The 72,089-nt window shown below is 47.3% G+C and overlaps 1 long non-coding RNA gene across 2 annotated transcripts; it reads right to left on the bottom strand.

Annotated features, from left to right (window-relative positions):
• Positions 1–12,026: 12,026 nt before the first annotated feature.
• LOC126519859 (uncharacterized) lies at positions 12,027–20,273 on the bottom strand. Of its 2 annotated transcripts, XR_011891437.1 has the most exons (4): positions 18,793–20,273; positions 17,698–17,802; positions 14,883–15,027; positions 12,027–12,136 (listed from the first exon to the last, which is right to left on the bottom strand). It is a non-coding gene; the product is annotated as an uncharacterized lncRNA (long non-coding RNA). The 2 variants fall into 2 exon arrangements; XR_011891438.1 differs by lacking the exon at positions 17,698–17,802 and having other exon boundaries at positions 18,793–19,672.
• Positions 20,274–72,089: the final 51,816 nt, after the last annotated feature.

Raw genomic sequence — 72,089 nt, 5'->3', positions numbered from 1 at the left:
GATTAAACGGGTCAGGATTAAACAGGATTTAAACGGGTCAGGATCAAACAGGATTTAAACGGGTCAGGTTTAAACAGGATTTAAACGGGTCAGGTTTAAACAGGAATAAACAGGATTTAAACAGGTCAGGACTGAACAGGATCAAACGGGGTCCCGTTCCATAACCCTATTTGATGAAACCCGTTTGAAAACAAATAGGATTTTCTAGTAGGGCGCGCACGGATTCGTGCGAAAACGCGTTTTAAGCATGCACATGCATCTTTTGGTAGACGAGATTGAAGTTTTCTGCAAAACCACAAGATGTGCATGCAAATGGTGCTTTTCGCAGAACGCGCACGTGGATTTCTACCAAACAACGTGCTAAGCATGCCGATGCTGCTCTTTTTAGCACCCGCGCACGGATTCGTGCGAAAACGCGTTTTAAGCATGCACATGCATCTTTTGGTAGACGAGATTGAAGTTTTCTGCAAAACCACAAGATGTGCATGCAAATGGTGCTTTTCGCAGAACGCGCACGTGGATTTCTACCAAACAACGTGCTAAGCATGCCGATGCTGCTCTTTTTAGCAACCGCGCACGGATTCGTGCGAAAACGCGTTTTAAGCATGCACATGCATCTTTTGCTAGACGAGATTGAAGTTTTCTGCAAAACCACAAGATGTGCATGCAAATGGTGCTTTTGGCAGAAGCGCACGTGGATTTCTACCAAACGACGTGCTAAGCATGCCGATGCTGCTCTTTTTAGCACCCGCGCACGGATTCGCTCGAAAACGCGTTTTAAGCATGCACATGCATCTTTTGGTAGACGCGGATGAAGCTTTCTGCAAAACCACAAGATGTGCATGCAAATGGTGCTTTTGGCAGAACGCGCACGTGGATTTCTACCAAACGACGTGCTAAGCATGCCGATGCTGCTCTTTTTAGCACCCGCGCACGGATTTGTGCGAAAACGCGTTTTAAGCATGCACATGCATCTTTTGGTAGACGAGATTGAAGTTTTCTGCAAAACCACAAGATGTGCATGCAAATGGTGCTTTTCGCAGAACGCGCACGTGGATTTCTACCAAACAACGTGCTAAGCATGCCGATGCTGCTCTTTTTAGCACCCGCGCACGGATTCGTGCGAAAACGCGTTTTAAGCTTGCACATGCATCTTTTGGTAGACGCGGATGAAGTTTTCTGCAAAACCACAAGATGTGCATGCAAATGGTGCTTTTGGCAGAACGCGCACGTGGATTTCTACCAAACGACGTGCTAAGCATGCCGATGCTGCTCTTTTTAGCACCCGCGCACGGATTTGTGCGAAAACGCGTTTTAAGCATGCACATGCATCTTTTGGTAGACGAGATTGAAGTTTTCTGCAAAACCACAAGATGTGCATGCAAATGGTGCTTTTGGCAGAACGCGCACGTGGATTTCTACCAAACGACGTGCTAAGCATGCCGATGCTGCTCTTTTTAGCACCCGCGCACGGATTTGTGCGAAAACGCGTTTTAAGCATGCACATGCATCTTTTGGTAGACGAGATTGAAGTTTTCTGCAAAACCACAAGATGTGCATGCAAATGGTGCTTTTCGCAGAACGCGCACGTGGATTTCTACCAAACAACGTGCTAAGCATGCCGATGCTGCTCTTTTTAGCACCCGCGCACGGATTCGTGCGAAAACGCGTTTTAAGCATGCCCATGCATCTTTTGGTAGACGAGATTGAAGTTTTCTGCAAAACCACAAGATGTGCATGCAAATGGTGCTTTTTGCAGAACGCGCACGTGGATTTCTACCAAACAACGTGCTAAGCATGCCGATGCTGCTCTTTTTAGCACCCGCGCACGGATTCGTGCGAAAACGCGTTTTAAGCATGCACATGCATCTTTTGGTAGACGAGATTGAAGTTTTCTGCAAAACCACAAGATGTGCATGCAAATGGTGCTTTTCGCAGAACGCGCACGTGGATTTCTACCAAACAACGTGCTAAGCATGCCGATGCTGCTCTTTTTAGCACCCGCGCACGGATTCGTGCGAAAACGCGTTTTAAGCATGCACATGCATCTTTTGGTAGACGAGATTGAAGTTTTCTGCAAAACCACAAGATGTGCATGCAAATGGTGCTTTTCGCTGAACGCCCACGTGGATTTCTACCAAACAACGTGCTAAGCATGCCGATGCTGCTCTTTTTAGCACCCGCGCACGGATTTGTGCGAAAACGCGTTTTAAGCATGCACATGCATCTTTTGGTAGACGAGATTGAAGTTTTCTGCAAAACCACAAGATGTGCATGCAAATGGTGCTTTTCGCAGAACGCGCACGTGGATTTCTACCAAACAACGTGCTAAGCATGCCGATGCTGCTCTTTTTAGCAACCGCGCACGGATTCGTGCGAAAACGCGTTTTAAGCATGCACATGCATCTTTTGCTAGACGAGATTGAAGTTTTCTGCAAAACCACAAGATGTGCATGCAAATGGTGCTTTTGGCAGAAGCGCACGTGGATTTCTACCAAACGACGTGCTAAGCATGCCGATGCTGCTCTTTTTAGCACCCGCGCACGGATTCGCTCGAAAACGCGTTTTAAGCATGCACATGCATCTTTTGGTAGACGCGGATGAAGTTTTCTGCAAAACCACAAGATGTGCATGCAAATGGTGCTTTTGGCAGAACGCGCACGTGGATTTCTACCAAACAACGTTCTAAGCATGCCGATGCTGCTCTTTTTAGCACCCGCGCACGGATTCGTGCGAAAACGAGTTTTAAGCATGCACATGCATCTTTTGGTAGACGAGATTGAAGTTTTCTGCAAAACCACAATATGTGCATGCAAATGGTGCTTTTCGCAGAACGCCCACGTGGATTTCTACCAAACGACGTGCTAAGCATGCCGATGCTGCTCTTTTTAGCACCCGCGCACGGATTTGTGCGAAAACGCGTTTTAAGCATGCACATGCATCTTTTGGTAGAGGAGACTGAAGTTTTCTGCAAAACCACAAGATGTGCATGCAAATGGTGCTTTTCGCAGAACGCGCACGTGGATTTCTACCAAACAACGTGCTAAGCATGCCGATGCTGCTCTTTTTAGCACCCGCGCACGGATTCGTGCGAAAACGCGTTTTAAGCATGCACATGCATCTTTTGGTAGACGAGATTGAGGTTTTCTGCAAAACCACAAGATGTGCATGCAAATGGTGCTTTTCGCAGAACGCGCACGTGGATTTCTACCAAACAACGTGCTAAGCATGCCGATGCTGCTCTTTTTAGCACCCGCGCACGGATTCGTGCGAAAACGCGTTTTAAGCATGCACATGCATCTTTTGGTAGACGAGATTGAAGTTTTCTGCAAAACCACAAGATGTGCATGCAAATGGTGCTTTTCGCAGAACGCGCACGTGGATTTCTACCAAACAACGTGCTAAGCATGCCGATGCTGCTCTTTTTAGCAACCGCGCACGGATTCGTGCGAAAACGCGTTTTAAGCATGCACATGCATCTTTTGCTAGACGAGATTGAAGTTTTCTGCAAAACCACAAGATGTGCATGCAAATGGTGCTTTTGGCAGAAGCGCACGTGGATTTCTACCAAACGACGTGCTAAGCATGCCGATGCTGCTCTTTTTAGCACCCGCGCACGGATTCGCTCGAAAACGCGTTTTAAGCATGCACATGCATCTTTTGGTAGACGCGGATGAAGTTTTCTGCAAAACCACAAGATGTGCATGCAAATGGTGCTTTTGGGAGAACGCGCACGTGGATTTCTACCAAACAACGTTCTAAGCATGCCGATGCTGCTCTTTTTAGCACCCGCGCACGGATTCGTGCGAAAACGAGTTTTAAGCATGCACATGCATCTTTTGGTAGACGAGATTGAAGTTTTCTGCAAAACCACAAGATGTGCATGCAAATGGTGCTTTTCGCAGAACGCCCACGTGGATTTCTACCAAACGACGTGCTAAGCATGCCGATGCTGCTCTTTTTAGCACCCGCGCACGGATTTGTGCGAAAACGCGTTTTAAGCATGCACATGCATCTTTTGGTAGAGGAGACTGAAGTTTTCTGCAAAACCACAAGATGTGCATGCAAATGGTGCTTTTCGCAGAACGCGCACGTGGATTTCTACCAAACAACGTGCTAAGCATGCCGATGCTGCTCTTTTTAGCACCCGCGCACGGATTCGTGCGAAAACGCGTTTTAAGCATGCACATGCATCTTTTGGTAGACGAGATTGAGGTTTTCTGCAAAACCACAAGATGTGCACGCAAATGGTGCTTTTCGCAGTACGCGCACGTGGATTTCTACCAAACAACGTGCTAAGCATGCCGATGCTGCTCTTTTTAGCACCCGCGCACGGATTCGTGCGAAAACGCGTTTTAAGCATGCACATGCATCTTTTGGTAGACGAGATTGAAGTTTTCTGCAAAACCACAAGATGTGCATGCAAATGCTGCTTTTCGCAGAACGCGCACGTGGATTTCTACCAAACAACGTGCTAAGCATGCCGATGTTGCTCTTTTTAGCACCCGCGCACGGATTCGCGCGAAAACGCGTTTTAAGCATGCACATGCATCTTTTGGTAGACGCGGATGAAGTTTTCTGCAAAACCACAAGATGTGCATGAAAATGGTGCTTTTGGCAGAACGCGCACGTGGATTTCTCCCAAACGACGTGCTAAGCATGCCGATGCTGCTCTTTTTAGCACCCGCGCACGGATTTGTGCGAAAACGCGTTTTAAGCATGCACATGCATCTTTTGGTAGACGAGATTGAAGTTTTCTGCAAAACCACAAGATGTGCATGCAAATGGTGCTTTTCGCAGAACGCGCACGTGGATTTCTACCAAACAACGTGCTAAGCATGCCGATGCTGCTCTTTTTAGCACCCGCGCACGGATTCGTGCGAAAACGCGTTTTAAGCATGCACATGCATCTTTTGGTAGACGAGATTGAAGTTTTCTGCAAAACCACAAGATGTGCATGCAAATGGTGCTTTTCGCAGAACGCGCACGTGGATTTCTACCAAACAACGTGCTAAGCATGCCGATGCTGCTCTTTTTAGCACCCGCGCACGGATTCGTGCGAAAACGCGTTTTAAGCATGCACATGCATCTTTTGGTAGACGAGATTGAAGTTTTCTGCAAAACCACAAGATGTGCATGCAAATGGTGCTTTTCGCAGAACGCCCACGTGGATTTCTACCAAACAACGTGCTAAGCATGCCGATGCTGCTCTTTTTAGCACCAGCGCACGGATTTGTGCGAATACGCGTTTTAAGCATGCACATGCATCTTTTGGTAGACGAGATTGAAGTTTTCTGCAAAACCACAAGATGTGCATGCAAATGGTGCTTTTCGCAGAACGCGCACGTGGATTTCTACCAAACAACGTGCTAAGCATGCCGATGCTGCTCTTTTTAGCACCCGCGCACCGATTCGTGCGAAAACGCGTTTTAAGCATGCACATGCATCTTTTGGTAGACGAGATTGAAGTTTTCTGCAAAACCACAAGATGTGCATGCAAATGGTGCTTTTCGCAGAACGCGCACGTGGATTTCTACCAAACAACGTGCTAAGCATGCCGATGCTGCTCTTTTTAGCACCCGCGCACGGATTCGTGCGAAAACGCGTTTTAAGCATGCACATGCATCTTTTGGTAGACGAGATTGAAGTTTTCTGCAAAACCACAAGATGTGCATGCAAATGGTGCTTTTGGCAGAACGCGCACGTGGATTTCTACCAAACGACGTGCTAAGCATGCCGATGCTGCTCTTTTTAGCACCCGCGCGCGGATTCGCGCGAAAACGCGTTTTAAGCATGCACATGCATCTTTTGGTAGACGCGGATGAAGTTTTCTGCAAAACCACAAGATGTGCATGCAAATGGTGCTTTTGGCAGAACGCGCACGTGGATTTCTACCAAACGACGTGCTAAGCATGCCGATGCTGCTCTTTTTAGCACCCGCGCACGGATTTGTGCGAAAACGCGTTTTAAGCATGCACATGCATCTTTTGGTAGACGAGATTGAAGTTTTCTGCAAAACCACAAGATGTGCATGCAAATGGTGCTTTTGGCAGAACGCGCACGTGGATTTCTACCAAACGACGTGCTAAGCATGCCGATGCTGCTCTTTTTAGCACCCGCGCACGGATTCGCGCGAAAACGCGTTTTAAGCATGCACATGCATCTTTTGGTAGACGCGGATGAAGTTTTCTGCAAAACCACAAGATGTGCATGAAAATGGTGCTTTTGGCAGAACGCGCACGTGGATTTCTCCCAAACGACGTGCTAAGCATGCCGATGCTGCTCTTTTTAGCACCCGCGCACGGATTTGTGCGAAAACGCGTTTTAAGCATGCACATGCATCTTTTGGTAGACGAGATTGAAGTTTTCTGCAAAACCACAAGATGTGCATGCAAATGGTGCTTTTCGCAGAACGCGCACGTGGATTTCTACCAAACAACGTGCTAAGCATGCCGATGCTGCTCTTTTTAGCACCCGCGCACGGATTCGTGCGAAAACGCGTTTTAAGCATGCACATGCATCTTTTGGTAGACGAGATTGAAGTTTTCTGCAAAACCACAAGATGTGCATGCAAATGGTGCTTTTCGCAGAACGCGCACGTGGATTTCTACCAAACAACGTGCTAAGCATGCCGATGCTGCTCTTTTTAGCACCCGCGCACGGATTCGTGCGAAAACGCGTTTTAAGCATGCACATGCATCTTTTGGTAGACGAGATTGAAGTTTTCTGCAAAACCACAAGATGTGCATGCAAATGGTGCTTTTCGCAGAACGCCCACGTGGATTTCTACCAAACAACGTGCTAAGCATGCCGATGCTGCTCTTTTTAGCACCAGCGCAAGGATTTGTGCGAATACGCGTTTTAAGCATGCACATGCATCTTTTGGTAGACGAGATTGAAGTTTTCTGCAAAACCACAAGATGTGCATGCAAATGGTGCTTTTCGCAGAACGCGCACGTGGATTTCTACCAAACAACGTGCTAAGCATGCCGATGCTGCTCTTTTTAGCACCCGCGCACGGATTCGTGCGAAAACGCGTTTTAAGCATGCACATGCATCTTTTGGTAGACGAGATTGAAGTTTTCTGCAAAACCACAAGATGTGCATGCAAATGGTGCTTTTCGCAGAACGCGCACGTGGATTTCTACCAAACAACGTGCTAAGCATGCCGATGCTGCTCTTTTTAGCACCCGCGCACGGATTCGTGCGAAAACGCGTTTTAAGCATGCACATGCATCTTTTGGTAGACGAGATTGAAGTTTTCTGCAAAACCACAAGATGTGCATGCAAATGGTGCTTTTGGCAGAACGCGCACGTGGATTTCTACCAAACGACGTGCTAAGCATGCCGATGCTGCTCTTTTTAGCACCCGCGCGCGGATTCGCGCGAAAACGCGTTTTAAGCATGCACATGCATCTTTTGGTAGACGCGGATGAAGTTTTCTGCAAAACCACAAGATGTGCATGCAAATGGTGCTTTTGGCAGAACGCGCACGTGGATTTCTACCAAACGACGTGCTAAGCATGCCGATGCTGCTCTTTTTAGCACCCGCGCACGGATTTGTGCGAAAACGCGTTTTAAGCATGCACATGCATCTTTTGGTAGACGAGATTGAAGTTTTCTGCAAAACCACAAGATGTGCATGCAAATGGTGCTTTTGGCAGAACGCGCACGTGGATTTCTACCAAACGACGTGCTAAGCATGCCGATGCTGCTCTTTTTAGCACCCGCGCACGGATTCGTGCGAAAACGCGTTTTAAGCATGCACATGCATCTTTTGGTAGACGCGGATGAAGTTTTCTGCAAAACCACAAGATGTGCATGCAAATGGTGCTCTTGGCAGAACGCGCACGTGGATTTCTACCAAACGACGTGCTAAGCATGCCGATGCTGCTCTTTTTAGCACCCGCGCACGGATTTGTGCGAAAACGCGTTTTAAGCATGCACATGCATCTTTTGGTAGACGAGATTGAAGTTTTCTGCAAAACCACAAGATGTGCATGAAAATGCTGCTTTTCGCAGAACGCGCATGTGGATTTCTACCAAACAACGTGCTAAGCATGCCGATGCTGCTCTTTTTAGCACCCGCGCACGGATTCATGCGAAAACGCGTTTTAAGAATGCACATGCATCTTTTGGTAGACGAGATTGAAGTTTTCTGCAAAACCACAAGATGTGCATGCAAATGGTGCTTTTCGCAGATCGCGCACGTGGATTTCTACCAAACAACGTGCTAAGCATGCCGATGCTGCTTTTTTAGCACCCGCGCACGGATTCGTGCGAAAACGCGTTTTAAGCATGCACATGCATCTTTTGGTAGACGAGATTGAAGTTTTCTGCAAAACCACAATATGTGCATGCAAATGGTGCTTTTCGCAGAACGCGCACGTGGATTTCTACCAAACAACGTGCTAAGCATGCCGATGCTGCTCTTTTTAGCACCCGCGCACGGATTCGTGCGAAAACGCGTTTTAAGCATGCACATGCATCTTTTGGTAGACGAGATTGAAGTTTTCTGCAAAACCACAAGATGTGCATGCAAATGGTGCTTTTCGCAGAACGCGCACGTGGATTTCTACCAAACAACGTGCTAAGCATGCCGATGCTGCTCTTTTTAGCACCCGCGCACGGATTCGTGCGAAAACGCGTTTTAAGCATGCACATGCATCTTTTGGTAGACGAGATTGAAGTTTTCTGCAAAACCACAAGATGTGCATGCAAATGGTGCTTTTCGCAGAATGCGCACGTGGATTTCTACCAAACAACGTGCTAAGCATGCCGATGCTGCTCTTTTTAGCACCCGCGCACGGATTCGTGCGAAAACGCGTTTTAAGCATGCACATGCATCTTTTGGTAGACGAGATTGAAGTTTTCTGCAAAACCACAAGATGTGCATGCAAATGGTGCTTTTGGCAGAACGCGCACGTGGATTTCTACCAAACGACGTGCTAAGCATGCCGATGCTGCTCTTTTTAGCACCCGCGCACGGATTCGCGCGAAAACGCGTTTTAAGCATGCACATGCATCTTTTGGTAGACGCGGATGAAGTTTTCTGCAAAACCACAAGATGTGCATGCAAATGGTGCTTTTGGCAGAACGCGCACGTGGATTTCTCCCAAACGACGTGCTAAGCATGCCGATGCTGCTCTTTTTAGCACCCGCGCACGGATTTGTGCGAAAACGCGTTTTAAGCATGCACATGCATCTTTTGGTAGACGAGATTGAAGTTTTCTGCAAAACCACAAGATGTGCATGCAAATGGTGCTTTTCGCAGAACGCGCACGTGGATTTCTACCAAACAACGTGCTAAGCATGCCGATGCTGCTCTTTTTAGCACCCGCGCACGGATTCGTGCGAAAACGCGTTTTAAGCATGCACATGCATCTTTTGGTAGACGCGGATGAAGTTTTCTGCAAAACCACAAGATGTGCATGCAAATGGTGCTTTTCGCAGAACGCGCACGTGGATTTCTACCAAACAACGTGCTAAGCATGCCGATGCTGCTCTTTTTAGCACCCGCGCACGGATTCGTGCGAAAACGCGTTTTAAGCATGCACATGCATCTTTTGGTAGACGAGATTGAAGTTTTCTGCAAAACCACAAGATGTGCATGCAAATGGTGCTTTTCGCAGAACGCGCACGTGGATTTCTACCAAACAACGTGCTAAGCATGCCGATGCTGCTCTTTTTAGCACCCGCGCACGGATTCGTGCGAAAACGCGTTTTAAGCATGCACATGCATCTTTTGGTAGACGAGATTGAAGTTTTCTGCAAAACCACAAGATGTGCATGCAAATGGTGCTTTTCGCAGAACGCGCACGTGGATTTCTACCAAACAACGTGCTAAGCATGCCGATGCTGCTCTTTTTAGCACCCGCGCACGGATTCGTGCGAAAACGCGTTTTAAGCATGTACATGCATCTTTTGGTAGACGAGATTGAAGTTTTCTGCAAAACCACAAGATGTGCATGCAAATGGTGCTTTTCGCAGAACGCCCACGTGGATTTCTACCAAACAACGTGCTAAGCATGCCGATGCTGCTCTTTTTAGCACCCGCGCACGGATTTGTGCGAAAACGCGTTTTAAGCATGCACATGCATCTTTTGGTAGACGAGATTGAAGTTTTCTGCAAAACCACAAGATGTGCATGCAAATGGTGCTTTTCGCAGAACGCGCACGTGGATTTCTACCAAACAACGTGCTAAGCATGCCGATGCTGCTGTTTTTAGCACCCGCGCACGGATTCGTGCGAAAACGCGTTTTAAGCATGCACATGCATCTTTTGGTAGACGAGATTGAAGTTTTCTGCAAAAGCACAAGATGTGCACGCAAATGGTGCTTTTCGCAGAACGCGCCCGTGGATTTCTACCAAACAACGTGCTAAGCATGCCGATGCTGCTCTTTTTAGCACCCGCGCACGGATTCGTGCGAAAACGCGTTTTAAGCATGCACATGCATCTTTTGGTAGACGAGATTGAAGTTTTCTGCAAAACCACAAGATGTGCATGCAAATGGTGCTTTTGGCAGAACGCGCACGTGAATTTCTACCAAACGACGTGCTAAGCATGCCGATGCTGCTCTTTTTAGCACCCGCGCGCGGATTCGCGCGTAAGCGCGTTTTAAGCATGCACATGCATCTTTTGGTAGACGCGGATGAAGTTTTCTGCAAAACCACAAGATGTGCATGCAAATGGTGCTTTTGGCAGAACGCGCACGTGGATTTCTACCAAACGACGTGCTAAGCATGCCGATGCTGCTCTTTTTACCACCCGCGCACGGATTCGTGCGAAAACGCGTTTTAAGCATGCACATGCATCTTTTGGTAGACGCGGATGAAGTTTTCTGCAAAACCACAAGATGTGCATGCAAATGGTGCTCTTGGCAGAACGCGCACGTGGATTTCTACCAAACGACGTGCTAAGCATGCCGATGCTGCTCTTTTTAGCACCCGCGCACGGATTTGTGCGAAAACGCGTTTTAAGCATGCACATGCATCTTTTGGTAGACGAGATTGAAGTTCTCTGCAAAACCACAAGATGTGCATGCAAATGCTGCTTTTCGCAGAACGCGCACGTGGATTTCTACCAAACAACGTGCTAAGCATGCCGATGCTGCTCTTTTTAGCACCCGCGCACGGATTCGTGCGAAAACGCGTTTTAAGCATGCACATCCCTACTAGAAAATCCTATTTGTTTTCAAACGGGTTTCATCAAATAGGGTTATGGAACGGGACCCCGTTTGATCCTGTTCAGTCCTGACCTGTTTAAATCCTGTTTATTCCTGTTTAAACCTGACCCGTTTAAATCCTGTTTAAACCTGACCCGTTTAAATCCTGTTTGATCCTGACCCGTTTAAATCCTGTTTAATCCTGACCCGTTTAATCCCGTCCTATCTAACCCAGACCTGTTTGCCCCTGTTCAGACCTATATTTTGCTGCATTCATACCTGGTCCTTTCAGAATGAATTGATGTTGCTTAATATAATTTACTCTTAAACCTATTTTGTACATTTGTGTATTTGCGATCAGCATTGAAGAGAAGTAGATCTGCATTATGTTTGCAACAAGAATGCCACTTTCACATGTAGGTTTGCCTGGTACATTGCTTGATACGAAGATAAACACAATTTTCGGCATAAATTGATTAGCACTACCAACACTGATGTGATACATCATGAACAAGTTTTGTATGACCCACGAGTACGTTCTCTATGTATGACCTACAAGAAAATGCACCCTGAAGAAGACTGTATCTCATTTTCATATTTACTACTAGTATGCAAATGTAATTCTTGCAGATTTAGTATTTGTTCGATTACTTGTACTCGTTTTAATGCAGTGCTTTTTGTTGTAATGGTTTGTTCACAAATCCACAGTAAAGCGTAATTTTGGGGTGAAAAATGTCAGGCAAAGGATTGGCATGTACTTGTAAGTGAAAAAGACAAGTATACTTTACGTAGGTATTTCTGTACACCAACTTGAGCTTTCATTAAGCCTGAAGTCATCCGGCTTAAAAAAAAGCACGTCATAAATGTCCCAAGCACTGTTTATTGGACCTTCTAACGGTATTTCGATGCATCCAGTCTGCCGAGAGAAGACCGCTGGAGTGGGTTGCTTGGGTGAGAGCGAGCAGGGCACCTGAAAAAGTAAAGCCAATAATTTATCTTGACTCATGCAACAGGTTGGCACATAGGCAAATTCGCCTATGTTCCCACAGATAAGAAAGGTTCAGCATTCCGGTCATAGGAGATAATGAATAAATCTTATTGAAAAATATGTGGTTTCATGCAATGCCTATGTTTCAAGGGAACATGGAGTACTGTGGGAGAATAAGCTGTCATAATTAGCAGGCGATTGAAGCAAGTGTTATAGGAAAAAGATGGACACATCGTTTGATTAGCAATAATTACTAGTATTGAAGCAACAGAATACAAACATGAAATACCTTTAAAAACAACACCGACAGGTTGAGATAATAAATTATTCAGAAACTAAACCCTTCTGCCAGCAAAATACCGTAGTGTACTGGCTTTGACATTGCGCTGCTCAGGCAGAGGGCGTGGGATTGAATCCCGGCCACAATGGCTGCATTTAGATGGCAGGGAAATGCCAAAACCCCTATGTAAGGTCTATTGGGTACACGTTAAAGGAGACTAGGGATCCCGCCAACTTGAAGTTATAAAAACCGGGGTAAATTTCGAGATAAGCAAACTCACAAAAGTAGAAGGCCCTGGCCATGCGAAGACCATATAAAGCCTTTTAAGGTAGGTGCCAGCAGCCGCAAAATTTCTTGCAAAAGCGAAATATAGCAGAAGCGGTATTTTTCCGTAGATCACTTTTGCAAGGTATTTTACAACTTGACACCCGACATGTTGGGCATCTACGGGCAACAGCAATTCTTGCACAGATCATAGCAAATACTGTTGCACCTAGGTATACATAGACACATAGGTATAGGTACAGTCGCCGACTGATTTTCCGGACTCCGAAAATTCGGACTTGATTACTCGGTCTGCTTCACGGCACCGCCATTCTCCCCATGGACCATAATGTATAACAACTTCCGAAAGTTCGGTCGCCTTGCAACCTCTCGTCTGATTTTTCGGACACTCCTTGAGCCAACTTGATCGAGAGCACCATGCACCGACTCTGACCGTTGCATGGTTCTACTTGCTGAACGACATTTTAGTTTTGAACGGAGCCTCCTTGCTGCCCCACGAAGTGGCGCTACTGCAAATCCCTGCTCATCATCATCGTCTCTGCCTGGTTTGTAGCTACAGCAGTTCCGGTCTCAGCTTAGTATGCCATGTCAAGACAATCCAGCAGCTGATTTGTTTGTTTCTTCGTGCACGACGCTGCGAGTAGGCCAGGTTTTTTGTTTGTGCAACTGATGTCAGCGTGACGATGTTTGATGAAGCAAGATGGGCCAATTCATTCCACTAATATCTAGAATAGCTACCTGTAAGCACCACCTACCTTTCAACAACATTTGCAAAGCAAAAAACCTCATCCTGAAAAGTCTGCACATGACGACATCGGTAGCATCATCAGCGTGGGGCCTCAAGATAATTCGGCAAGCCAAGAAATTACTGACAGCACGAGTGCAAGCATGCCAACAGGAAATCAGTGGCTGAATAATGCACCTTCTACCAATTGGTAGACAGTGCATTTTCGCAAAGCCCTAACTATAGCAGATCATTGTTCAGGAGTTCCCGAATGCACAACTCTATGCCATTTTCACACACTCTAGGGAAGCACCTCTGCACAGTTGCAAGAAAAAAAGCTAGATGCCCCAAGAGAAATGAGCCCACTCAAGCCATGGAAGTTGTGTTTACCTTGTCTTCCTACAACTACTCAAAACCTAGGACTGCTGTTTTGCACAAGGGAACAAACGTAAACATTGGTGCCTCGCCCAACACAAGTGGTCTTCGCTGTAGAAGGTGCCATAAGTCAGCCCACAGATGAGGCCCACACCAGTGCTGTCAGTGTGCTGTACAAATTGCAGAAGCACAGCCTACAAGCTTGTCTGCCTTAGTGTGATCGCACCAATGAACGAAAACTAACGAATCAAGTTTGTTTCGTGCGGAGAACAGTTGCCTCATGCTGGCTTGGTTTGTTGTGTAGGCATGTAAATAATGAAAAGGCCTGCATCACTATCTCTGAAAAAAAAATCATGTAACAAAGCACGTACAGTACACAGGTGCAGTGTCTATCACATACCATTTCGTGCAGTAGAGGCTACATCGGATAAACCGGCCAATGTATAAATGACTGGCAGCGTGACCAAGCAAACTTGATGCATGGGTCAGTTAGCAATGGTAGTGCACTGCTCTCGGCGCACATGCACCTATGTTTGAAAGCTGCTTGATCGTGACAAAATATAAAGACAAAAGCGCTGGAGAGATATCTGAGGCTTTTCTTATATGTATGACGAGGAACCTAGCGCTAGCTCCCCATGCAGAGAATTACTAGACAGTGAGACTGCTTCTTATCATTGTAAAACAAGTGTCACGCTCACCATGTTTCTGTGCGAACAGCATGTATTCAGATCTATTCTCCCCCTTTCACCTTTTGCACAATATCACTGTGCGAGCAATAATACTGAACTGTTAGTAGCACTCTGTCCTGTTGCCTCCTTTCTTTCCTTGTGAATTGTGTGCTAAATAAGGCTTTTTTTGGTGAAAGAGTGCTAGTTTAACGCATAAACTAGCGCCATGGCACTTTGCAATAAAGGACTGTTATAATTCTCTAAAAATTTGTCCATGCAGAACAGTGTCAAAAGAACACCTTAAAGAAAGAACATGAGTGTATCTATCATAAAGACCAATCCTTGTCTTTTTTCCTTAACATAATTTTCAATACCGATATTGAAGTACAAGCTCACCATATTATATCACCTTGTCAATGAAGCAAGGCACAATGGTGCCCAACTGTCGCGGGACCAACTTGGATGTGGAGATCAGCGCAGATCAGCAACATAGCATGGTCTGCTTACACTTCTTCTCCAGGTCCAGCCATACCTACAGCAGCTATAAAACAAGTGAGCTTAGAATCACAAGCGAAACAGTATAAAAAGTGACACTGAACAAAGCAACTTTCGTTAAGCATAAATAGGATCGAAATGCTGACATTATGCCCATAAGTAACTTCACTTTGAGCAACAAAGCATCCAATTTAAGAAAGATTATATGTATCAGCTATCTATGTGAGGAAGATTAATCGAACGCCCTCTATTTGCCATACCCCTCCCCTTATGCATGGATGTCTCCCTGACTGAGTGAGCTGATCCCAGGTATAGTGTAATTAAAGGTTGTCACTTGGTGGGCCAATCCCGATACCATTGCATGACTTGTACAATAATTTTAATGTGTTGTAATGCTGGCCATCCTGCAGGCACTGCAACATTATAGCACCCATAAGGCTAATGGTATTACCTGATAAGGTTAACTAACAGGTGTCCCCAGAAGCATAACTCGGCATGTATACTCGGAGGCCATTATTATAAGAGAAGCAATGGCAGAGGTGAAGCTTTATCCTGTGCCATATGCAAAATGGCCGAGCACGCCCAGCTTCTGGTTACATTCTCACTTGTGACCACTGCAACAGGCTGACTGACATGCGTAACCAGCAGTTTGTAGGACCACATTTTCATACCCTGCAATTTGTTTTACATCTGAAGAGATCAGCCTCAAGCTCCATGATGCGCTGCACTCAAGAAGCATTATAAACTGGCAACATTTAAATGCTATGCTGCATGGTTTGTTGCATGCTTTAGGAATTTACTTATTTATTATACACATAGCTCATAGTCTCCAGTTGGAGTATTGCATGAGGTGGCAAGAAAACAAATTCTGAACAAGGAGAACATTCAACAAAACAAGTCAGACCAAAGAAGAAAAAATAACATACTCTCCTAATGGGACTATGTATCTGGCAGCTAGCTTCTAAAAAAGACAATTAGGAATCTTTTACTACTGGTAGCGCTTTAGGGGATGGAATGTAGAATTCCAAGCTTCATACACTTTTAAGCCACCTTTCGTGGCTTTTTGTTTTGAACTCCTATTCTCTGTACTATTATAGAAATGAATACCCCCTCCAAAATAAAACAAAGAAAAACATGTAATGCACAGTAATGTAACACAATAATGTAATGCACAACAGTGAATACTTAGAAAAATGTAATTAAGAACATGGAGTCTATGTGGGCACAGATGTTAGAAGTCTACATGAAAGCATAATAATAAAGGTGGGCAAAGCATTTATGCTTTTGTCGGACAAGCTGCAGCAAGACATACAGGTAAAGCATGCCTCACAACACAGTCCCTAAAAATATCTGTCACAATACAGTGAGTAGGTATATCATGCATATCTACAATAGCTCCTAATTATATTTAACTCATAGGGGGCTACCTATGTAACTTGATCAAACTGAAGGTGGGCCAAATTCTAAATATACGATTCAAGTAGACAGAAAATGGACGTTATGAAAATGCATCTACAGCAAAAGTGTTGTACATTATTGTTGTACATTATGTCATACCTGCCAACCTGTGAACATAATATTTTGTAAAAATGCTGCAGACACTAAATTCTTTGTTGGGGACATAGCACACATTATTTTAAAGCTTGCTCTCAGCCCCCCCATTGTTGCATACACACACACATTATTAATAAAGGGAAAATCGCACATCTACCCGCTTGTAGCAATTGCTACAAAAGAAACCCGTACGGATTCCTCGAAAGGAAAGCCTCACAATTGAAAAAAAGAAACCATCCAGGTCTGGGACTCAAACCCGGGACCACCGCCTTTCCGGGACAGCCGCTTTACCATCTAAGATAACCAGGCGGCTAGCAGATGGCCGGGCCAAGTCGAATTTGTCGACAACATGAAGCAAAGGCAAGGGTCTGACGTAATAGTTCTGCGGAAATGCGCAAGGTGTAGAGAAGTAATTAATAAAGGAGAAAAAAATATTATGTCAAACCCTTGCTTTTGCTTCGCGTTGTCAAGTAATTCGACTTCGCCCTGCCATGTGCTAGCCAGCTGGTTATCTCAGATGGTAGAGTGGCTGCCTCGGAAAGGCGGTAGTCCCGGGTTCGAGTCCCGGACCAGGACGAATTTTTCTTCAACTGTGCGGCTTTCCTTTTGAGGAACACATACAGGTTTCCTTTGTTGCAAATGGTACGAGCGGGTGGATGTCTGATTTTCCCTTTATTAATTACTTCTCTCCACCTCGTGTGTTTGCGCAGAACTATTACGTCACACACACATTATCAACCATTATTTAACTTGTCGTGCAGCACGAAAAGCAGCAGCGAACTTGAAACCAGTAACTGACAACATTTTTTTTTAGATTACAGAGCTTTACGCTGCTTCAGGAATTTATCTGACTAAACTTCCTAAAAGCACGTGCCCCTCTGATGTTCTCGTTAGAGATATCGCATCGCTAATAATAAAGCAGTACAAGTACCATTATAATTAATTTTTTACATGCATTTTAACAATGTCATACCGTCAATCTCTCAACAGCTTTAAAACATCTTAACCAACACAACTTCATTGTCTTTCTAAAATGACTATAATAAAATTGTAAAATGAGCCCACATTTGTAAACCCACGAAAAATTCAGGAGTTTCCAAACATGGATGATACCAACAAAATCTGCAGCTCTTGTAAGTGGCAGCAACTGCTTTGCACACACCTTGTCACACCATGCACATCAGGTACTTTTCCGTGCTGTTGAGGCTGCAGAAGTGCCGCAGGTGCATATGTGGAGGTGCCTCTGGTTCACAAAATCTTGCCATCCCTAAACAATAATAAATACTTATTTATTGTAATCCCTGCTGAAACTGCAAACTTGTGATATAAAAAGATCACGTCATATTTTGAAAAAAGTCTCATACAACCAGTTACATGAAGCTGCAACTGGTTGTGCAAATATCTGATTGTAACATCACAGGCGGTTAAATAACACGTAAATCGAACTGTTGAGAACATGAATCTACTATGAAAAGGTTCACACGAACGTACAGCTGTATAACGTGAAATGTGAATTGTACTATCAAAAAATTCCTTAGGACATGAAAAGCGTTCCAAAACCTAACTTGTCTATGCGGCGCAACAAAGCACTGCTCCCAAAGGACGATGCGCTTAAAATTACAACAGACCACCTCATTTCTGGAGAGACAATACAGAAAAGAGAAAGATTTTTCGATTAAAAAGAAACATTGCTTATGTAATTTCGGCTTCTCTGCTAGATCGGAATCCTTTACAAGTACACGAAAACACACAGGACACTAATACACGTCATCTGACGACACACTATAAACAGAAGAATTTCCATACAAGCTAAAAATCTGGCCATGCGTCGACGAAGAAATCGGGTGCTATCTCGCGCAGCTGTTAGCTGTGACGACGACACATCGACGTACTACTTCTAGAAATGACTATACCATTTCTTAATGAAAAATTATGTACACAAACAGTAACTTTCTTTGCTTGAATTTTTGTGCCCATTTAGATCAAAGAACCACCCGCGCTAGCGTGCTTCATAGGTGAAAGTAAATAAACCACAGATAGAGCTGTTGGTAACATGAATACGTTTTAGGGCAATTTCCATGGAACTTTTTGCTAAATGTGCACTGCGACATGAAGAACAACCATTTGAAAAGAACATTTATAATTCTTGCTGCTTTACAAATCCGGATCCGGTTGTTGTACGGATCTTGCGATACGTACAACAACGCACACTTCACGAACCATAGACAGGAAGAATGCGCGCAAGCGCCGGACTTACCTTTCTAGGCGTACTCGGAAAACGCTCCTTTTAGCGTCACAGGTGCCGCGGCATCGACTGCACCAACGGTCCTTCCGGCGCACACACTGTTGAATTGCGGATCAACTACAGGACGTAAGAGCACAACTTTCACCAAATTCTTCCGTACAGCGCGATACGATGCGACAGTGCCAGAGGAGGAGATCCTGTTCATGAGCCCGGAACAAAGGAAGCGCGAAGGGTCATATCTTCGACATCGGCGCACCACACGAAGGATAATGCGGGCTACATTACGCGGTCCCAGGGGTTTTGTGATTCTCAATGCATACAAAATGCACCACAATTTCTCTCGGCACAGCGTACACACGATTAAACAACTACATCGGACGGCGTCAATGCAGCAAGCACTCACATGTGGCGACAACTGAGGACGGCAAAATAATATCACCTGTAACTTTACCGGTGCTACCTGTGCTGCCATCTGTAGGCCGCCACCGAAAGCGACCGTGCTTTCGGTGATCTCATGGATGGTGACGGCGTTGTATTTCGATGTTATGCGAGTCGTACAGCGTCTTGTACGACGTGTTTCAGCAACGTTGCTTTTAATAGAGAGGACAGCAATCTGCGTATACGCCGTATAGACGTCTCACCCACTTGAAAAACACAACAGCAAATTTTCAGTCTGTCGTATTTTGGGACGTTGTGACTGTCGTTCTGTTCTCTGTAGTGTGACGCCCTGTAGTCGAAAATTCTGTAGTTCCTGATCAATATTTGATTAAAAATTGACAGAGGTCATTTTAAGGTTATGTAAAATTATTAATACGAAATAAAATAAAAAAATAAAAGTTGAAAAAAAAAATGCCTTTTGCCCAGGATTTGAACTTTGGACCTGACGGTTCCGAGACAAGCATCTTACCACTGCACCACACCGAACATGAATGCTGGCGTATGTTGAAGCTATGTCAAGAGTGTAAATTGCTGTCTGGGTTGCTGTTTACATTTGCATTTTAAAAGCCACGATGCGCTTTCACTTCACCGCGTCAACTGCCGCATCTCTAGATGAGCAAAAGTGTTGTTACCATCGACAGGTACATCGTGGAGTGCTAGACCATCGATTTTGCTGTAACGATATCCATATTTCATACGAAATTCAGAAACAGACAACGGTGACCGGGGACACTGAGGGTTGTTACTGCTAATTTCGACAGTTGTCTCTTGCTCTTTACACTTTTGAGCTCGCATATAATTCGTGTGTTCAATACAATATAGCTACATAAACACTCGTGGGTGAGTCTTCATCTCGACAGAATACTGGCTTCTCACGGCAGCGCTGTACCAGATTAATGAGACCCGAGCGAGACAGCTTTTCACGCAACTTTGTGGAACAATCCAAAACTTCTTTCCCGCTTCGCATATGCTTGTGCAATATTTCTGGGAAATTAACTAATGTGTCAGTGTAACCGCACATGTAAGTCCACAGGCCTGTGTGCCCCATCTTACCAAATAAAACAAAAAGGATACGCAGCCATTCCCGCAGATGGTATGATTTTGATCAGCGGCCGATTTTGAGGAGGCCGGTAGGGCGTTACTGGTGCCGCGTCGTCACGGCACAATTATAACAATTGGCAACGTCTACTTTAATGCCGGTGTCGGTGCTATCAGTACTGCCGGCTCCAAAGAAGCACGATTGAATACCGCGCAAGAAAAAAAGTACAGTGTACACCACCGATGCGAAGCTGACATTTTAAAGGGCCGCGACGGAAAGTGCTTCTGTTGCGACTTCAGAACTCTTGGCCGTCGCGACCGAATGTTTCTGTTGCGACGTCAGAATCGCTGTCGTAACGTCAGAAATGTCTGTCGCAACTTCAGAAACGTTAGGAACTTCTGTCGTACAACAGAAATTGCTGTAGTTGCAGCAGGAATTCCTGTGTCTTTTTCAACTGGGCAGGACCGGGAATCGGTTTGAAAGTCGCAGCTAGCATATCGCAGTTTCGTCTGTGAATGTTCCGAGGTGGTCACGCAATTTCTGTAGAGCTTGATAATGGCCCCAATTTAGCACTAGGGGCTAAATTGTCAGGATGTCGAACAATAAAAAGTTCCTCCCCAGTTCTATTCAAGCATTAAACTCGTATGCATGATACCATCCAGTATGGTTGCCACAAAGCTCCAGAATAAACCAGCTTTTGTGCCAAACAGGCGACCCTATATGGTGCCACTGTGTCCAGTATAAGCCAGTTTAGTTGCAAACAGGGCCCCTGTTAAGACCCATTTCTGCTTGAACTGGTCGTGCCTATACCTGCTTGCATGCCAAACGGGACCCCGCTCAGCCCTGTTCATGTGTGAACTGGTCCAGTTTATACCGGTTTGCATGCCAAACGGGACCCCGTTCAGACCTGTTCGTGTGTAAACTGGTCCAGTTTATACCTGTTTGCATGCCAAACGGGACCCCGTTCAAACCTGTTCGTGTGTAAACTGGTCCTGCTTATACCTGTTTGTTGCTAAACAGGTCCCTGTTAAAACCAGTTTAAACCTGTATAACCCAGTTTGAATTTAAATAGGATTTTCCAATAGGGATGCATCTTTTGGTAGACGCGGATAAAGTTTTCTGAAAAACCACAAGCTGTGCATGCAAATGGTGCTTTTGGCAGAACGCGCACGTGGATTTCTACCAAACGACGTGCTAAGCATGCCGATGCTGCTCTTTTTAGCACCCGCGCACGGATTTGTGCGAAAACGCGTTTTAAGCATGCACATGCATCTTTTAGTAGACGAGATTGAAGTTTTCTGCAAAACCACAAGATGTGCATGCAAATGGTGCTTTTGGCAGAACGCGCACGTGGATTTCAACCAAACGACGTGCTAAGCATGCCGATGCTGCTCTTTTTAGAACCCGCGCACGGATTCGTGCGAAAACGCGTTTTAAGCATGCACATGCATCTTTTGGTAGACGCGGATGAAGTTTTCTGCAAAACCACAAGATGTGCATGCAAATGGTGCTCTTGGCAGAACGCGCACGTGGATTTCTACCAAACGACGTGCTAAGCATGCCGATGCTGCTCTTTTTAGCACCCGCGCACGGATTTGTGCGAAAACGCGTTTTAAGCATGCACATGCATCTTTTGGTAGACGAGATTGAAGTTTCCTGCAAAACCACAAGATGTGCATGCAAATGCTGCTTTTCGCAGAACGCGCACGTGGATTTCTACCAAACAACGTGCTAAGCATGCCGATGCTGCTCTTTTTAGCACCCGCGCACGGATTCGTGCGAAAACGCGTTTTAAGCATGCACATGCATCTTTTGGTAGACGAGATTGAAGTTTTCTGCAAAACCACAAGATGTGCATGCAAATGGTGCTTTTCGCAGAACGCGCACGTGGATTTCTACCAAACAACCTGCTACGCATGCCAATGCTGCTCTTTTTAACACCCGCGCACGGATTCGTGCGAAAACGCGTTTTAAGCATGCACATGCATCTTTTGGTAGACGAGATTGAAGTTTTCTGCAAAACCACAATATGTGCATGCAAATGGTGCTTTTCGCAGAACGCGCACGTGGATTTCTACCAAACAACGTGCTAAGCATGCCGATGCTGCTCTTTTTAGCACCCGCGCACGGATTCGTGCGAAAACGCGTTTTAAGCATGCACATGCATCTTTTGGTAGACGAGATTGAAGTTTTCTGCAAAACCACAAGATGTGCATGCAAATGGTGCTTTTCGCAGAACGCCCACGTGGATTTCTACCAAACAACGTGCTAAGCATGCCGATGCTGCTCTTTTTAGCACCCGCGCACGGATTTGTGCGAAAACGCGTTTTAAGCATGCACATGCATCTTTTGGTAGACGAGATTGAAGTTTTCTGCAAAACCACAAGATGTGCATGCAAATGGTGCTTTTCGCAGAACGCGCACGTGGATTTCTACCAAACAACGTGCTAAGCATGCCGATGCTGCTCTTTTTAGCACCCGCGCACGGATTCGTGCGAAAATGCGTTTTAAGCATGCACATGCATCTTTTGGTAGACGAGATTGAAGTTTTCTGCAAAACCACAAGATGTGCATGCAAATGGTGCTTTTCGCAGAACGCGCACGTTGATTTCTACCAAACAACGTGCTAAGCATGCCGATGCTGCTCTTTTTAGCACCCGCGCACGGATTCGTGCGAAAACGCGTTTTAAGCATGCACATGCATCTTTTGGTAGACGAGATTGAAGTTTTCTGCAAAACCAAAAGATGTGCATGCAAATGGTGCTTTTCGCAGAACGCGCACGTGGATTTCTACCAAACAACGTGCTCAGCATGCCGATGCTGCTCTTTTTAGCACCCGCGCACGGATTCGTGCGAAAACGCGTTTTAAGCATGCACATGCATCTTTTGGTAGACGAGATTGAAGTTTTCTGCAAAACCACAAGATGTGCATGCAAATGGTGCTTTTGGCAGAACGCGCACGTGGATTTCTACCAAACGACGTGCTAAGCATGCCGATGCTGCTCTTTTTAGCACCCGCGCACGGATTTGTGCGAAAACGCGTTTTAAGCATGCACATGCATCTTTTGGTAGACGAGATTGAAGTTTTCTGCAAAACCACAAGATGTGCATGCAAATGGTGCTTTTCGCAGAACGCGCACGTGGATTTCTACCAAACAACGTGCTAAGCATGCCGATGCTGCTCTTTTTAGCACCCGCGCACGGATTCGTGCGAAAACCCGTTTTAAGCATGCACATGCATCTTTTGGTAGACGCGGATGAAGTTTTTTGCAAAACCACAAGATGTGCATGCAAATGGTGCTTTTGGCAGAACGCGCACGTGGATTTCTACCAAACGACGTGCTAAGCATGCCGATGCTGCTCTTTTTAGCACCCGCGCATGGATTCGTGCGAAAACGCGTTTGAAGCATGCACATGCATCTTTTGGTAGACGCGGATGAAGTTTTCTGCAAAACCACAAGATGTGCATGCAAATGGTGCTCTTGGCAGAACGCGCACGTGGATTTCTACCAAACGACGTGCTAAGCATGCCGATGCTGCTCTTTTTAGCACCCGCGCACGGATTTGTGCGAAAACGCGTTTTAAGCATGCACATGCATCTTTTGGTAGACGAGATTGAAGTTTTCTGCAAAACGACAAGATGTGCATGCAAATGGTGCTTTTCGCAGAACGCGCACGTGGATTTCTACCAAACAACGTGCTAAGCATGCCGATGCTGCTCTTTTTAGCACCCGCGCACGGATTCGTGCGAAAACGCGTTTTAAGCATGCACATGCATCTTTTGGTAGACGAGATTGAAGTTTTGTGCAAAACCACAAGATGTGCATGCAAATGGTGCTTTTCGCCGAACGCGCACGTGGATTTCTACCAAACAACGTGCTAAGCATGCCGATGCTGCTCTTTTTAGCACCCGCGCACGGATTCGTGCGAAAACGCGTTTTAAGCATGCACATGCATCTTTTGGTAGACGAGATTGAAGTTTTCTGCAAAACCACAAGGTGTGCATGCAAATGGTGCTTTTCGCAGAAAGCGCACGTGGATTTCTACCAAACAACGTGCTAAGCATGCCGATGCTGCTCTTTTTAGCACCCGCGCACGGATTCGTGCGAAAACGCTTTTTAAGCATGCACATGCATCTTTTGGTAGACGAGATTGAAGTTTTCTGCAAAACCACAAGATGTGCATGCAAATGGTGCTTTTCGCAGAACGCCCACGTGGATTTCTAAAAACAACGTGCTAAGCATGCCGATGCTGCTCTTTTTAGCACCCGCGCACGGATTCGCGCGAAAACGCGTTTTAAGCATGCACATACATCTTTTGGTAGACGCGGATGAAGTTTTCTGCAAAACCACAAGATGTGCATGCAAATGGTGCTTTTGGCAGAACGCGCACGTGGATTTCTACCAAACGACGTGCTAAGCACGGCGATGCTGCTCTTTTTAGCACCCGCGCACGGATTTGTGCGAAAACGCGTTTTAAGCATGCACATGCATCTTTTGGTAGACGAGATTGAAGTTTTCTGCAAAACCACAAGATGTGCATGCAAATGGTGCTTTTCGCAGAACGCGCACGTGGATTTCTACCAAACAACGTGCTAAGCATGCCGATGCTGCTCTTTTTAGCACCCGCGCACGGATTCGTGCGAAATCGCGTTTTAAGCATGCACATGCATCTTTTGGTAGACGAGATTGAAGTTTTCTGCAAAACCACAAGATGTGCATGCAAATGGTGCTTTTCGCAGAACGCGCACGTGGATTTCTACCAAACAACGTGCTCAGCATGCCGATGCTGCTCTTTTTAGCACCCCCGCACGGATTCGTGCGAAAACGCGTTTTAAGCATGCACATGCATCTTTTGGTAGACGAGATTGAAGTTTTGTGCAAAACCACAAGATGTGCATGCAAATGGTGCTTTTGGCAGAACGCGCACGTGGATTTCTACCAAACGACGTGCTAAGCATGCCGATGCTGCTCTTTTTAGCACCCGCGCACGGATTCGCGCGAAAACGCGTTTTAAGCATGCACATGCATCTTTTGGTAGACGCGGATGAAGTTTTCTGCAAAACCACAAGATGTGCATGCAAATGGTGCTTTTGGCAGAACGCGCACGTGGATTTCTACCAAACGACGTGCTAAGCATGCCGATGCTGCTCTTTTTAGCACCCGCGCACGGATTTGTGCGAAAACGCGTTTTAAGCATGCACATGCATCTTTTGGTAGACGAGATTGAAGTTTTCTGCAAAACCACAAGATGTGCATGCAAATGGTGCTTTTCCCAGAACGCGCACGTGGATTTCTACCAAACAACGTGCTAAGCATGCCGATGCTGCTCTTTTTAGCACCCGCGCACGGATTCGTGCGAAAACGCGTTTTAAGCATGCACATGCATCTTTTGGTAGACGCGGATGAAGTTTTTTGCAAAACCACAAGATGTGCATGCAAATGGTGCTTTTGGCAGAACGCGCACGTGGATTTCTACCAAACGACGTGCTAAGCATGCCGATGCTGCTCTTTTTAGCACCCGCGCATGGATTCGTGCGAAAACGCGTTTGAAGCATGCACATGCATCTTTTGGTAGACGCGGATGAAGTTTTCTGCAAAACCACAAGATGTGCATGCAAATGGTGCTCTTGGCAGAACGCGCACGTGGATTTCTACCAAACGACGTGCTAAGCATGCCGATGCTGCTCTTTTTAGCACCCGCGCACGGATTTGTGCGAAAACGCGTTTTAAGCATGCACATGCATCTTTTGGTAGACGAGATTGAAGTTTTCTGCAAAACCACAAGATGTGCATGCAAATGGTGCTTTTCGCAGAACGCGCACGTGGATTTCTACCAAACGACGTGCTAAGCATGGCGATGCTGCTCTTTTTAGCACCCGCGCACGGATTTGTCCGAAAACGCGTTTTAAGCATACACATGCATCTTTTGGTAGACGAGATTGAAGTTTTCTGCAAAACCACAAGATGTGCATGCAAATTGTGCTTTTCGTAGAACGCGCACGTGGATTTCTACCAAACAACGTGCTAAGCATGCCGATGCTGCTCTTTTTAGCACCCGCGCACGGATTCGTGCGAAATCGCGTTTTAAGCATGCACATGCATCTTTTGGTAGACGAGATTGAAGTTTTCTGCAAAACCACAAGATGTGCATGCAAATGGTGCTTTTCGCAGAACGCGCACGTGGATTTCTACCAAACAACGTGCTAAGCATGCCGATGCTGCTCTTTTTAGCACCCGCGCACGGATTCGTGCGAAAACGCGTTTTAAGCATGCACATGCATCTTTTGGTAGACGAGATTGAAGTTTTCTGCAAAACCACAATATGTGCATGCAAATGGTGCTTTTCGCAGAACGCGCACGTGGATTTCTACCAAACAACGTGCTAAGCATGCCGATGCTGCTCTTTTTAGCACCCGCGCACGGATTCGTGCGAAAACGCGTTTTAAGCATGCACATGCATCTTTTGGTAGACGAGATTGAAGTTTTCTGCAAAACCACAAGATGTGCATGCAAATGGTGCTTTTCGCAGAACGCCCAGGTGGATTTCTACCAAACAACGTGCTAAGCATTCCGATGCTGCTCTTTTTAGCACCCGCGCACGGATTTGTGCGAAAACGCGTTTTGAGCATGCACATGCATCTTTTGGCAGACGAGATTGAAGTTTTCTGCAAAACCACAAGATGTGCATGCAAATGGTGCTTTTCGCAGAACGCGCACGTGGATTTCTACCAAACAACGTGCTAAGCATGCCGATGCTGCTCTTTTTAGCACCCGCGCACGGATTCGTGCGAAAACGCGTTTTAAGCATGCACATGCATCTTTTGGTAGACGAGATTGAAGTTTTCTGCAAAACCACAAGATGTGCATGCAAATGGTGCTTTTCGCAGAACGCGCACGTGGATTTCTACCAAACAACGTGCTAAGCATGCCGATGCTGCTCTTTTTAGCACCCGCGCACGGATTCGTGCGAAAACGCGTTTTAAGCATGCACATGCATCTTTTGGTAGACGAGATTGAAGTTTTCTGCAAAACCACAAAATGTGCATGCAAATGGTGCTTTTCGCAGAACGCGCACGTGGATTTCTACCAAACAACGTGCTAAGCATGCCGATGCTGCTCTTTTTAGCACCCGCGCATGGATTCGTGCGAAAACGCGTTTTAAGCTTGCACATGCATCTTTTGGTAGACGCGGATGAAGTTTTCTGCAAAACCACAAGATGTGCATGCAAATGGTGCTTTTGGCAGAACGCGCACGTGGATTTCTACCAAGCGACGTGCTAAGCATGCCGATGCTGCTCTTTTTACCACCCGCGCACGGATTCGTGCGAAAACGCGTTTTAAGCATGCACATGCATCTTTTGGTAGACGCGGATGAAGTTTTCTGCAAAACCACAAGATGTGCATGCAAATGGTGCTCTTGGCAGAACGCGCACGCGGATTACTACCAAACGACGTGCTAAGCATGCCGATGCTGCTCTTTTTAGCACCCGCGCACGGATTCGTGCGAAAACGCGTTTTAAGCATGCACATGCATCTTTTGGTAGACGAGATTGAAGTTTTCTGCAAAACCACAAGATGTGCATGCAAATGGTGCTTTTCGCAGAACGCGCACGTGGAGTTCTACCAAACAACGTGCTAAGCATGCCGATGCTGCTCTTTTTAGCACCCGCGCACGGATTCGTGCGAAAACGCGTTTTAAGCATGCACATGCATCTTTTGGTAGACGAGATTGAAGTTTTTTGCAAAACCACAAGATGTGCATGCAAATGGTGCTTTTGGCAGAACGCGCACGTGGATTTCTACCAAACGACGTGCTAAGCATGCCGATGCTGCTCTTTTTAGCACCCGCGCATGGATTCGTGCGAAAACGCGTTTGAAGCATGCACATGCATCTTTTGGTAGACGCGGATGAAGTTTTCTGCAAAACCACAAGATGTGCATGCAAATGGTGCTCTTGGCAGAACGCGCACGTGGATTTCTACCAAACGACGTGCTAAGCATGCCGATGCTGCTCTTTTTAGCACCCGCGCACGGATTTGTGCGAAAACGCGTTTTGAGCATGCACATGCATCTTTTGGCAGACGAGATTGAAGTTTTCTGCAAAACCACAAGATGTGCATGCAAATGGTGCTTTTCGCAGAACGCGCACGTGGATTTCTACCAAACAACGTGCTAAGCATGCCGATGCTGCTCTTTTTAGCACCCGCGCACGGATTCGTGCGAAAACGCGTTTTAAGCATGCACATGCATCTTTTGGTAGACGAGATTGAAGTTTTCTGCAAAACCACAAGATGTGCATGCAAATGGTGCTTTTCGCAGAACGCGCACGTGGATTTCTACCAAACAACGTGCTAAGCATGCCGATGCTGCTCTTTTTAGCACCCGCGCACGGATTCGTGCGAAAACGCGTTTTAAGCATGCACATGCATCTTTTGGTAGACGAGATTGAAGTTTTCTGCAAAACCACAAAATGTGCATGCAAATGGTGCTTTTCGCAGAACGCGCACGTGGATTTCTACCAAACAACGTGCTAAGCATGCCGATGCTGCTCTTTTTAGCACCCGCGCATGGATTCGTGCGAAAACGCGTTTTAAGCTTGCACATGCATCTTTTGGTAGACGCGGATGAAGTTTTCTGCAAAACCACAAGATGTGCATGCAAATGGTGCTTTTGGCAGAACGCGCACGTGGATTTCTACCAAGCGACGTGCTAAGCATGCCGATGCTGCTCTTTTTACCACCCGCGCACGGATTCGTGCGAAAACGCGTTTTAAGCATGCACATGCATCTTTTGGTAGACGCGGATGAAGTTTTCTGCAAAACCACAAGATGTGCATGCAAATGGTTCTCTTGGCAGAACGCGCACGTGGATTTCTACCAAACGACGTGCTAAGCATGCCGATGCTGCTCTTTTTAGCACCCGCGCACGGATTTGTGCGAAAACGCGTTTTAAGCATGCACATGCATCTTTTGGTAGACGAGATTGAAGTTTTCTGCAAAACCACAAGATGTGCATGCAAATGGTGCTTTTCGCAGAACGCGCACGTGGATTTCTACCAAACAACGTGCTAAGCATGCCGATGCTGCTCTTTTTAGCACCCGCGCACGGATTCGTGCGAAAACGCGTTTTAAGCATGCACATGCATCTTTTGGTAGACGCGGATGAAGTTTTCTGCAAAACCACAAGATGTGCATGCAAATGGTGCTCTTGGCAGAACGCGCACGCGGATTACTACCAAACGACGTGCTAAGCATGCCGATGCTGCTCTTTTTAGCACCCGCGCACGGATTCGTGCGAAAACGCGTTTTAAGCATGCACATGCATCTTTTGGTAGACGAGATTGAAGTTTTCTGCAAAACCACAAGATGTGCATGCAAATGGTGCTTTTCGCAGAACGCGCACGTGGAGTTCTACCAAACAACGTGCTAAGCATGCCGATGCTGCTCTTTTTAGCACCCGCGCACGGATTCGTGCGAAAACGCGTTTTAAGCATGCACATGCATCTTTTGGTAGACGAGATTGAAGTTTTTTGCAAAACCACAAGATGTGCATGCAAATGGTGCTTTTGGCAGAACGCGCACGTGGATTTCTACCAAACGACGTGCTAAGCATGCCGATGCTGCTCTTTTTAGCACCCGCGCATGGATTCGTGCGAAAACGCGTTTGAAGCATGCACATGCATCTTTTGGTAGACGCGGATGAAGTTTTCTGCAAAACCACAAGATGTGCATGCAAATGGTGCTCTTGGCAGAACGCGCACGTGGATTTCTACCAAACGACGTGCTAAGCATGCCGATGCTGCTCTTTTTAGCACCCGCGCACGGATTTGTGCGAAAACGCGTTTTAAGCATGCACATGCATCTTTTGGTAGACGAGATTGAAGTTTTCTGCAAAACCACAAGATGTGCATGCAAATGGTGCTTTTCGCAGAACGCGCACGTGGATTTCTACCAAACGACGTGCTAAGCATGGCGATGCTGCACTTTTTAGCACCCGCGCACGGATTTGTCCGAAAACGCGTTTTAAGCATACACATGCATCTTTTGGTAGACGAGATTGAAGTTTTCTGCAAAACCACAAGATGTGCATGCAAATGGTGCTTTTCGCAGAACGCGCACGTGGATTTCTACCAAACAACGTGCTAAGCATGCCGATGCTGCTCTTTTTAGCACCCGCGCACGGATTCGTGCGAAATCGCGTTTTAAGCATGCACATGCATCTTTTGGTAGACGAGATTGAAGTTTTCTGCAAAACCACAAGATGTGCATGCAAATGGTGCTCTTGGCAGAACGCGCACGTGGATTACTACCAAACGACGTGCTAAGCATGCCGATGCTGCTCTTTTTAGCACCCGCGCACGGATTCGTGCGAAAACGCGTTTTAAGCATGCACATGCATCTTTTGGTAGACGCGGATGAAGTTTTCTGCAAAACCACAAGTTGTGCATGCAAATGGTGCTTTTCGCAGAACGCGCACGTGGATTTCTACCAAACAACGGGCTAAGCATGCCGATGCTGCTCTTTTTAGCACCCGCGCACGGATTCGTGCGAAAACGCGTTTTAAGCATGCACATGCATCTTTTGGTAGACGAGATTGAAGTTTTCTGCAAAACCACAAGATGTGCATGCAAATGGTGCTTTTCGCAGAACGCGCACGTGGATTTCTACCAAACAACGTTCTAAGCATGCCGATGCTGCTCTTTTTAGCACCCGCGCACGGATTCGTGCGAAAACGCGTTTTAAGCATGCACATGCATCTTTGGTAGACGAGATTGAAGTTTTCTGCAAAACCACAAGATGTGCATGCAAATGGTGCTTTTGGCAGAACGCGCACGTGGATTTCTACCAAACGACGTGCTAAGCATGCCGATGCTGCTCTTTTTAGCACCCGCGCACGGATTCGCGCGAAAACGCGTTTTAAGCATGCACATGCATCTTTTGGTAGACGCGGATGAAGTTTTCTGCAAAACCACAAGATGTGCATGCAAATGGTGCTTTTGGCAGAACGCGCACGTGGATTTCTACCAAACGACGTGCTAAGCATGGCGATGCTGCTCTTTTTAGCACCCGCGCACGGATTTGTGCGAAAACGCGTTTTAAGCATGCACATGCATCTTTTGGTAGACGAGATTGAAGTTTTCTGAAAAACCACAAGATGTGCATGCAAATGGTGCTTTTCGCAGAACGCGCACGTGGATTTCTACCAAACAACGTGCTAAGCATGCCGATGCTGCTCTTTTTAGCACCCGCGCACGGATTCGTGCGAAAACGCGTTTTAAGCATGCACATGCATCTTTTGGTAGACGCAGATGAAGTTTTCTGCAAAACCACAAGATGTGCATGCAAATGGTGCTTTTCGCAGAACGCGCACGTGGATTTCTACCAAACAACGGGCTAAGCATGCCGATGCTGCTCTTTTTAGCACCCGCGCACGGATTCGTGCGAAAACGCGTTTTAAGCATGCACATGCATCTTTTGGTAGACGAGATTGAAGTTTTCTGCAAAACCACAATATGTGCATGCAAATGGTGCTTTTCGCAGAACGCGCACGTGGATTTCTACCAAACAACGTGCTAAGCATGCCGATGCTGCTCTTTTTAGCACCCGCGCACGGATTCGTGCGAAAACGCGTTTTAAGCATGCACATGCATCTTTTGGTAGACGAGATTGAAGTTTTCTGCAAAACCACAAGATGTGCATGCAAATGGTGCTCTTGGCAGAACGCGCACGTGGATTTCTACCAAACAACGTGCTAAGCATGCCGATGCTGCTCTTTTTAGCACCCGCGCACGGATTCGTGCGAAATCGCGTTTTAAGCATGCACATGCATCTTTTGGTAGACGAGATTGAAGTTTTCTGCAAAACCACAAGATGTGCATGCAAATGGTGCTTTTCGCAGAACGCGCACGTGGATTTCTACCAAACAACGTGCTAAGCATGCCGATGCTGCTCTTTTCAGCACCCGCGCACGGATTCGTGCGAAAACGCGTTTTAAGCATGCACATGCATCTTTTGGTAGACGAGATTGAAGTTTTCTGCAAAACCACAAGATGTGCATGCAAATGGTGCTTTTGGCAGAACGCGCACGTGGATTTCTACCAAACGACGTGCTAAGCATGACGATGCTGCTCTTTTTAGCACCCGCGCACGGATTCGCGCGAAAACGCGTTTTAAGCATGCACATGCATCTTTTGGTAGACGCGGATGAAGTTTTCTGCAAAACCACAAGATGTGCATGCAAATGGTGCTTTTGGCAGAACGCGCACGTGGATTTCTACCAAACGACGTGCTAAGCATGCCGATGCTGCTCTTTTTAGCACCCGCGCACGGATTTGTGCGAAAACGCGTTTTAAGCATGCACATGCATCTTTTGGGTGACGAGATTGAAGTTTTCTGCAAAACCACAAGATGTGCATGCAAATGGTGCTTTTGGCAGAACGCGCACGTGGATTTCTACCAAACAACGTGCTAAGCATGCCGATGCTGCTCTTTTTAGCACCCGCGCACGGATTCGTGCGAAAACGCGTTTTAAGCATGCACATGCATCTTTTGGTAGACGAGATTGAAGTTTTCTGCAAAACCACAAGATGTGCATGCAAATGGTGCTTTTCGCAGAACGCCCACGTGGATTTCTACCAAACAACGTGCTAAGCATGCCGATGCTGCTCTTTTTAGCACCCGCGCACGGATTCGTGCGAAAACGCGTTTTAAGCATGCACATGCATCTTTTGGTAGACGAGATTGAAGTTTTCTGCAAAACCACAATATGTGCATGCAAATGGTGCTTTTCGCAGAACGCGCACGTGGATTTCTACCAAACAACGTGCTAAGCATGCCGATGCTGCTCTTTTTAGCACCCGCGCACGGATTCGTGCGAAAACGCGTTTTAAGCATGCATATGCATCGTTTGGTAGACGCAGATGAAGTTTTCTGCAAAACCACAGGATGTGCATGCAAATGGTGCTTTTCGCAGAACGCGCACGTGGATTTCTACCAAACAACGGGCTAAGCATGCCGATGCTGCTCTTTTTAGCACCCGCGCACGGATTCGTGCGAAAACGCGTTTTAAGCATGCCACATGCATCTTTTGGTAGACGAGATTGAAGTTTTCTGCAAAACCACAATATGTGCATGCAAATGGTGCTTTTCGCAGAACGCGCACGTGGATTTCTACCAAACAACGTGCTAAGCATGCCGATGCTGCTCTTTTTAGCACCCGCGCACGGATTCGTGCGAAAACGCGTTTTAAGCATGCACATGCATCTTTTGGTAGACGAGATTGAAGTTTTCTGCAAAACCACAAGATGTGCATGCAAATGGTGCTTTTCGCAGAACGCCCACGTGGATTTCTACCAAACAACGTGCTAAGCATGCCGATGCTGCTCTTTTTAGCACCCGCGCACGGATTTGTGCGAAAACGCGTTTTAAGCATGCACATGCATCTTTTGGTAGACGAGATTGAAGTTTTCTGCAAAACCACAAGATGTGCATGCAAATGGTGCTTTTCGCAGAACGCGCACGTGGATTTCTACCAAACAACGTGCTAAGCATGCCGATGCTGCTCTTTTTAGCACCCGCGCACGGATTCGTGCGAAAACGCGTTTTAAGCATGCACATGCATCTTTTGGTAGACGAGATTGAAGTTTTCTGCAAAACCACAAGATGTGCATGCAAATGGTGCTTTTGGCAGAATGCGCACGTGGATTTCTACCAAACGACGTGCTAAGCATGCCGATGCTGCTCTTTTTAGCACCCGCGCACGGATTCGCGCGAAAACGCGTTTTAAGCATGCACATGCATCGTTTGGTAGACGCGGATGAAGTTTTCTGCAAAACCACAAGATGTGCATGCAAATGGTGCTTTTGGCAGAACGCGCACGTGGATTTCTACCAAACGACGTGCTAAGCATGCCGATGCTGCTCTTTTTAGCACCCGCGCACGGATTCGTGCGAAAACGCGTTTTAAGCATGCACATGCATCTTTTGGTAGACGCGGATGAAGTTTTCTGCAAAACCACAAGATGTGCATGCAAATGGTGCTCTTGGCAGAACGCGCACGTGCATTTCCACCAAACGACGTGCTAAGCATGCCGATGCTGCTCTTTTTAGCACCCGCGCACGGATTTGTGCGAAAACGCGTTTTAAGCATGCACATGCATCTTTTGGTAGACGAGATTGAAGTTTTCTGCAAAACCACAAGTTGTGCATGCAAATGGTGCTTTTCGCAGAACGCGCACGTGGATTTCTACCAAACAACGTGCTAAGCATGCCGATGCTGCTCTTTTTAGCACCCGCGCACGGATTCGTGCGAAAACGCGTTTTAAGCATGCACATGCATCTTTTGGTAGACGCGGATGAAGTTTTCTGCAAAACCACAAGATGTGCATGCAAATGGTGCTCTTGGCAGAACGCGCACGTCGATTACTACCAAACGACGTGCTAAGCATGCCGATGCTGCTCTTTTTAGCACCCGCGCACGGATTCGTGCGAAAACGCGTTTTAAGCATGCACATGCATCTTTTGGTAGACGAGATTGAAGTTTTCTGCAAAACCACAAGATGTGCATGCAAATGGTGCTTTTCGCAGAACGCGCACGTGGATTTCTACCAAACAACGTGCTAAGCATGCCGATGCTGCTCTTTTTAGCACCCGCGCACGGATTCGTGCGAAAACGCGTTTTAAGCATCCACATGCATCTTTTGGTAGACGAGATTGAAGTTTTCTGCAAAACCACAAGATGTGCATGCAAATGGTGCTTTTCGCAGAACGCGCACGTGGATTTCTACCAAACAACGTGCTAAGCATGCCGATGCTGCTCTTATTAGCACCCGCGCACGGATTCGTGCGAAAACGCGTTTTAAGCATGCACATGCATCTTTTGGTAGACGAGATTGAAGTTTTCTGCAAAACCACAAGATGTTCATGCTAATGGTGCTTTTCGCAGAACGCGCACGTGGATTTCTACCAAACAACGTGCTAAGCATGCCGATGCTGCTCTTTTTAGCACCCGCGCACGGATTCGTGCGAAAACGCGTTTTAAGCATGCACATGCATCTTTTGGTAGACGAGATTGAAGTTTTCTGCAAAACCACAATATGTGCATGCAAATGGTGCTTTTCGCAGAACGCGCACGTGGATTTCTACCAAACAACGTGCTAAGCATGCCGATGCTGCTCTTTTTAGTACCCGCAAACGGATTCGTGCGAAAACGCGTTTTAAGCAAGCACATGCATCTTTTGGTAGACGAGATTGAAGTTTTCTGCAAAACCACAAGATGTGCATGCAAATGGTGCTTGTCGCAGAACGCCCACGTGGATTTCTACCAAACTACGTGCTAAGCATGCCGATGCTGCTCTTTTTAGCACCCGCGCACGGATTTGTGCGAAAACGCGTTTTAAGCATGCACATGCATCTTTTGGTAGACGAGATTGAAGTTTTCTGCAAAACCACAAGATGTGCATGCAAATGGTGCTTTTCGCAGAACTCGCACGTGGATTTCTACCAAACAACGTGCTAAGCATGCCGATGCTGCTCTTTTTAGCACCCGCGCACGGATTCGTGCGAAAACGCGTTTTAAGCATGCACATGCATCTTTTGGTAGACGAGATTGAAGTTTTCTGCAAAACCACAATATGTGCATGCAAATGGTGCTTTTCGCAGAACGCGCACGTGGATTTCTACCAAACAACGTGCTAAGCATGCCGATGCTGCTCTTTTTAGCACCCGCGCACGGATTCGTGCGAAAACGCGTTTTAAGCATGCACATGCATCTTTTGGTAGACGAGATTGAAGTTTTCTGCAAAACCACAAGATGTGCATGCAAATGGTGCTTTTCGCAGAACGCCCACGTGGATTTCTACCAAACAACGTGCTAAGCATGCCGATGCTGCTCTTTTTAGCACCCGCGCACGGATTTGTGCGAAAACGCGTTTTAAGCATGCACATGCATCTTTTGGTAGACGAGATTGAAGTTTTCTGCAAAACCACAAGATGTGCATGCAAATGGTGCTTTTCACAGAACGCGCACGTGGATTTCCACCAAACAACGTGCTAAGCATGCCGATGCTGCTCTTTTTAGCACCCGCGCACGGATTCGTGCGAAAACGCGTTTTAAGCATGCACATGCATCTTTTGGTAGACGAGATTGAAGTTTTCTGCAAAACCACAAGATGTGCATGCAAATGGTGCTTTTGGCAGAACGCGCACGTGGATTTCTACCAAACGACGTGCTAAGCATGCCGATGCTGCTCTTTTTAGCACCCGCGCACGGATTCGCGCGAAAACGCGTTTTAAGCATGCACATGCATCGTTTGGTAGACGCGGATGAAGTTTTCTGCAAAACCACAAGATGTGCATGCAAATGGTGCTTTTGGCAGAACTCGCACGTGGATTTCTACCAAACGACGTGCTAAGCATGCCGATGCTGCTGTTTTTAGCACCCGCGCACGGATTCGTGCGAAAACGCGTTTTAAGCATGCACATGCATCTTTTGGTAGACGCGGATGAAGTTTTCTGCAAAACCACAAGATGTGCATGCAAATGGTGCTCTTGGCAGAACGCGCACGTGCATTTCTACCAAACGACGTGCTAAGCATGCCGATGCTGCTCTTTTTAGCACCCGCGCACGGATTTGTGCGAAAACGCGTTTTAAGCATGCACATGCATCTTTTGGTAGACGAGATTGAAGTTTTCTGCAAAACCACAAGTTGTGCATGCAAATGGTGCTTTTCGCAGAACGCGCACGTGGATTTCTACCAAACAACGTGCTAAGCATGCCGATGCTGCTCTTTTTAGCACCCGCGCACGGATTCGTGCGAAAACGCGTTTTAAGCATGCACATGCATCTTTTGGTAGACGCGGATGAAGTTTTCTGCAAAACCACAAGATGTGCATGCAAATGGTGCTCTTGGCAGAACGCGCACGTCGATTACTACCAAACGACGTGCTAAGCATGCCGATGCTGCTCTTTTTAGCACCCGCGAACGGATTCGTGCGAAAACGCGTTTTAAGCATGCACATGCATCTTTTGGTAGACGAGATTGAAGTTTTCTGCAAAACCACAAGATGTGCATGCAAATGGTGCTTTTCGCAGAACGCGCACGTGGATTTCTACCAAACAACGTGCTAAGCATGCCGATGCTGCTCTTTTTAGCACCCGCGCACGGATTCGTGCGAAAACGCGTTTTAAGCATGCACATGCATCTTTTGGTAGACGAGATTGAAGTTTTCTGCAAAACCACAAGATGTGCATGCAAATGGTGCTTTTCGCAGAACGCGTACGTGGATTTCTACCAAACAACGTGCTAAGCATGCCGATGCTGCTCTTTTTAGCACCCGCGCACGGATTCGTGCGAAAATGCGTTTTAAGCATGCGCATGCATCTTTTGGTCGACGCGGATGAAGTTTTCTGCAAAACCACAAGATGTGCATGCAAATGGTGCTCTTGGCAGAACGCGCACGTAGATTACTACCAAACGACGTGCTAAGCATGCCGATGCTGCTCTTTTTAGCACCCTCGCACGGATTCGTGCGAAAACGCGTTTTAAGCATGCACATGCATCTTTTGGTAGACGAGATTGAAGTTTTCTGCAAAACCACAAGATGTGCATGCAAATGGTGCTTTTCGCAGAACGCGCACGTGGATTTCTACCAAACAACGTGCTAAGCATGCCGATGCTGCTCTTTTTAGCACCCGCGCACGGATTCGTGCGAAAACGCGTTTTAAGCATGCACATGCATCTTTTGGTAGACGAGATTGAAGTTTTCTGCAAAACCACAAGATGTGCATGCAAATGGTGCTTTTCGCAGAACGCGCACGTGGATTTCTACCAAACAACGTGCTAAGCATGCCGATGCTGCTCTTTTTAGCACCCGCGCACGGATTCGTGCGAAAACGCGTTTTAAGCATGCACATGCATCTTTTGGTAGACGAGATTGAAGTTTTCTGCAAAACCACAAGATGTGCATGCAAATGGTGCTTTTCGCAGAACGCGCACGTGGATTTCTACCAAACAACGTTCTAAGCATGCCGATGCTGCTCTTTTTAGCACCCGCGCACGGATTCGTGCGAAAACGCGTTTTAAGCATGCACATGCATCTTTTGGTAGACGAGATTGAAGTTTTCTGCAAAACCACAAGATGTGCATGCAAATGGTGCTTTTCGCAGAACGCCCACGTGGATTTCTACCAAACAACGTGCTAAGCATGCCGATGCTGCTCTTTTTAGCACCCGCGCACGGATTTGTGCGAAAACGCGTTTTAAGCATGCACATGCATCTTTTGGTAGACGAGATTGAAGTTTTCTGCAAAACCTCAAGATGTGCATGCAAATGGTGCTTTTCGCAGAACGCGCACGTGGATTTCTACCAAACAACGTGCTAAGCATGCCGATGCTGCTCTTTTTAGCACCCGCGCACGGATTCGTGCGAAAACGCGTTTTAAGCATGCACATGCATCTTTTGGTAGACGAGATTGAAGTTTTCTGCAAAACCACAAGATGTGCATGCAAATGGTGCTTTTCGCAGAACGCGCACGTGGATTTCTACCAAACAACGTGCTAAGCATGCCGATGCTGCTCTTTTTAGCACCCGCGCACGGATTCGTGCGAAAACGCGTTTTAAGCATGCACATGCATCTTTTGGTAGACGAGATTGAAGTTTTCTGCAAAACCACAAGATGTGCATGCAAATGGTGCTTTTGGCAGAACGCGCACTTGGATTTCTACCAAACGACGTGCTAAGCATGCCGATGCTGCTCTTTTTAGCACCCGCGCACGGATTCGCGCGAAAACGCGTTTTAAGCATGCACATGCATCTTTTGGTAGAGGCGGATGAAGTTTTCTGCAAAACCACAAGATGTGCATGCAAATGGTGCTTTTGGCAGAACGCGCACGTGGATTTCTACCAAACGACGTGCTAAGCATGGCGATGCTGCTCTTTTTAGCACCCGCGCACGGATTTGTGCGAAAACGCGTTTTAAGCATGCACATGCATCTTTTGGTAGACGAGATTGAAGTTTTCTGCAAAACCACAAGATGTGCATGCAAATGGTGCTTTTCGCAGAACGCGCACGTGGATTTCTACCAAACAACGTGCTAAGCATGCCGATGCTGCTCTTATTAGCACCCGCGCACGGATTCGTGCGAAAACGCGTTTTAAGCATGCACATGCATCTTTTGGTAGACGAGATTGAAGTTTTCTGCAAAACCACAAGATGTGCATGCTAATGGTGCTTTTCGCAGAACGCGCACGTGGATTTCTACCAAACAACGTGCTAAGCATGCCGATGCTGCTCTTTTTAGCACCCGCGCACGGATTCGTGCGAAAACGCGTTTTAAGCATGCACATGCATCTTTTGGTAGACGAGATTGAAGTTTTCTGCAAAACCACAAGATGTGCATGCAAATGGTGCTTTTCGCAGAACGCGTACGTGGATTTCTACCAAACAACGTGCTAAGCATGCCGATGCTGCTCTTTTTAGCACCCGCGCACGGATTCGTGCGAAAACGCGTTTTAAGCATGTGCATGCATCTTTTGGTCGACGCGGATGAAGTTTTCTGCAAAACCACAAGATGTGCATGCAAATGGTGCTCTTGGCAGAACGCGCACGTGGATTACTACCAAACGACGTGCTAAGCATGCCGATGCTGCTCTTTTTAGCACCCTCGCACGGATTCGTGCGAAAACGCGTTTTAAGCATGCACATGCATCTTTTGGTAGACGAGATTGAAGTTTTCTGCAAAACCACAAGATGTGCATGCAAATGGTGCTTTTCGCAGAACGCGCACGTGGATTTCTACCAAACAACGTGCTAAGCATGCCGATGCTGCTCTTTTTAGCACCCGCGCACGGATTCGTGCGAAAACGCGTTTTAAGCATGCACATGCATCTTTTGGTAGACGAGATTGAAGTTTTCTGCAAAACCACAAGATGTGCATGCAAATGGTGCTTTTCGCAGAACGCGCACGTGGATTTCTACCAAACAACGTGCTAAGCATGCCGATGCTGCTCTTTTTAGCACCCGCGCACGGATTCGTGCGAAAACGCGTTTTAAGCATGCACATGCATCTTTTGGTAGACGAGATTGAAGTTTTCTGCAAAACCACAAGATGTGCATGCAAATGGTGCTTTTCGCAGAACGCGCACGTGGATTTCTACCAAACAACGTTCTAAGCATGCCGATGCTGCTCTTTTTAGCACCCGCGCACGGATTCGTGCGAAAACGCGTTTTAAGCATGCACATGCATCTTTTGGTAGACGAGATTGAAGTTTTCTGCAAAACCACAAGATGTGCATGCAAATGGTGCTTTTCGCAGAACGCCCACGTGGATTTCTACCAAACAACGTGCTAAGCATGCCGATGCTGCTCTTTTTAGCACCCGCGCACGGATTTGTGCGAAAACGCGTTTTAAGCATGCACATGCATCTTTTGGTAGACGAGATTGAAGTTTTCTGCAAAACCTCAAGATGTGCATGCAAATGGTGCTTTTCGCAGAACGCGCACGTGGATTTCTACCAAACAACGTGCTAAGCATGCCGATGCTGCTCTTTTTAGCACCCGCGCACGGATTCGTGCGAAAACGCGTTTTAAGCATGCACATGCATCTTTTGGTAGACGAGATTGAAGTTTTCTGCAAAACCACAAGATGTGCATGCAAATGGTGCTTTTCGCAGAACGCGCACGTGGATTTCTACCAAACAACGTGCTAAGCATGCCGATGCTGCTCTTATTAGCACCCGCGCACGGATTCGTGCGAAAACGCGTTTTAAGCATGCACATGCATCTTTTGGTAGACGAGATTGAAGTTTTCTGCAAAACCACAAGATGTGCATGCTAATGGTGCTTTTCGCAGAACGCACACGTGGATTTCTACCAAACAACGTGCTAAGCATGCCGATGCTGCTCTTTTTAGCACCCGCGCACGGATTCGTGCGAAAACGCGTTTTAAGCATGCACATGCATCTTTTGGTAGAAGAGATTGAAGTTTTCTGCAAAACCACAATATGTGCATGCAAATGGTGCTTTTCGCAGAACGCGTACGTGGATTTCTACCAAACAACGTGCTAAGCATGCCGATGCTGCTCTTTTTAGCACCCGCGCACGGATTCGTGCGAAAACGCGTTTTAAGCATGCGCATGCATCTTTTGGTCGACGCGGATGAAGTTTTCTGCAAAACCACAAGATGTGCATGCAAATGGTGCTCTTGGCAGAACGCGCACGTGGATTACTACCAAACGACGTGCTAAGCATGCCGATGCTGCTCTTTTTAGCACCCTCGCACGGATTCGTGCGAAAACGCGTTTTAAGCATGCACATGCATCTTTTGGTAGACGAGATTGAAGTTTTCTGCAAAACCACAAGATGTGCATGCAAATGGTGCTTTTCGCAGAACGCGCACGTGGATTTCTACCAAACAACGTGCTAAGCATGCCGATGCTGCTCTTTTTAGCACCCGCGCACGGATTCGTGCGAAAACGCGTTTTAAGCATGCACATGCATCTTTTGGTAGACGAGATTGAAGTTTTCTGCAAAACCACAAGATGTGCATGCAAATGGTGCTTTTCGCAGAACGCGCACGTGGATTTCTACCAAACAACGTGCTAAGCATGCCGATGCTGCTCTTTTTAGCACCCGCGCACGGATTCGTGCGAAAACGCGTTTTAAGCATGCACATGCATCTTTTGGTAGACGAGATTGAAGTTTTCTGCAAAACCACAAGATGTGCATGCAAATGGTGCTTTTCGCAGAACGCGCACGTGGATTTCTACCAAACAACGTTCTAAGCATGCCGATGCTGCTCTTTTTAGCACCCGCGCACGGATTCGTGCGAAAACGCGTTTTAAGCATGCACATGCATCTTTTGGTAGACGAGATTGAAGTTTTCTGCAAAACCACAAGATGTGCATGCAAATGGTGCTTTTCGCAGAACGCCCACGTGGATTTCTACCAAACAACGTGCTAAGCATGCCGATGCTGCTCTTTTTAGCACCCGCGCACGGATTTGTGCGAAAACGCGTTTTAAGCATGCACATGCATCTTTTGGTAGACGAGATTGAAGTTTTCTGCAAAACCTCAAGATGTGCATGCAAATGGTGCTTTTCGCAGAACGCGCACGTGGATTTCTACCAAACAACGTGCTAAGCATGCCGATGCTGCTCTTTTTAGCACCCGCGCACGGATTCGTGCGAAAACGCGTTTTAAGCATGCACATGCATCTTTTGGTAGACGAGATTGAAGTTTTCTGCAAAACCACAAGATGTGCATGCAAATGGTGCTTTTCGCAGAACGCGCACGTGGATTTCTACCAAACAACGTGCTAAGCATGCCGATGCTGCTCTTTTTAGTACCCGCGCACGGATTCGTGCGAAAACGCGTTTTAAGCAAGCACATGCATCTTTTGGTAGACGAGATTGAAGTTTTCTGCAAAACCACAAGATGTGCATGCAAATGGTGCTTTTCGCAGAACGCCCACGTGGATTTCTACCAAACAACGTGCTAAGCATGCCGATGCTGCTCTTTTTAGCACCCGCGCACGGATTTGTGCGAAAACGCGTTTTAAGCATGCACATGCATCTTTTGGTAGACGAGATTGAAGTTTTCTGCAAAACCACAACATGTGCATGCAAATGGTGCTTTTCGCAGAACGCGCACGTGGATTTCTACCAAACAACGTGCTAAGCATGCCGATGCTGCTCTTTTTAGCACCCGAACACGGATTCGTGCGAAAACGCGTTTTAAGCATGCACATGCATCTTTTGGTAGACGAGATTCAAGTTTTCTGCAAAACCACAATATGTGCATGCAAATGGTGCTTTTCGCAGAACGCGCACGTGGATTTCTACCAAACAACGTGCTAAGCATGCCGATGCTGCTCTTTTTAGCACCCGCGCACGGATTCGTGCGAAAACGCGTTTTAAGCATGCACATGCATCTTTTGGTAGACGAGATTGAAGTTTTCTGCAAAACCACAAGATGTGCATGCAAATGGTGCTTTTCGCAGAACGCGCACGTGGATTTCTACCAAACAACGTGCTAAGCATGCCGATGCTGCTCTTTTTAGCACCCGCGCACGGATTTGTGCGAAAACGCGTTTTAAGCATGCACATGCATCTTTTGGTAGACGAGATTGAAGTTTTCTGCAAAACCACAAGATGTGCATGCAAATGGTGCTTTTCGCAGAACGCGCACGTGGATTTCCACCAAACAACGTGCTAAGCATGCCGATGCTGCTCTTTTTAGCACCCGCGCACGGATTCGTGCGAAAACGCGTTTTAAGCATGCACATGCATCTTTTGGTAGACGAGATTGAAGTTTTCTGCAAAACCACAAGATGTGCATGCAAATGGTGCTTTTGGCAGAACGCGCACGTGGATTTCTACCAAACGACGTGCTAAGCATGCCGATGCTGCTCTTTTTAGCACCCGCGCACGGATTCGCGCGAAAACGCGTTTTAAGCATGCACATGCATCGTTTGGTAGACGCGGATGAAGTTTTCTGCAAAACCACAAGATGTGCATGCAAATGGCGCTTTTGGCAGAACGCGCACGTGGATTTCTACCAAACGACGTGCTAAGCATGCCGATGCTGCTCTTTTTAGCACCCGCGCACGGATTCGTGCGAAAACGCGTTTTAAGCATGCACATGCATCTTTTAGTAGACGCGGATGAAGTTTTCTGCAAAACCACAAGATGTGCATGCAAATGGTGCTCTTGGCAGAACGCGCACGTGGATTTCTACCAAACGACGTGCTAAGCATGCCGATGCTGCTCTTTTTAGCACCCGCGCACGGATTTGTGCGAAAACGCGTTTTAAGCATGCACATGCATCTTTTGGTAGACGAGATTGAAGTTTTCTGCAAAACCACAAGTTGTGCATGCAAATGGTGCTTTTCGCAGAACGCGCACGTGGATTTCTACCAAACAACGTGCTAAGCATGCCGATGCTGCTCTTTTTAGCACCCGCGCACGGATTCGTGCGAAAACGCGTTTTAAGCATGCACATGCATCTTTTGGTAGACGCGGATGAAGTTTTCTGCAAAACCACAAGATGTGCATGCAAATGGTGCTCTTGGCAGAACGCGCACGTCGATTACTACCAAACGACGTGCTAAGCATGCCGATGCTGCTCTTTTTAGCACCCGCGCACGGATTCGTGCGAAAACGCGTTTTAAGCATGCACATGCATCTTTTGGTAGACGAGATTGAAGTTTTCTGCAAAACCACAAGATGTGCATGCAAATGGTGCTTTTCGCAGAACGCGCACGTGGATTTCTACCAAACAACGTGCTAAGCATGCCGATGCTGCTCTTTTTAGCACCCGCGCACGGATTCGTGCGAAAACGCGTTTTAAGCATGCACATGCATCTTTTGGTAGAGGAGATTGAAGTTTTCTGCAAAACCACAAGATGTGCATGCAAATGGTGCTTTTCGCAGAACGCGTACGTGGATTTCTACCAAACAACGTGCTAAGCATGCCGATGCTGCTCTTTTTAGCACCCGCGCACGGATTCGTGCGAAAACGCGTTTTAAGCATGCACATGCATCTTTTGGTAGACGCGGATGAAGTTTTCTGCAAAACCACAAGATGTGCATGCAAATGGTGCTCTTGGCAGAACGCGCACGTGGATTACTACCAAACGACGTGCTAAGCATGCCGATGCTGCTCTTTTTAGCACCCGCGCACGGATTCGTGCGAAAACGCGTTTTAAGCATGCACATGCATCTTTTGGTAGACGAGATTGAAGTTTTCTGCAAAACCACAAGATGTGCATGCAAATGGTGCTTTTCGCAGAACGCGCACGTGGATTTCTACCAAACAACGTGCTAAGCATGCCGATGCTGCTCTTTTTAGCACCCGCGCACGGATTCGTGCGAAAACGCGTTTTAAGCATGCACATGCATCTTTTGGTAGACGAGATTGAAGTTTTCTGCAAAACCACAAGATGTGCATGCAAATGGTGCTTTTCGCAGAACGCGCACGTGGATTTCTACCAAACAACGTGCTAAGCATGCCGATGCTGCTCTTTTTAGCACCCGCGCACGGATTCGTGCGAAAACGCGTTTTAAGCATGCACATGCATCTTTTGGTAGACGAGATTGAAGTTTTCTGCAAAACCACAAGATGTGCATGCAAATGGTGCTTTTCGCAGAACGCGCACGTGGATTTCTACCAAACAACGTTCTAAGCATGCCGATGCTGCTCTTTTTAGCACCCGCGCACGGATTCGTGCGAAAACGCGTTTTAAGCATGCACATGCATCTTTTGGTAGACGAGATTGAAGTTTTCTGCAAAACCACAAGATGTGCATGCAAATGGTGCTTTTCGCAGAACGCCCACGTGGATTTCTACCAAACAACGTGCTAAGCATGCCGATGCTGCTCTTTTTAGCACGCGCGCACGGATTTGTGCGAAAACGCGTTTTAAGCATGCACATGCATCTTTTGGTAGACGAGATTGAAGTTTTCTGCAAAACCACAAGATATGCATGCAAATGGTGCTTTTCGCAGAACGCGCACGTGGATTTCTACCAAACAACGTGCTAAGCATGCCGATGCTGCTCTTTTTAGCACCCGCGCACGGTTTCGTGCGAAAACGCGTTTTAAGCATGCACATGCATCTTTTGGTAGACGAGATTGAAGTTTTCTGCAAAACCACAAGATGTGCATGCAAATGGGGCTTTTCGCAGAACGCGCACGTGGATTTCTACCAAACAACGTGCTAAGCATGCCGATGCTGCTCTTTTTAGCACCCGCGCACGGATTCGTGCGAAAACGCGTTTTAAGCATGCACATGCATCTTTTGGTAGACGAGATTGAAGTTTTCTGCAAAACCACAAGATGTGCATGCAAATGGTGCTTTTCGCAGAACGCCCACGTGGATTTCTACCAAACAACGTGCTAAGCATGCCGACGCTGCACTTTTTAGCACCCGCGCACGGATTTGTGCGAAAACGCGTTTTAAGCATGCACATGCATCTTTTGGTAGACGAGATTGAAGTTTTCTGCAAAACCACAAGATGTGCATGCAAATGGTGCTTTTCGCAGAACGCGCACGTGGATTTCTACCAAACAACGTGCTAAGCATGCCGATGCTGCTCTTTTTAGCACCCGCGCACGGATTCGTGCGAAAACGCGTTTTAAGCATGCACATGCATCTTTTGGTAGACGAGATTGAAGTTTTCTGCAAAACCACAAGATGTGCATGAAAATGGTGCTTTTCGCAGAACGCGCACGTGGATTTCTACCAAACAACGTGCTAAGCATGCCGATGCTGCTCTTTTTAGCACCCGCGCACGGATTCGTGCGAAAACGCGTTTTAAGCATGCACATGCATCTTTTGGTAGACGAGATTGAAGTTTTCTGCAAAACCACAAGATGTGCATGCAAATGGTGCTTTTGGCAGAACGCGCACGTGGATTTCTACCAAACGACGTGCTAAGCATTCCGATGCTGCTCTTTTTAGCACCCGCGCACGGATTCGTGCGAAAACGCGTTTTAAGCATGCACATGCATCTTTTGGTAGACGCGGATGAAGTTTTCTGCAAAACCACAAGATGTGCATGCAAATGGTGCTTTTGGCAGAACGCGCACGTGGATTTCTACCAAACGACGTGCTAAGCATGGCGATGCTGCTCTTTTTAGCACCCGCGCACGGATTTGTGCGAAAACGCGTTTTAAGCATGCACATGCATCTTTTGGTAGACGAGATTGAAGTTTTCTGCAAAACCACAAGATGTGCATGCAAATGGTGCTTTTCGCAGAACGCGCACGTGGATTTCTACCAAACAACGTGCTAAGCATGCCGATGCTGCTCTTATTAGCACCCGCGCACGGATTCGTGCGAAAACGCGTTTTAAGCATGCACATGCATCTTTTGGTAGACGAGATTGAAGTTTTCTGCAAAACCACAAGATGTGCATGCTAATGGTGCTTTTCGCAGAACGCGCACGTGGATTTCTACCAAACAACGTGCTAAGCATGCCGATGCTGCTCTTTTTAGCACCCGCGCACGGATTCGTGCGATAACGCGTTTTAAGCATGCACATGCATCTTTTGGTAGACGAGATTGAAGTTTTCTGCAAAACCACAATATGTGCATGCAAATGGTGCTTTTCGCAGAACGCGCACGTGGATTTCTACCAAACAACGTGCTAAGCATGCCGATGCTGCTCTTTTTAGTACCCGCGCACGGATTCGTGCGAAAACGCGTTTTAAGCAAGCACATGCATCTTTTGGTAGACGAGATTGAAGTTTTCTGCAAAACCACAAGATGTGCATGCAAATGGTGCTTTTCGCAGAACGCCCACGTGGATTTCTACCAAACAACGTGCTAAGCATGCCGATGCTGCTCTTTTTAGCACCCGCGCACGGATTTGTGCGAAAACGCGTTTTAAGCATGCACATGCATCTTTTGGTAGACGAGATTGAAGTTTTCTGCAAAACCACAAGATGTGCATGCAAATGGTGCTTTTCGCAGAACGCGCACGTGGATTTCTACCAAACAACGTGCTAAGCATGCCGATGCTGCTCTTTTTAGCACCCGCGCACGGATTCGTGCGAAAACGCGTTTTAAGCATGCACATGCATCTTTTGGTAGACGAGATTGAAGTTTTCTGCAAAACCACAATATGTGCATGCAAATGGTGCTTTTCGCAGAACGCGCACGTGGATTTCTACCAAACAACGTGCTAAGCATGCCGATGCTGCTCTTTTTAGCACCCGCGCACGGATTCGTGCGAAAACGCGTTTTAAGCATGCACATGCATCTTTTGGTAGACGAGATTGAAGTTTTCTGCAAAACCACAAGATGTGCATGCAAATGGTGCTTTTCGGAGAACGCGCACGTGGATTTCTACCAAACAACGTGCTAAGCATGCCGATGCTGCTCTTTTTAGCACCCGCGCACGGATTTGTGCGAAAACGCGTTTTAAGCATGCACATGCATCTTTTGGTAGACGAGATTGAAGTTTTCTGCAAAACCACAAGATGTGCATGCAAATGGTGCTTTTCGCAGAACGCGCACGTGGATTTCCACCAAACAACGTGCTAAGCATGCCGATGCTGCTCTTTTTAGCACCCGCGCACGGATTCGTGCGAAAACGCGTTTTAAGCATGCACATGCATCTTTTGGTAGACGAGATTGAAGTTTTCTGCAAAACCACAAGATGTGCATGCAAATGGTGCTTTTGGCAGAACGCGCACGTGGATTTCTACCAAACGACGTGCTAAGCATGCCGATGCTGCTCTTTTTAGCACCCGCGCACGGATTCGCGCGAAAACGCGTTTTAAGCATGCACATGCATCGTTTGGTAGACGCGGATGAAGTTTTCTGCAAAACCACAAGATGTGCATGCAAATGGTGCTTTTGGCAGAACGCGCACGTGGATTTCTACCAAACGACGTGCTAAGCATGCCGATGCTGCTCTTTTTAGCACCCGCGCACGGATTCGTGCGAAAACGCATTTTAAGCATGCACATGCATCTTTTGGTAGACGCGGATGAAGTTTTCTGCAAAACCACAAGATGTGCATGCAAATGGTGCTCTTGGCAGAACGCGCACGTGGATTTCTACCAAACGACGTGCTAAGCATGCCGATGCTGCTCTTTTTAGCACCCGCGCACGGATTTGTGCGAAAACGCGTTTTAAGCATGCACATGCATCTTTTGGTAGACGAGATTGAAGTTTTCTGCAAAACCACAAGTTGTGCATGCAAATGGTGCTTTTCGCAGAACGCGCACGTGGATTTCTACCAAACAACGTGCTAAGCATGCCGATGCTGCTCTTTTTAGCACCCGCGCACGGATTCGTGCGAAAACGCGTTTTAAGCATGCACATGCATCATTTGGTAGACGCGGATGAAGTTTTCTGCAAAACCACAAGATGTGCATGCAAATGGTGCTCTTGGCAGAACGCGCACGTCGATTACTACCAAACGACGTGCTAAGCATGCCGATGCTGCTCTTTTTAGCACCCGCGCACGGATTCGTGCGAAAACGCGTTTTAAGCATGCACATGCATCTTTTGGTAGACGAGATTGAAGTTTTCTGCAAAACCACAAGATGTGCATGCAAATGGTGCTTTTCGCAGAACGCGTACGTGGATTTCTACCAAACAACGTGCTAAGCATGCCGATGCTGCTCTTTTTATCACCCGCGCACGGATTCGTGCGAAAACGCGTTTTAAGCATGCACATGCATCTTTTGGTAGACGCGGATGAAGTTTTCTGCAAAACCACAAGATGTGCATGCAAATGGTGCTCTTGGCAGAACGCGCACGTCGATTACTACCAAACGACGTGCTAAGCATGCCGATGCTGCTCTTTTTAGCACCCGCGCACGGATTCGTGCGAAAACGCGTTTTAAGCATGCACATGCATCTTTTGGTAGACGAGATTGAAGTTTTCTGCAAAACCACAAGATGTGCATGCAAATGGTGCTTTTCGCAGAACGCGCACGTGGATTTCTACCAAACAACGTGCTAAGCATGCCGATGCTGCTCTTTTTAGCACCCGCGCACGGATTCGTGCGAAAACGCGTTTTAAGCATGCACATGCATCTTTTGGTAGACGAGATTGAAGTTTTCTGCAAAACCACAAGATGTGCATGCAAATGGTGCTTTTCGCAGAACGCGTACGTGGATTTCTACCAAACAACGTGCTAAGCATGCCGATGCTGCTCTTTTTAGCACCCGCGCACGGATTCGTGCGAAAACGCGTTTTAAGCATGCACATGCATCTTTTGGTAGACGCGGATGAAGTTTTCTGCAAAACCACAAGATGTGCATGCAAATGGTGCTCTTGGCAGAACGCGCACGTGGATTACTACCAAACGACGTGCTAAGCATGCCGATGCTGCTCTTTTTAGCACCCGCGCACGGATTCGTGCGAAAACGCGTTTTAAGCATGCACATGCATCTTTTGGTAGACGAGATTGAAGTTTTCTGCAAAACCACAAGATGTGCATGCAAATGGTGCTTTTCGCAGAACGCGCACGTGGATTTCTACCAAACAACGTGCTAAGCATGCCGATGCTGCTCTTTTTAGCACCCGCGCACGGATTCGTGCGAAAACGCGTTTTAAGCATGCACATGCATCTTTTGGTAGACGAGATTGAAGTTTTCTGCAAAACCACAAGATGTGCATGCAAATGGTGCTTTTCGCAGAACGCGCACGTGGATTTCTACCAAACAACGTGCTAAGCATGCCGATGCTGCTCTTTTTAGCACCCGCGCACGGATTCGTGCGAAAACGCGTTTTAAGCATGCACATGCATCTTTTGGTAGACGAGATTGAAGTTTTCTGCAAAACCACAAGATGTGCATGCAAATGGTGCTTTTCGCAGAACGCGCACGTGGATTTCTACCAAACAACGTTCTAAGCATGCCGATGCTGCTCTTTTTAGCACCCGCGCACGGATTCGTGCGAAAACGCGTTTTAAGCATGCACATGCATCTTTTGGTAGACGAGATTGAAGTTTTCTGCAAAACCACAAGATGTGCATGCAAATGGTGCTTTTCGCAGAACGCCCACGTGGATTTCTACCAAACAACGTGCTAAGCATGCCGATGCTGCTCTTTTTAGCACGCGCGCACGGATTTGTGCGAAAACGCGTTTTAAGCATGCACATGCATCTTTTGGTAGACGAGATTGAAGTTTTCTGCAAAACCACAAGATATGCATGCAAATGGTGCTTTTCGCAGAACGCGCACGTGGATTTCTACCAAACAACGTGCTAAGCATGCCGATGCTGCTCTTTTTAGCACCCGCGCACGGTTTCGTGCGAAAACGCGTTTTAAGCATGCACATGCATCTTTTGGTAGACGAGATTGAAGTTTTCTGCAAAACCACAAGATGTGCATGCAAATGGGGCTTTTCGCAGAACGCGCACGTGGATTTCTACCAAACAACGTGCTAAGCATGCCGATGCTGCTCTTTTTAGCACCCGCGCACGGATTCGTGCGAAAACGCGTTTTAAGCATGCACATGCATCTTTTGGTAGACGAGATTGAAGTTTTCTGCAAAACCACAAGATGTGCATGCAAATGGTGCTTTTCGCAGAACGCCCACGTGGATTTCTACCAAACAACGTGCTAAGCATGCCGACGCTGCACTTTTTAGCACCCGCGCACGGATTTGTGCGAAAACGCGTTTTAAGCATGCACATGCATCTTTTGGTAGACGAGATTGAAGTTTTCTGCAAAACCACAAGATGTGCATGCAAATGGTGCTTTTCGCAGAACGCGCACGTGGATTTCTACCAAACAACGTGCTAAGCATGCCGATGCTGCTCTTTTTAGCACCCGCGCACGGATTCGTGCGAAAACGCGTTTTAAGCATGCACATGCATCTTTTGGTAGACGAGATTGAAGTTTTCTGCAAAACCACAAGATGTGCATGAAAATGGTGCTTTTCGCAGAACGCGCACGTGGATTTCTACCAAACAACGTGCTAAGCATGCCGATGCTGCTCTTTTTAGCACCCGCGCACGGATTCGTGCGAAAACGCGTTTTAAGCATGCACATGCATCTTTTGGTAGACGAGATTGAAGTTTTCTGCAAAACCACAAGATGTGCATGCAAATGGTGCTTTTGGCAGAACGCGCACGTGGATTTCTACCAAACGACGTGCTAAGCATTCCGATGCTGCTCTTTTTAGCACCCGCGCACGGATTCGTGCGAAAACGCGTTTTAAGCATGCACATGCATCTTTTGGTAGACGCGGATGAAGTTTTCTGCAAAACCACAAGATGTGCATGCAAATGGTGCTTTTGGCAGAACGCGCACGTGGATTTCTACCAAACGACGTGCTAAGCATGGCGATGCTGCTCTTTTTAGCACCCGCGCACGGATTTGTGCGAAAACGCGTTTTAAGCATGCACATGCATCTTTTGGTAGACGAGATTGAAGTTTTCTGCAAAACCACAAGATGTGCATGCAAATGGTGCTTTTCGCAGAACGCGCACGTGGATTTCTACCAAACAACGTGCTAAGCATGCCGATGCTGCTCTTATTAGCACCCGCGCACGGATTCGTGCGAAAACGCGTTTTAAGCATGCACATGCATCTTTTGGTAGACGAGATTGAAGTTTTCTGCAAAACCACAAGATGTGCATGCTAATGGTGCTTTTCGCAGAACGCGCACGTGGATTTCTACCAAACAACGTGCTAAGCATGCCGATGCTGCTCTTTTTAGCACCCGCGCACGGATTCGTGCGATAACGCGTTTTAAGCATGCACATGCATCTTTTGGTAGACGAGATTGAAGTTTTCTGCAAAACCACAATATGTGCATGCAAATGGTGCTTTTCGCAGAACGCGCACGTGGATTTCTACCAAACAACGTGCTAAGCATGCCGATGCTGCTCTTTTTAGTACCCGCGCACGGATTCGTGCGAAAACGCGTTTTAAGCAAGCACATGCATCTTTTGGTAGACGAGATTGAAGTTTTCTGCAAAACCACAAGATGTGCATGCAAATGGTGCTTTTCGCAGAACGCCCACGTGGATTTCTACCAAACAACGTGCTAAGCATGCCGATGCTGCTCTTTTTAGCACCCGCGCACGGATTTGTGCGAAAACGCGTTTTAAGCATGCACATGCATCTTTTGGTAGACGAGATTGAAGTTTTCTGCAAAACCACAAGATGTGCATGCAAATGGTGCTTTTCGCAGAACGCGCACGTGGATTTCTACCAAACAACGTGCTAAGCATGCCGATGCTGCTCTTTTTAGCACCCGCGCACGGATTCGTGCGAAAACGCGTTTTAAGCATGCACATGCATCTTTTGGTAGACGAGATTGAAGTTTTCTGCAAAACCACAATATGTGCATGCAAATGGTGCTTTTCGCAGAACGCGCACGTGGATTTCTACCAAACAACGTGCTAAGCATGCCGATGCTGCTCTTTTTAGCACCCGCGCACGGATTCGTGCGAAAACGCGTTTTAAGCATGCACATGCATCTTTTGGTAGACGAGATTGAAGTTTTCTGCAAAACCACAAGATGTGCATGCAAATGGTGCTTTTCGGAGAACGCGCACGTGGATTTCTACCAAACAACGTGCTAAGCATGCCGATGCTGCTCTTTTTAGCACCCGCGCACGGATTTGTGCGAAAACGCGTTTTAAGCATGCACATGCATCTTTTGGTAGACGAGATTGAAGTTTTCTGCAAAACCACAAGATGTGCATGCAAATGGTGCTTTTCGCAGAACGCGCACGTGGATTTCCACCAAACAACGTGCTAAGCATGCCGATGCTGCTCTTTTTAGCACCCGCGCACGGATTCGTGCGAAAACGCGTTTTAAGCATGCACATGCATCTTTTGGTAGACGAGATTGAAGTTTTCTGCAAAACCACAAGATGTGCATGCAAATGGTGCTTTTGGCAGAACGCGCACGTGGATTTCTACCAAACGACGTGCTAAGCATGCCGATGCTGCTCTTTTTAGCACCCGCGCACGGATTCGCGCGAAAACGCGTTTTAAGCATGCACATGCATCGTTTGGTAGACGCGGATGAAGTTTTCTGCAAAACCACAAGATGTGCATGCAAATGGTGCTTTTGGCAGAACGCGCACGTGGATTTCTACCAAACGACGTGCTAAGCATGCCGATGCTGCTCTTTTTAGCACCCGCGCACGGATTCGTGCGAAAACGCATTTTAAGCATGCACATGCATCTTTTGGTAGACGCGGATGAAGTTTTCTGCAAAACCACAAGATGTGCATGCAAATGGTGCTCTTGGCAGAACGCGCACGTGGATTTCTACCAAACGACGTGCTAAGCATGCCGATGCTGCTCTTTTTAGCACCCGCGCACGGATTTGTGCGAAAACGCGTTTTAAGCATGCACATGCATCTTTTGGTAGACGAGATTGAAGTTTTCTGCAAAACCACAAGTTGTGCATGCAAATGGTGCTTTTCGCAGAACGCGCACGTGGATTTCTACCAAACAACGTGCTAAGCATGCCGATGCTGCTCTTTTTAGCACCCGCGCACGGATTCGTGCGAAAACGCGTTTTAAGCATGCACATGCATCATTTGGTAGACGCGGATGAAGTTTTCTGCAAAACCACAAGATGTGCATGCAAATGGTGCTCTTGGCAGAACGCGCACGTCGATTACTACCAAACGACGTGCTAAGCATGCCGATGCTGCTCTTTTTAGCACCCGCGCACGGATTCGTGCGAAAACGCGTTTTAAGCATGCACATGCATCTTTTGGTAGACGAGATTGAAGTTTTCTGCAAAACCACAAGATGTGCATGCAAATGGTGCTTTTCGCAGAACGCGTACGTGGATTTCTACCAAACAACGTGCTAAGCATGCCGATGCTGCTCTTTTTATCACCCGCGCACGGATTCGTGCGAAAACGCGTTTTAAGCATGCACATGCATCTTTTGGTAGACGCGGATGAAGTTTTCTGCAAAACCACAAGATGTGCATGCAAATGGTGCTCTTGGCAGAACGCGCACGTGGATTACTACCAAACGACGTGCTAAGCATGCCGATGCTGCTCTTTTTAGCACCCGCGCACGGATTCGTGCGAAAACGCGTTTTAAGCATGCACATGCATCTTTTGGTAGACGAGATTGAAGTTTTCTGCAAAACCACAAGATGTGCATGCAAATGGTGCTTTTGGCAGAACGCGCACGTGGATTTCTACCAAACGACGTGCTAAGCATGCCGATGCTGCTCTTTTTAGCACCCGCGCACGGATTCGTGCGAAAACGCATTTTAAGCATGCACATGCATCTTTTGGTAGACGCGGATGAAGTTTTCTGCAAAACCACAAGATGTGCATGCAAATGGTGCTCTTGGCAGAACGCGCACGTGGATTTCTACCAAACGACGTGCTAAGCATGCCGATGCTGCTCTTTTTAGCACCCGCGCACGGATTTGTGCGAAAACGTGTTTTAAGCATGCACATGCATCTTTTGGTAGACGAGATTGAAGTTTTCTGCAAAACCACAAGTTGTGCATGCAAATGGTGCTTTTCGCAGAACGCGCACGTGGATTTCTACCAAACAACGTGCTAAGCATGCCGATGCTGCTCTTTTTAGCACCCGCGCACGGATTCGTGCGAAAACGCGTTTTAAGCATGCACATGCATCATTTGGTAGACGCGGATGAAGTTTTCTGCAAAACCACAAGATGTGCATGCAAATGGTGCTCTTGGCAGAACGCGCACGTCGATTACTACCAAACGACGTGCTAAGCATGCCGATGCTGCTCTTTTTAGCACCCGCGCACGGATTCGTGCGAAAACGCGTTTTAAGCATGCACATGCATCTTTTGGTAGACGAGATTGAAGTTTTCTGCAAAACCACAAGATGTGCATGCAAATGGTGCTTTTCGCAGAACGCGTACGTGGATTTCTACCAAACAACGTGCTAAGCATGCCGATGCTGCTCTTTTTATCACCCGCGCACGGATTCGTGCGAAAACGCGTTTTAAGCATGCACATGCATCTTTTGGTAGACGCGGATGAAGTTTTCTGCAAAACCACAAGATGTGCATGCAAATGGTGCTCTTGGCAGAACGCGCACGTGGATTACTACCAAACGACGTGCTAAGCATGCCGATGCTGCTCTTTTTAGCACCCGCGCACGGATTCGTGCGAAAACGCGTTTTAAGCATGCACATGCATCTTTTGGTAGACGAGATTGAAGTTTTCTGCAAAACCACAAGATGTGCATGCAAATGGTGCTTTTCGCAGAACGCGCACGTGGATTTCTACCAAACAACGTGCTAAGCATGCCGATGCTGCTCTTTTTAGCACCCGCGCACGGATTCGTGCGAAAACGCGTTTTAAGCATGCACATGCATCTTTTGGTAGACGAGATTGAAGTTTTCTGCAAAACCACAAGATGTGCATGCAAATGGTGCTTTTCGCAGAACGCGCACGTGGATTTCTACCAAACAACGTGCTAAGCATGCCGATGCTGCTCTTTTTAGCACCCGCGCACGGATTCGTGCGAAAACGCGTTTTAAGCATGCACATGCATCTTTTGGTAGACGAGATTGAAGTTTTCTGCAAAACCACAAGATGTGCATGCAAATGGTGCTTTTCGCAGAACGCGCACGTGGATTTCTACCAAACAACGTTCTAAGCATGCCGATGCTGCTCTTTTTAGCACCCGCACACGGATTCGTGCGAAAACGCGTTTTAAGCATGCACATGCATCTTTTGGTAGACGAGATTGAAGTTTTCTGCAAAACCACAAGATGTGCATGCAAATGGTGCTTTTCGCAGAACGCCCACGTGGATTTCTACCAAACAACGTGCTAAGCATGCCGATGCTGCTCTTTTTAGCACCCGCGCACGGATTTGTGCGAAAACGCGTTTTAAGCATGCACATGCATCTTTTGGTAGACGAGATTGAAGTTTTCTGCAAAACCACAAGATATGCATGCAAATGGTGCTTTTCGCAGAACGCGCACGTGGATTTCTACCAAACAACGTGCTAAGCATGCCGATGCTGCTCTTTTTAGCACCCGCGCACGGTTTCGTGCGAAAACGCGTTTTAAGCATGCACATGCATCTTTTGGTAGACGAGATTGAAGTTTTCTGCAAAACCACAAGATGTGCATGCAAATGGTGCTTTTCGCAGAACGCGCACGTGGATTTCTACCAAACAACGTGCTAAGCATGCCGATGCTGCTCTTTTTAGCACCCGCGCACGGATTCGTGCGAAAACGCGTTTTAAGCATGCACATGCATCTTTTGGTAGACGAGATTGAAGTTTTCTGCAAAACCACAAGATGTGCATGCAAATGGTGCTTTTGGCAGAACGCGCACGTGGATTTCTACCAAACGACGTGCTAAGCATGCCGATGCTGCTCTTTTTAGCACCCGCGCACGGATTCGCGCGAAAACGCGTTTTAAGCATGCACATGCATCTTTTGGTAGACGCGGATGAAGTTTTCTGCAAAACCACAAGATGTGCATGCAAATGGTGCTTTTGGCAGAACGCGCACGTGGATTTCTACCAAACGACGTGCTAAGCATGGCGATGCTGCTCTTTTTAGCACCCGCGCACGGATTTGTGCAAAAACGCGTTTTAAGCATGCACATGCATCTTTTGGTAGACGAGATTGAAGTTTTCTGCAAAACCACAAGATGTGCATGCAAATGGTGCTTTTCGCAGAACGCGCACGTGGATTTCTACCAAACAACGTGCTAAGCATGCCGATGCTGCTCTCTTTAGCACCCGCGCACGGATTCGTGCGAAAACGCGTTTTAAGCATGCACATGCATCTTTTGGTAGAAGAGATTGAAGTTTTCTGCAAAACCACAAGATGTGCATGCAAATGGTGCTTTTCGCAGAACGCGCACGTGGATTTCTACCAAACAACGTGCTAAGCATGCCGATGCTGCTCTTTTTAGCACCCGCGCACGGATTCGTGCGAAAACGCGTTTTAAGCATGCACATGCATCTTTTGGTAGACGAGATTGAAGTTTTCTGCAAAACCACAAGATGTGCATGCAAATGGTGCTTTTGGCAGAACGCGCACGTGGATTTCTACCAAACGACGTGCTAAGCATGCCGATGCTGCTCTTTTTAGCACCCGCGCACGGATTCGCGCGAAAACGCGTTTTAAGCATGCACATGCATCTTTTGGTAGACGCGGATGAAGTTTTCTGCAAAACCACAAGATGTGCATGCAAATGGTGCTTTTGGCAGAACGCGCACGTGGATTTCTACCAAACGACGTGCTAAGCATGGCGATGCTGCTCTTTTTAGCACCCGCGCACGGATTTGTGCGAAAACGCGTTTTAAGCATGCACATGCATCTTTTGGTAGACGAGATTGAAGTTTTCTGCAAAACCACAAGATGTGCATGCAAATGGTGCTTTTCGCAGAACGCGCACGTGGATTTCTACCAAACAACGTGCAAAGCATGCCGATGCTGCTCTTTTTAGCACCCGCGCACGGATTCGTGCGAAAACGCGTTTTAAGCATGCACATGCATCTTTTGGTAGACGAGATTGAAGTTTTCTGCAAAACCACCAAGATGTGCATGCAAATGGTGCTTTTGGCAGAACGCGCACGTGGATTTCTACCAAACGACGTGCTAAGCATGCCGATGCTGCTCTTTTTAGCACCCGCGCACGGATTCGCGCGAAAACGCGTTTTAAGCATGCACATGCATCTTTTGGTAAACGCGGATGAAGTTTTCTGCAAAACCACAAGATGTGCATGCAAATGGTGCTTTTGGCAGAACGCGCACGTGGATTTCTACCAAACGACGTGCTAAGCATGGCGATGCTGCTCTTTTTAGCACCCGCGCACGGATTTGTGCGAAAACGCGTTTTAAGCATGCACATGCATCTTTTGGTAGACGAGATTGAAGTTTTCTGCAAAACCACAAGATGTGCATGCAAATGGTGCTTTTCGCAGAACGCGCACGTGGATTTCTACCAAACAACGTGCTAAGCATGCCGATGCTGCTCTCTTTAGCACCCGCGCACGGATTCGTGCGAAAACGCGTTTTAAGCATGCACATGCATCTTTTGGTAGAAGAGATTGAAGTTTTCTGCAAAACCACAAGATGTGCATGCAAATGGTGCTTTTCGCAGAACGCGCACGTGGATTTCTACCAAACAACGTGCTAAGCATGCCGATGCTGCTCTTTTTAGCACCCGCGCACGGATTCGTGCGAAAACGCGTTTTAAGCATGCACATGCATCTTTTGGTAGACGAGATTGAAGTTTTCTGCAAAACCACAATATGTGCATGCAAATGGTGCTTTTCGCAGAACGCGCACGTGGATTTCTACCAATCAACGTGCTAAGCATGCCGATGCTGCTCTTTTGAGCACCCGCGCACGGATTCTTGCGAAAACGCGTTTTAAGCATGCACATGCATCTTTTGGTAGACGAGATTGAAGTTTTCTGCAAAACCACAAGATGTGCATGCAAATGGTGCTTTTCGCAGAACGCCCACGTGGATTTCTACCAAACAACGTGCTAAGCATGCCGATGCTGCTCTTTTTAGCACCCGCGCACGGATTTGTGGGAAAACGCGTTTTAAGCATGCACATGCATCTTTTGGTAGACGAGATTGAAGTTTTCTGCAAAACCACAAGATGTGCATGCAAATGGTGCTTTTCGCATAACGCGCACGTGGATTTCTACCAAACAACGTGCTAAGCATGCCGATGCTGCTCTTTTTAGCACCCGCGCACGGATTCGTGCGAAAACGCGTTTTAAGCATGCACATGCATCTTTTGGTAGACGAGATTGAAGTTTTCTGCAAAACCACAAGATGTGCATGCAAATGGTGCTTTTCGCAGAACGCGCACGTGGATTTCTACCAAACAACGTGCTAAGCATGCCGATGCTGCTCTTTTTAGCACCCGCGCACGGATTCGTGCGAAAACGCGTTTTAAGGATGCACATGCATCTTTTGGTAGACGAGATTGAAGTTTTCTGCAAAACCACACGATGTGCATGCAAATGGTGCTTTTCGCAGAACGCGCACGTGGATTTCTACCAAACAACGTGCTCAGCATGCCGATGCTGCTCTTTTTAGCACCCGCGCACGGATTCGTGCGAAAACGCGTTTTAAGCATGCACATGCATCTTTTGGTAGACGAGATTGAAGTTTTCTGCAAAACCACAAGATGTGCATGCAAATGGTGCTTTTGGCAGAACGCGCACGTGGATTTCTACCAAACAACGTGCTAAGCATGCCGATGCTGCTCTTTTTAGCACCCGCGCACGGATTCGTGCGAAAACGCGTTTTAAGCATGCACATGCATCTTTTGGTAGACGAGATTGAAGTTTTCTGCAAAACCACAAGATGTGCATGCAAATGGTGCTTTTGGCAGAACGCGCACGTGGATTTCTACCAAACGACGTGCTAAGCATGCCGATGCTGCTCTTTTTAGCACCCGCGCACGGATTCGCGCGAAAACGCGTTTTAAGCATGCACATGCATCTTTTGGTAGACGCGGATGAAGTTTTCTGCAAAACCACAAGATGTGCATGCAAATGGTGCTTTTGGCAGAACGCGCACGTGGATTTCTACCAAACAACGTGCTAAGCATGCCGATGCTGCTCTTTTTAGCACCCGCGCACGGATTCGTGCGAAAACGCGTTTTAAGCATGCACATGCATCTTTTGGTAGACGCGGATGAAGTTTTCTGCAAAACCACAAGATGTGCATGCAAATGGTGCTTTTGGCAGAACGCGCACGTGGATTTCTACCAAACGACGTGCTAAGCATGCCGATGCTGCTCTTTTTAGCACCCGCGCACGGATTCGCGCGAAAACGCGTTTTAAGCATGCACATGCATCGTTTGGTAGACGCGGATGAAGTTTTCTGCAAAACCACAAGATGTGCATGCAAATGGTGCTTTTGGCAGAACGCGCACGTGGATTTCTACCAAACGACGTGCTAAGCATGCCGATGCTGCTCTTTTTAGCACCCGCGCACGGATTCGTGCGAAAACGCGTTTTAAGCATGCACATGCATCTTTTGGTAGACGAGATTGAAGTTTTCTGCAAAACCACAAGATGTGCATGCAAATGGTGCTTTTCGCAGAACGCCCACGTGGATTTCTACCAAACAACGTGCTAAGCATGCCGATGCTGCTCTTTTTAGCACCCGCGCACGGATTTGTGCGAAAACGCGTTTTAAGCATGCACATGCATCTTTTGGTAGACGAGATTGAAGTTTTCTGCAAAACCACAAGATATGCATGCAAATGGTGCTTTTCGCAGAACGCGCACGTGGATTTCTACCAAACAACGTGCTAAGCATGCCGATGCTGCTCTTTTTAGCACCCGCGCACGGTTTCGTGCGAAAACGCGTTTTAAGCATGCACATGCATCTTTTGGTAGACGAGATTGAAGTTTTCTGCAAAACCACAAGATGTGCATGCAAATGGTGCTTTTCGCAGAACGCGCACGTGGATTTCTACCAAACAACGTGCTAAGCATGCCGATGCTGCTCTTTTTAGCACCCGCGCACGGATTCGTGCGAAAACGCGTTTTAAGCATGCACATGCATCTTTTGGTAGACGAGATTGAAGTTTTCTGCAAAACCACAAGATGTGCATGCAAATGGTGCTTTTGGCAGAACGCGCACGTGGATTTCTACCAAACGACGTGCTAAGCATGCCGATGCTGCTCTTTTTAGCACCCGCGCACGGATTCGCGCGAAAACGCGTTTTAAGCATGCACATGCATCTTTTGGTAGACGCGGATGAAGTTTTCTGCAAAACCACAAGATGTGCATGCAAATGGTGCTTTTGGCAGAACGCGCACGTGGATTTCTACCAAACGACGTGCTAAGCATGCCGATGCTGCTCTTTTTAGCACCCGCGCACGGATTCGCGCGAAAACGCGTTTTAAGCATGCACATGCATCTTTTGGTAGAAGAGATTGAAGTTTTCTGCAAAACCACAAGATGTGCATGCAAATGGTGCTTTTCGCAGAACGCGCACGTGGATTTCTACCAAACAACGTGCTAAGCATGCCGATGCTGCTCTTTTTAGCACCCGCGCACGGATTCGTGCGAAAACGCGTTTTAAGCATGCACATGCATCTTTTGGTAGACGAGATTGAAGTTTTCTGCAAAACCACAATATGTGCATGCAAATGGTGCTTTTCGCAGAACGCGCACGTGGATTTCTACCAAACAACGTGCTAAGCATGCCGATGCTGCTCTTTTGAGCACCCGCGCACGGATTCGTGCGAAAACGCGTTTTAAGCATGCACATGCATCTTTTGGTAGACGAGATTGAAGTTTTCTGCAAAACCACAAGATGTGCATGCAAATGGTGCTTTTCGCAGAACGCCCACGTGGATTTCTACCAAACAACGTGCTAAGCATGCCGATGCTGCTCTTTTTAGCACCCGCGCACGGATTTGTGCGAAAACGCGTTTTAAGCATGCACATGCATCTTTTGGTAGACGAGATTGAAGTTTTCTGCAAAACCACAAGATGTGCATGCAAATGGTGCTTTTCGCATAACGCGCACGTGGATTTCTACCAAACAACGTGCTAAGCATGCCGATGCTGCTCTTTTTAGCACCCGCGCACGGATTCGTGCGAAAACGCGTTTTAAGCATGCACATGCATCTTTTGGTAGACGAGATTGAAGTTTTCTGCAAAACCACAAGATGTGCATGCAAATGGTGCTTTTCGCAGAACGCGCACGTGGATTTCTACCAAACAACGTGCTAAGCATGCCGATGCTGCTCTTTTTAGCACCCGCGCACGGATTCGTGCGAAAACGCGTTTTAAGGATGCACATGCATCTTTTGGTAGACGAGATTGAAGTTTTCTGCAAAACCACAAGATGTGCATGCAAATGGTGCTTTTCGCAGAACGCGCACGTGGATTTCTACCAAACAACGTGCTCAGCATGCCGATGCTGCTCTTTTTAGCACCCGCGCACGGATTCGTGCGAAAACGCGTTTTAAGCATGCACATGCATCTTTTGGTAGACGAGATTGAAGTTTTCTGCAAAACCACAAGATGTGCATGCAAATGGTGCTTTTGGCAGAACGCGCACGTGTATTTCTACCAAACGACGTGCTAAGCATGCCGATGGTGCTCTTTTTAGCACCCGCGCACGGATTCGCGCGAAAACGCGTTTTAAGCGTGCACATGCATCTTTTGGTAGACGCGGATGAAGTTTTCTGCAAAACCACAAGATGTGCATGCAAATGGTGCTTTTGGCAGAACGCGCACGTGGATTTCTACCAAACGACGTGCTAAGCATGCCGATGCTGTTCTTTTTAGCACCCGCGCACGGATTTGTGCGAAAACGCGTTTTAAGCATGCACATGCATCTTTTGGTAGACGAGATTGAAGTTTTCTGCAAAACCACAAGATGTGCATGCAAATGGTGCTTTTCGCAGAACGCGCACGTGGATTTCTACCAAACAACGTGCTAAGCATGCCGATGCTGCTCTTTTTAGCACCCGCGCACGGATTCGTGCGAAAACGCGTTTTAAGCATGCACATGCATCTTTTGGTAGACGCGGATGAAGTTTTCTGCAAAACCACAAGATGTGCATGCAAATGGTGCTTTTGGCAGAACGCGCACGTGGATTTCTACCAAACGACGTGCTAAGCATGCCGATGCTGCTCTTTTTAGCACCCGCGCACGGATTCGTGCGAAAACGCGTTTGAAGCATGCACATGCATCTTTTGGTAGACGCGGATGAAGTTTTCTGCAAAACCACAAGGTGTGCATGCAAATGGTGCTCTTGGCAGAACGCGCACGTGGATTTCTACCAAACGACGTGCTAAGCATGCCGATGCTGCTCTTTTTAGCACCCGCGCACGGATTTGTGCGAAAACGCGTTTTAAGCATGCACATGCATCTTTTGGTAGACGAGATTGAAGTTTTCTGCAAAACCACAAGATGTGCATGCAAATGGTGCTTTTCGCAGAACGCGCACGTGGATTTCTACCAAACAACGTGCTAAGCATGCCGATGCTGCTCTTTTTAGCACCCGCGCACGGATTCGTGCGAAAACGCGTTTTAAGCATGCACATGCATCTTTTGGTAGACGAGATTGAAGTTTTCTGCAAAACCACAAGATGTGCATGCAAATGGTGCTTTTCGCAGAACGCGCACGTGGATTTCTACCAAACAACGTGCTAAGCATGCCGATGCTGCTCTTTTTAGCACCCGCGCACGGATTCGTGCGAAAACGCGTTTTAAGCATGCACATGCATCTTTTGGTAGACGAGATTGAAGTTTTCTGCAAAACCACAAGATGTGCATGCAAATGGTGCTTTTCGCAGAACGCGCACGTGGATTTCTACCAAACAACGTGCTAAGCATGCCGATGCTGCTCTTTTTAGCACCCGCGCACGGATTCGTGCGAAAACGCGTTTTAAGCATGCACATGCATCTTTTGGTAGACGAGATTGAAGTTTTCTGCAAAACCACAAGATGTGCATGCAAATGGTGCTTTTCGCAGAACGCGCACGTGGATTTCTACCAAACAACGTGCTAAGCATGCCGATGCTGCTCTTTTTAGCACCCGCGCACGGATTCGTGCGAAAACGCGTTTTAAGCATGCACATGCATCTTTTGGTAGACGAGATTGAAGTTTTCTGCAAAACCACAAGATGTGCATGCAAATGGTGCTTTTCGCAGAACGCGCACGTGGATTTCTACCAAACGACGTGCTAAGCATGCCGATGCTGCTCTTTTTAGCACCCGCGCACGGATTCGCGCGAAAACGCGTTTTAAGCATGCACATGCATCTTTTGGTAGACGCGGATGAAGTTTTCTGCAAAACCACAAGATGTGCATGCAAATGGTGCTCTTGGCAGAACACGCACGTGGATTTCTACCAAACGACGTGCTAAGCATGGCGATGCTGCTCTTTTTAGCACCCGCGCACGGATTTGTGCGAAAACGCGTTTTAAGCATGCACATGCATCTTTTGGTAGACGAGATTGAAGTTTTCTGCAAAACCACAAGATGTGCATGCAAATGGTGCTTTTCGCAGAACGCGCACGTGGATTTCTACCAAACAACGTGCTAAGCATGCCGATGCTGCTCTTTTTAGCACCCGCGCACGGATTCGTGCGAAAACGCGTTTTAAGCATGCACATGCATCTTTTGGTAGTCGAGATTGAAGTTTTCTGCAAAACCACAAGATGTGCATGCAAATGGTGCTTTTCGCAGAACGCGCACGTGGATTTCTACCAAACAACGTGCTAAGCATGCCGATGCTGCTCTTTTTGGCACCCGCGCACGGATTCGTGCGAAAACGCGTTTTAAGCATGCACATGCATCTTTTGGTAGACGAGATTGAAGTTTTCTGCAAAACCACAATATTGACACGTGTACTTATCTTTATCGGGCGACCACGTTTGGCCGCCTAACAAATGTTATCGCACAACGCGGGACGCGCCTGCCTGTATCCGAAGTTTCTGGAAAGTTATCGATGCTTCTATCCACTGTCTGTTGTCGCCGAACCTTGTGTTATCTGATTTCATCGCTTGACACGAATGGTGTAGAACTTTGTAGAAGGCATGCGGGTCCCAACGATTAGTCTGGAACATTCGATGACTGCTGTATAAAAGCCGACGCGCTTGACCCGCTGATCAGATTCTCGACGATCGCCGACTGTGTTCGCCGCTTTCGTTGTGCTATAAGTGTAGCCTGTTTTGTGGGCACAGGTTCGCCCAATAAAATCGAGTTTTGCCTTTCACAGTATTGCTACTGTGTTCTTAACGTCACCGCCACGTGATAGCAGAGCGGGCGGTGGTCGGGGGCTCGCCAAATGTCCGTCTTCCTCGCGTAGGTGCGCTGGGCGACGGGTGGGCGTGCTGGCGGCGGCGGTGGCGGCGGACGGCGGAATTGCGTCGTTGCAGGGCCCTGGCGTGGTCGTGGAGAGGGACCTTGACGGCGTGCGACGGCGGCGTATGTCATCGCTTCTGGTTGGGGCTGCGGTAATTGTGGTTGCAGCTCGGGAACTCCAAGCGATCGGTGCACCTCTTCTTTCACAATGTCGGCGATCGAAGCCACTTGGGGCTGCGACGAAGGCAGGACCTTGCGCAGTTCTTCGCGCACAATGGCCCTGATGGTCTCCTGAAGGTTGTCGGAATCCAGTCCTTGGATGGCGTACTGCGGCGTGAGCCCCTGGCGGTTATATTGCCGGGTGCGCATCTCCAGAGTTTTCTCGATCGTCGATGCCTCTGCAGAAAACTCAGCTACGGTCTTCGGCGGGTTACGAATAAGTCCTGCGAAAAGTTCTTGCTTGACGCCCCGCATCAGGAAGCGGACTTTTTTATCCTCTGACATTTCCGGGTCGGCGTGCCGGAAAAGACGGGCCATCTCCTCCGTGAAGATCGCGATCGTCTCGTTTGGCAGCTGCACTCTGGTTTCTAGTAGTGCTTGGGCTCGCTCTTTTCGCACGACGCTTGTAAACGTTTGCAAGAAGCTGCTTCGGAACAGGTCCCAGGTCGTTAAGGTGGCTTCTCGATTCTCGAACCAGGTCCTGGCGGCGTCTTCCAGTGCGAAATAGACATGCCGCAGCTTGTCGTCACTGTCCCAACTGTTAAACGTAGCGACCCTCTCATACGTCTCGAGCCAGGTTTCCGGGTCCTCGAATGTTGATCCGCGGAAGGTCGGAGGTTCCCTGGGCTGCTGCAGCACGATGGGGGACGCTGGGGCTGCCATTGGGGTTGCCTTGTCCACAATCTTCTTGGTCTTCTCAGGTAGAAGTCCGTGCTCCGGGGGCAGCTGTTGAAGACGGCGGCTTGCTCGAGGCTCCGGGACTACGTTTGTGTTCACTTTGCGGTCCGGGCTTGGATCACGGCTTGTCGGGGGCGTCCGGTACATGAACGAAAGCACCTCCACCAGATGTCACGTGGCGGTGACGTTAAGAACACAGTAGCAATACTGTGAAAGGCAAAACTCGATTTTATTGGGCGAACCTGTGCCCACAAAACAGGCTACACTTATAGCACAACGAAAGCGGCGAACACAGTCGGCGATCGTCGAGAATCTGATCAGCGGGTCAAGCGCGTCGGCTTTTATACAGCAGTCATCGAATGTTCCAGACTAATCGTTGGGACCCGCATGCCTTCTACAAAGTTCTACACCATTCGTGTCAAGCGATGAAATCAGATAACACAAGGTTCGGCGACAACAGACAGTGGATAGAAGCATCGATAACTTTCCAGAAACTTCGGATACAGGCAGGCGCGTCCCGCGTTGTGCGATAACATTTGTTAGGCGGCCAAACGTGGTCACCCGATAAAGATAAGTACACGTGTCAATATGTGCATGCAAATGGTGCTTTTCGCAGAACGCGCACGTGGATTTCTACCAAACAACGTGCTAAGCATGCCGATGCTGCTCTTTTTAGTACCCGCGCACGGATTCGTGCGAAAACGCGTTTTAAGCATGCACATGCATCTTTTGGTAGACGAGATTGAAGTTTTCTGCAAAACCACAAGATGTGCATGCAAATGGTGCTTTTCGCAGAACGCCCACGTGGATTTCTACCAAACAACGTGCTAAGCATGCCGATGCTGCTCTTTTTAGCACCCGCGCACGGATTTGTGCGAAAACGCGTTTTAAGCATGCACATGCATCTTTTGGTAGACGAGATTGAAGTTTTCTGCAAAACCACAAGATGTGCATGCAAATGGTGCTTTTCGCAGCACGCCCACGTGGATTTCTACCAAACAACGTGCTAAGCATGCCGATGCTGCTCTTTTTAGCACCCGCGCACGGATTTGTGCGAAAACGCGTTTTAAGCATGCACATGCATCTTTTGGTAGACGAGATTGAAGTTTTCTGCAAAACCACAAGATGTGCATGCAAATGGTGCTTTTCGCAGAACGCGCACGTGGATTTCTACCAAACAACGTGCTAAGCATGCCGATGCTGCTCTTTTTAGCACCCGCGCACGGATTCGTGCGAAAACGCGTTTTAAGCATGCACATGCATCTTTTGGTAGACGAGATTGAAGTTTTCTGCAAAACCACAATATGTGCATGCAAATGGTGCTTTTCGCAGAACGCGCACGTGGATTTCTACCAAACAACGTGCTAAGCATGCCGATGCTGCTCTTATTAGCACCCGCGCACGGATTCGTGCGAAAACGCGTTTTAAGCATGCACATGCATCTTTTGGTAGACGAGATTGAAGTTTTCTGCAAAACCACAAGATGTGCATGCAAATGGTGCTTTTGGCAGAAAGCGCACGTGGATTTCTACCAAACGACGTGCTAAGCATGCCGATGCTGCTCTTTTTAGCACCCGCGCACGGATTCGCGCGAAAACGCGTTTTAAGCATGCACATGCATCGTTTGGTAGACGCGGATGAAGTTTTCTGCAAAACCACAAGATGTGCATGCAAATGGTGCTTTTGGCAGAACGCGCACGTGGATTTCTGCCAAACGACGTGCTAAGCATGCCGATGCTGCTCTTTTTAGCACCCGCGCACGGATTCGTGCGAAAACGCGTTTTAAGCATGCACATGCATCTTTTGGTAGACGCGGATGAAGTTTTCTGCAAAACCACAAGATGTGCATGCAAATGGTGCTTTTCGCAGAACGCGCACGTGGATTTCTACCAAACAACGTGCTAAGCATGCCGATGCTGCTCTTATTAGCACCCGCGCACGGATTCGTGCGAAAACGCGTTTTAAGCATGCACATGCATCTTTTGGTAGACGCGGATAAAGTTTTCTGCAAAACCACAAGATGTGCATGCAAATGGTGCTCTTGGCAGAACGCGCACGTGGATTTCTACCAAACGACGTGCTAAGCATGCCGATGCTGCTCTTTTTAGCACCCGCGCACGGATTTGTGCGAAAACGCGTTTTAAGCATGCACATGCATCTTTTGGTAGACGAGATTGAAGTTTTCTGCAAAACCACAAGATGTGCATGCAAATGGTGCTTTTCGCAGAACGCGCACGTGGATTTCTACCAAACAACGTGCTAAGCATGCCGATGCTGCTCTTTTTAGCACCCGCGCACGGATTCGTGCGAAAACGCGTTTTAAGCATGCACATGCATCTTTTGGTAGACGCGGATGAAGTTTTCTGCAAAACCGCAAGATGTGCATGCAAATGGTGCTCTTGGCAGAACGCGCACGTGGATTACTACCAAACGACGTGCTAAGCATGCCGATGCTGCTCTTTTTAGCACCCGCGCACGGATTCGTGCGAAAACGCGTTTTAAGCATGCACATGCATCTTTTGGTAGACGAGATTGAAGTTTTCTGCAAAACCACAAGCACAAGATGTGCATGCAAATGGTGCTTTTCGCAGAACCCGCACGTGGATTTCTACCAAACAACGTGCTAAGCATGCCGATGCTGCTCTTTTTAGCACCCGCGCACGGATTCGTGCGAAAACGCGTTTTAAGCATGCACATGCATCTTTTGGTAGACGCGGATGAAGTTTTCTGCAAAACCACAAGATGTGCATGCAAATGGTGCTCTTGGCAGAACGCGCACGTGGATTACTACCAAACGACGTGCTAAGCATGCCGATGCTGCTCTTTTTAGCACCCGCGCACGGATTCGTGCGAAAACGCGTTTTAAGCATGCACATGCTTCTTTTGGTAGACGAGATTGAAGTTTTCTGCAAAACCACAAGATGTGCATGCAAATGGTGCTTTTCGCAGAACGCGCACGTGGATTTCTACCAAACAACGTGCTAAGCATGCCGATGCTGCTCTTTTTAGCACCCGCGCACGGATTCGTGCGAAAACGCGTTTTAAGCATGCACATGCATCTTTTGGTAGACGAGATTGAAGTTTTCTGCAAAACCACAAGATGTGCATGCAAATGGAGCTTTCGCAGAACGCGCACGTGGATTTCTACCAAACAACGTGCTAAGCAAGCCGATGCTGCTCTTTTTAGCACCCGCGCACGGATTCGTGCGAAAACGCGTTTTAAGCATAGCACATGCATCTTTTGGTAGACGAGATTGAAGTTTTCTGCAAAACCACAAGATGTTCATGCAAATGGTGCTTTTCGCAGAACGCGCACGTGGATTTCTACTAAACAACGTTCTAAGCATGCCGATGCTGCTCTTTTTAGCACCCCGCGCACGGATTCGTGCGAAAAACGCGTTTTAAGCATGCACATGCATCTTTTGGTAGACGAGATTGAAGTTTTCTGCAAAAACCACAAGATGTGCATGCAAATGGTGCGTTTCGCAGAACGCGCACGTGGATTTCTACCAAACAACGTGCTAAGCATGCCGATGCTGCTCTCTTTAGCACCCGCGCACGGATTACGTGCGAAAAACGCGTTTTAAGCATGCCGATGCATCTTTTGGTAGACGAGATTGAAGTTTTCTGCAAAACCACAAGATGTGCATGCAAATGGTGCTTTTCGCAGAACGCGCACGTGGATTTCTACCAAACAACGTGCTAAGCATGCCGATGCTGCTCTTTTTAGCACCCGCGCACGGATTCGTGCGAAAACGCGTTTTAAGCATGCACATGCATCTTTTGGTAGACGAGATTGAAGTTTTCTGCAAAACCACAATGTGTGCATGCAAATGGTGCTTTTCGCAGAACGCGCACGTGGATTTCTACCAAACAACGTGCTAAGCATGCCGAAGCTGCTCTTTTTAGCACCCGCGCACGGATTCGTGCGAAAACGCGTTTTTAAGCATGCACATGCATCTTTGGTAGACGAGATTGAAGTTTTCTGCAAAACCACAAGATGTGCATGCAAATGGTGCTTTTCGCAGAACGCGCACGTGGATTTCTACCAAACAACGTGCTAAGCATGCCGATGCTGCTCTTTTTAGCACCCGCGCACGGATTCGTGCGAAAACGCGTTTTAAGCATGCACATGCATCTTTTGGTAGAACGAGATTGAAGTTTTCTGCAAAACCCACAAGATGTGCATGCAAATGGTGCTTTTCGCAGAACGCGCACGTGGATTTCTACTAAACAAACGTTCTAAGCATGCCGATGCTGCTCTTTTTAGCACCCGCGCACGGATTCGTGCGAAAACGCGTTTTAAAGCATGCACATGCATCTTTTGGTAGACGAGATTGAAGTTTTCTGCAAAACCACAAGATGTGCATGCAAATGGTGCGTTTCGCAGAACGCGCACGTGGATTTCTACCATACAACGTGCTAAGCATGCCGATGCTGCTCTCTTTAGCACCCGCGCACGGATTCGTGCGAAAACGCGTTTTAAGCATGCCGATGCATCTTTTGGTAGACGAGATTGAAGTTTTCTGCAAAACCACAAGATGTGCATGCAAATGGTGCTTTTCGCAGAACGCGCACGTGGATTTCTACCAAACAACGTGCTAAGCATGCCGATGCTGCTCTTTTTAGCACCCGCGCACGGATTCGTGCGAAAACGCGTTTTAAGCATGCACATGCATCTTTTGGTAGACGAGATTGAAGTTTTCTGCAAAACCACAATGTGTGCATGCAAATGGTGCTTTTCGCAGAACGCGCACGTGGATTTCTACCAAACAACGTGCTAAGCATGCCGATTGCTGCTCTTTTTAGCACCCGCGCGCGGATTTGTGCGAAAACGCGTTTTAAGCATGCACTTGCATCTTTTGGTAGACGAGATTGAAGTTTTCTGCAAAACCACAAGATGTGCATGCAAATGGTGCTTTTCGCAGAACGCGCACGTGGATTTCTATCAAACAACGTGCTAAGCATGCCGATGCTGCTCTTTTTAGGCACCCGCGGCACGGATTCGTGCGAAAACGCGTTTTTAAGCATGCACATGCATCTTTTTGTAGGACGCGGATGAAGTTTTCTGCAAAACCGCAAGATGTGCATGCAAATGGTGCTCTTGGCAGAACGCGCACGTGGATTACTACCAAACGACGTGCTAAGCATTGCCGATGCTGCTCTTTTTAGCACCCGCGCACGGATTCGTGCGAAAACGCGTTTTAAGCATGCACATGCATCTTTTGGTAGACGAGATTGAAGTTTTCTGCAAAACCACAAGATGTGCATGCAAATGGTGCTTTTCGCAGAACGCGCACGTGGATTTCTACCAAACAACGTGCTAAGCATGCCGATGCTGCTCTTTTTAGCACCCGCGCACGGATTCGTGCGAAAACGCGTTTTAAGCATGCACATGCATCTTTTGGTAGACGAGATTGAAGTTTTCTGCAAAACCACAAGATGTGCATGCAAATGGTGCATTATCGCAGAACGCGCACGTGGATTTCTACCAAACAACGTGCTAAGCATGCCGATGCTGCTCTTTTTAGCACCCGCGCACGGATTCGTGCGAAAACGCGTTTTAAGCATGCACATGCATCTTTTGGTAGACGCGGATGAAGTTTTCTGCAAAACCACAAGATGTGCATGCAAATGGTGCTCTTGGCAGAACGCGCA

This window comes from Dermacentor andersoni, unplaced genomic scaffold (assembly GCF_023375885.2).
Source record: "Dermacentor andersoni unplaced genomic scaffold, qqDerAnde1_hic_scaffold ctg00000343.1, whole genome shotgun sequence".
NCBI lineage: Eukaryota > Metazoa > Arthropoda > Arachnida > Ixodida > Ixodidae > Dermacentor > Dermacentor andersoni.
The sequence above is the reverse complement of the archived record's forward strand: the minus strand, read 5'-3'. Positions and strand labels throughout refer to the sequence as shown.